Consider the following 62,226-nt stretch of genomic DNA (forward strand, 5'->3'; position numbering starts at 1 on the left):
AATTTGTCCTTGTTGAATTGAAATGTCTGTAATTCTTGCAGTTGTGACCTTTAAAGACCAAATGATGAATTGTTAATCACTGCAACTGATGACGATACCACAGTTGCACTGAGAGATTTCTTTTCTCCGCTTCGTATTGCTACATGTGTCCTTTTCTTACACTGATAATGGCAGAGCCAGAAGGATTACAAAGTCAGTTTGTCACTTGATCAATGTCTCTGTTCACACCGAAAGCGAAGCAAATTTTCATCTTGTGTTGTTCGTGGGACAATTTTGCCATCTGTGTGGATTGTGTGAAACAGTCAGTGTACCACATATACAGAGGTCAGCAGTGAGTTAGCAACAGACTGTGTCTGCGGGAGAGTGCATGTGTATTTTGTGGTGTACTCTCGAGGGTGCTCAGTGGCACCTGCAGGCAAATAGAAAGGAAAAAAAACCCCAAATGCACTCCCTCCTGTTTTCTCAGCACCACAATATCTTTAAAACTAACAGTCACTTATCACTTGCAACCCCGAACATGCTGCCCCAGCCGTCTCTTTTTTCTGCCTTTTCACTACTGACGCTTTTTACGGACCACTTTTACCATTTGGCTGGCTATCTAGTACCCATCCTCAGGTGTTCCCCCTCCGAGACCGCAGGAGCTGACGGTGGTAAAACCGCTATTCCCAGCGAGCGCCTGGTTGTGTTTGTACGACTGAGTATCCCAGGTGACCAAAATGTACCTTTAAAGACTCACTGCACCTGTTCTCATAACCCTGCTTGCACTGCCAATTAGTGGTAACAACATGCTTTGCACAGCACTGATGTCACGTGGCACCATAGTACAAATATTGCAAAAAAAAACTCCAATTAATGAGTAGAAGTATGCTTTCACTGAACATAATCCTTCAAAAGCTTTCCACCTGCCAAAGCTGCCAAATGTGCTGCACTGAGCAGCAGACCTCGCTGAACTCTGGTCTCTGCTGAGCCAGTTGTGCTAGTTTACATGTGTGTGTTTTGTTGCTGTTTTTCATCATAATACACAAATAATAGGTGCTCATTGAACATCACCTGGGGTTCAATGAGCAATTTACCACTTCATATCTCCTCCTTCCCCAAGAGGATTGACTGGCAGCTGCTCGGAAAGTTCATCAAATGGCAAAGAGGAGCTTTAATGAGATGCATCGACGCTGAATGTCTGCATGAGCGACTGATAATGGGGTCAGTTCCCAGGTAGATTAGATTTGTTGATTTTTTTTTTTCTAGATGCTTAAGGTTTGAATAAGTCAAAACCCAGATACAACAAAGTGGAAGAGTTAAGTCGTTTTGGTAAAGAGAACAAAATAAAATGAATCAGAAAGCAGTTCAATAATTAGTCCACACCAAAGGCAAGATCTAAGTGGGCTTAAGAATTTCATAATGCTGTGAGAGGTTGGCAGCTAATAATATAAATAATAATGAACTTAAGGAACTTTCTACACAGCATGCAGCTCAAAGTGCTTTACAAATTTCACAAGACTGAGAGTGTGCAGCCATGCTAGCAGCTCTGTGAGGCTGCGTTCTTAGCTAAATGATAACGTTTGTAAATGATAATGTTTACCATAATGTTTAACATCTCAGTTAAGAATATCAGCATGCTAACATTTGCTAATTGGCAGAAAACACAAAGTACAGCTACGGTATGTTTGTCCTGATTAATTACAGTGTGACCAGAAAAATATTCTGGACATCGAGACTGAAATGTGGGCTGATTGGTTGACTTTTGGGTTGAAATGAACTCTATTATCGATTAATATGTTGATTATTTTTCAGATAAATCTTTTGTCTTAATTGTTTAGTCTTTAAGATGTCATAAAATAGTGGAAAAATGCCCATTACAGGTCCCTAAGAGCCTAATGTTTGTCTGCCCAACAGCCCAAAACCCAATTTCCAATAATATAAAAGAGAGAAGAAAAGGAAAACGTCTCATTTGAACCAATAAATACTGTATTTTTCCTGATAAATGGCTTAATCAATTACTAACAATTAGGCCTACATTCATGTCAGCTAATGAATGAATTGTTTCAGGTCTATAGACTGAACTTTTGTGCAATGCTATGTTAATGGTTTCTGGAGCTATTCTAAGTTTAAATGCACAGGATTCAACAATTTATTTATCGAAAATTAATGAAAATTAAGGATTACTTTTCATTTTGTTGGCTACCCTTCAAAACCAGCTCCTGGATGTCGACATACCACCCTTTGAGAAACAAACTGGAGCCCATGGACATGCCTTGGAGAGTGAACAGCTCACATATGTCTGCTTTATGTATAAAATCATGCCACAGCCCCTGACTCACAGATCAACCTATTCGGACTCATTTATTGATGTATAAATCAGCTCGCTGTGCCGGTGACTCTGATATACACACAGTTTGATTCATGAATTTGCTGCCTCATGCTGCTGTATAACATTATATCTGCATGAGAGCCCTGGAGTGCTTGGAACGGCTGCAGCCGCATATGTTTAATCAATAAGGCAGTGTTGACGAATTTAACATAATTAGAGATGCACATATGAAATCTGTGTTGGCACTTCCCTGATTCTTGGAATGAAATTGATTGTCTTGGAAAACAAGAAAATCGATTTTCTTGGAAAACAGGGCACTTCATGGAAAACAAGTCATTTCTCTCCATTCTGAAGAGACCCTTAAAAACAAGCAGATTAACGTTTTACCAAGTGTGTGTGTATATATGTCTGATTGAATATTGATAGAAGATAGCAGTGTCAAAACAGTGTATAAAATTGCTGGACTGCGGAGTCATATTTCTGGCACTACATATTACATTATGTGGATGTGCTGCAGGTACAGTGAGCTGCTGCAGTCAACTGAAGGAGAAGGAATTATGTTGCCCACTAGCAACTCCATGTGGTCTTTTCAAGGTAGTACCGTTTCACTGCAGTGACAGCCTGCTAAAACCCTCATGGTGAAATTCCATATTAAAAAATTCTGTCTAAGCAGTGACTTTGTTTCTGTATTGATAAGAGTGAAATGCATCTTTTGTCTTGAGCGTTATAAATAAAAAGACAAAATATAAAAACAGGCCTCATTTTCTTTCTCTCCCACTGACACAAACACAAACTTTAAACCTGCATTAATTGTGGTTTTTTTGATGCAATCGGGGACAACGCAACACACTGTAAACACAAAACTGATGTATAATATCCTCATCATCTAGCAAACACAGAGCGACATTCATTTGGCCTCGTGTTTCTGTCGACCTGATGAATGTAAGTCCGATATTCACTCTCCTTTTTATGGTTTTGGTCTCCAACAACTCCTGAGGGAAATATCTGGCTCTTTAGCAGCTAAATGCTCCATTATGTTTACCAGCTAGTCGCTAATTGTGTCTGTTAGCTGTTTGGTGCTGAGTAGGTAGTGTACAGGAGGGGCTTAGAGCTTTTTCACTGAAAACAGATGCCTGCTGCAGCTAGAAATTATGTTTGTAGCCTCTTTCAGCTGTGCTATTCTGGTTCACTCTCTCATAGCTCTCATAGCATAGTTTCCAACTGCAGCTGTTTTCAGCCATAGTTAGCTAGTTAACAGAGTTAGCTTAGCCTAACTGGTGAACAGATACTTTGGAGTTGTTGTTGGAGACCAAAAACCAAGCTAAATGAACTGAAGAGTGAATATCGGACATTCTCCAGATGAATGTATCATGCACATTTCCAGATCTATATTTTTAATCTGGGGCTCTACTGGAATATCTTTGCAGGATTTACAGTTTAAAAAACTTCTTATTTATATTATATTGGCCCTTATTCCTGATTGGCTCTGACCCTGATATTCTTACCCTAACTCAACCATCTCACTCCTCATGCCTCAAACTTAACCAACCTAACCAACGAATGCGACGAGTACTAGCCAGTCAGAGGCAGAGTAGAGCAGGTCTTCAAGGGATGTGGGTGGGTAAAAATAAGGCCGGCAGACTTCTGGCAGCTCTTGATGCTAAAATAAACAGTAGTAGTTTTTGCTTCTTTTTCTCGTTCTTTACTCGAAATGGAAACTTCTCTAAAACATCTCTAAATGTTCAAGCCTGAATCTGATCTGAAACACGCGAATGGACAAACGCAAACAGTCTTAGCAACATAGACCACAGGACAGACAGCTGTAGAAGTAAAGGTAACTGTGCAAACAAAGTGTTGCGAGCAGGCTGAAGCCCTGACTTTTGACTTGCAGGAAGCATTTTTGGAACTTTGACCATGTTTAACCTTGAAATCTGACATCATAACAGTATATAGATAAGAGAAAAGCAATAATATGTCCTAGTAAGGCTTCATATTCAATGTAGTGTTCACAACTTGTTTCTGCTGCCCCCAAGAGGCTAAAAACATCAGTTATTGCAGGTTTAACCTTCAAATGCAGTTTGCATTTGTCCTTTTATCAGTCGCAGCGATTTGCTCAGTATCAATGATAGCTGCTAGAAAAAAACCTCTCCCTTAAAGCTTGGTTAGTGATTAAAGAAAGCCCAAACCTTTGCCTTACCTGTATGTCATTTTCTTCACTAGGTTTACCCAGCATGCATTTCATCTGCTAAATTGCCTCCTCAGTGAAAGGTCACGGGGGAGATGTGGAGAAGCTCTGAGGAGTAGAGGAAACCGGCGAGCCGTGCTCTGTGAACTGAAATGTCATCACATGCATCATATTGAAGTGACATCTGACAGGTGTTTTTGAGGCTCCGCCCACACACACACGGCGCCCTAACATGTGACAGCTGTTTACGTTATTCTAAAGCTCATGTTTTAACCTCACAGAAACATCTCAAATTATTGCAGGAATCATCTTAAGTGTGTCAACCTTTTGAAGGACATACATTTCTTGTGCTTTTCATGTTTTGACTCATTAACTTCAAAGTGTGAATTGCATTAACCACTTTCTAAAGCCCACAATCAGTTTGTAGCTTGATCTCCAGTCTTCCAGGCATACATTGGTTTCTTTTCATCCTGATTTATTAAAGTCAGCTTGCAGACACTTGCTTGAGACAGGAAAGACAGGAAGCGTTGGAAGAAGTACGCATGTCCTTTACTTAAGTAAAAGTATTAGTACCACAATGTAAAAATATTCCATTACAAGTAAAAATCCTGCATTTAAAATCTTACTTAAGTAAAAGTATAGAGGTATTAAAAGCTAAATATACTTAAAGTCCTAAAGTAAAAGTACTCATTTTGCAGAAAATTGGGCTTTGATTGTTATATTAAATAAACAGTCAGTACATAAGCAGCATTTTGTTGAGGTTGAATTAGTTTGAAATGCTTCACAAGATAAATCAGATGATAGATTGTTAGATTGGGTGGGAAAGAACAAAAAAACAATTTTACATAAATTTTGATTAATTTTTCAGAACTTTTCTTTGATCTTTTCATTTTTGTGAAATATTGGAGAGTTTTGTGCCTCAAAAGGTTATTTATTTGAAACCATGGGAGGGGAAATGTTTCTTCAGTTGAATTACTCGCAACTCTGAGACATAACAAGGAGACTCAGAAACACACAGATATCTGTGTAAAGGGCCGTGAGTCTGGAAATTCATCAGTCAACATTTCAGTTTTTGGTAATCGATGTGTTAAGGTTCCTGTGACAGGTTGTTGTGAAAAGTACAATGTGACTTTGGTTGTTTCTTGCTGACTTATAGATTTATTATCTGTGATTGACTTTAGATGTTTGGGTCACTCTATGTATTTATGACTTTTGGTTTTCAACTTGATTTGTGTGATTTTTAATCTTCTATATTATGTTTATTTTAACCCGACACACCTACACAGATGTTTTCATGTTTTACTGCATATTCTAAATCTGATTCTCTTCACGTTATGCTTGCGTGAATGTTCATGAAGGATATAATGTCATATTTTGGAGGTGGAGGTCTTTGGATTGTTTCTTTCATAATCAGTTTTTATATATGAAAATATTTGCATTTGAAACAGAAACAGAAAGGTTGTTTTCCTTTTCCACTGCAGCACAACTAAACCGTTTCACTAATAGTTAACAGCCAATGAGCCATTTTTGGATGTTTATATTTTATTATATTTATATTATTATTTCTCTGCTGCACTTATAACATACTGAACCATGAATTTTGTGTATCGTTTGAAGGTACCAGCTTGTCAAAAGTAAATAGAGTTGAAAAGATATAGAGATTTGGCAAGTTGATTAAGCTTTACCATGTTTTTGTCTTTCCTATTGAAAGTTTTACCAGTTTTTCAAAAACAGTTGATTTGTCTTCACTGATTACCTTCTTACAGTACAAGTAGACAAGCTCGCTGAAAAGTAGCCCACTGTTGCATTCAGCGTTGTCCGTCTGTCACATGACTCTCACCTCGCAGGTTCCTGAGTCATGGAGATCAAACATGTATCGAGTATCCAGTCTGTACACGAGGTCTCGTCAGTCTAATCAGCCAAAATAATTAAAATAAATAATTGTGTGCCTTCTACTTGGTAACTCTATTTTGAAAAGGGCTATATAAATAAAGTTATTACTCTATAGGGATGAGTACTGCAAACTAGCTTATAGGCTGGGCAAGTATCAATCAGTCAGTCAGTTAAACTTTATACAGCACTTTTCAAACAAGTCGAGTGCAATTCAAAGTGCTTTTCAAGTGATTGACAAACGCACAGGATGGTAAATACGGACAGGAGACTAACACGCACTGAGATACAAGTAAAATATCAAAATGACAACAAGATGACTCGTAACATATAAATGAAATAAATAAATAATAAAAGATAATAATAGATTAGAAAGAAAGAAAAAAAGCCCTACTTTAAAAGAATTAATTGAATAAGACAACAATAAAGACAAAGTATGGCTGTAGGTCCAAATTAAAATCATCATTAAATAAATAAACGCTGCCGGTTATTTTCTCTGCAAACATGTTTCTGTTGTCTCACTCAGTAGAAATTTCCGCGGGCGGTAAAGCTTAAGAAGTGCTGACTAAAGTGAGGAATGCTGACGTTAATGTGTCAAGCTCTAACACTGCCCTGCAGTTTTGACTTAGCACTCATTATTACAGAGTTTGTCTGGAGCTGATCCGCTCTAATCCACCGCTTTGATGTGATGTACATGTATCTCCACTTGCTTTATCATTACACACTGTACCCTCCTCTCTCTCTCCCTCTCTCTCCCTCCCTCTCTCTGTGTCTCTGATGCTTGGAAACAAACTGAAGACACTCCTGAATTTGGCAACACATTCCTCTGTCAAACTATCAGACAAGTGTGATTGTGTTACTTCTATCCTTGTGAGAACCATCTGAGTTTTTAAGATTACAAGACTAAAGCTCTGCTGACAAGGCTGTAAATGTTAAATCACACTCCTGATCCTGATCACTCCACACTGCTTTTTTTTTTTTTTTTAGCACTTCACCAAGTTTGTCCTGAGGATGCAGTTACAATACTGACACATATTGTAGTAGGGATGTCACTTATATAGTCACACTGAAATCTGTAATCATCTGTTTGAGTTAAAAATGATTAGTGAACAAGTGTGTGTGTTAGTATGTAACAAAAAAAACAGAAAACTAGCAAGTTGTACATCATGTGTGGAAGCATTTTGGATTCATCACCATAGATGGAAAAAGCGGTGGATAAAGGAACGACTTGCCTTTATAAATATTCCTCATTCAGAGTAATTTCGCTCTAACGTCAGCATGAGCTCCGATCAGCTGACGCAACACATTGCACCCAAAATGGCAGCTCGACTAAACCAACAGAAGCAGCATCTTCAGTCTTTTCAATAACAAACACAGGACAACAATGCAGATGCTTCCACACAACATAAACTCTCAGAACTACTGTGCAGCCAAACATTGTTTAAACCAACAGAACTTTATTTTAAACTCTAGCTGAGAAGTTTCCAAAGATGCCAAATATGAAAAATGTATAAAATGATGCACGAAATATATTTTAAATTTCCAATCATGTGTTTTATTTCACTCAGTGTAAATGTGATGCAGCTTTAATCAAGAGGAAACAAGCTACTGTATAATATATACATAGAATACACTGTATACTGTCAGACAGTGCGGAATAAGATGATTTTAATGACCTTAAAGCTACTTTTAAAAAAGGATTTTGATGCTGCAATATGTAAAACAAACCTCATCCAGCCAAGAAGATGATAAATAGAAAACAGATGATAACCAACCATCCATGATTTCATTTAGAAACAATCACATTTCATCTCTCACTCAGAAACCACCGTTTCAATCTTAATATATGTTTTTTTTTCTTTACACTGTCTATCAGGGTTTGTCTCACATGTTGTGCGAGCTTACTGCCCTCTGCTGTTCACGGAAGTTAAATAAATGAGAGTTGGAAATGCAGCAACATAACAGCCATCATTTTGACTTCAGTGCACGTTAGCGACCGAAATAAGTTGTTTTTTTTTAATCATACCCGAGTAGGAGAGACGTGATGTTCAACGACATTAATTTAGTGGTCAGTATCAGGATTTACTGCTCACATATTCAGGGTTTCTGCAGGTTACAGCAAGTTGAATTTAAGAAACTTTTAAAGACATTTTTAATAAACATAGAATGAAATTTAATACTTTTTTCATGACCATACCAGCCAAAGTATGAAAGTATGATGGAAAACTTAATGAGAGCAGTGAGAGTCAACCAAAACAGTAAAGTTATGAACCAAAACAATTAGTTTTTAAAAATTCTTAAATGCTCTTTAGAGCTAAGGGGAACTGCAGAGTCTTGTGATGATTTTTTGTGGGTTTTTCATTATGAGCGACTTTTCATATGACACAAACTCATGTGATCCATTGTCGATATAAAATATCACAGCCGGGTCGCCAGAATAAAACGTTAGCACTGTAAACGTTGAATATCTACGTTTCAACACGTGAAATACGTAGCATATTAACATTTCAACAATACGTATTATATGAAAATGTCAACAAAACATATTATGTCAACATTTCTAAAGTGACGTAGTTCAGGTGGCAGGTGGATGGTTAGTAAGTTTCTTTGCAGCAAGTTGGAAATCAGCAGACAACACGTTTCGAGACACCGAAACCAATGTCCGCTTCCCGTTTCAACCGATAAAAGCAGGTGTTTTTAGCGAGACGACATTTGCAGCCGTTTTTCTTGCGAGAAAACCGGCTTTTTTAAATGAGACATCGGCCGTTTTTATTTTATTTTTTATTTTTATTTTAACCCAAACCATGATCTTTCCCATAACCCTAACCAAGTGGTATTAGTGTCTAAACCTAACCAGACCTTAACCACAGCGTTGTCACACCATAAAACATCATTATTCAACGAGTAGAAATGTTAATATGCTACGTAATTCACGTGTTGAAACGTATTTATTCAACGTTTCTGTGGTTTGCAGAAACGTTCAATGCCAACGTTTTCTTCTGGCGACTGGGTTGAATGTTGATTATATCTACTTTAAATACCCAATTTTGGCTCAAATCTGCATTAACTGAAAGCAAAAGTACCACAGTACCCTCAACAGTGTGGCCAAAAATACAAAATTAAATAGTCAACTGTAATTTTAATTGACATTTAGTTTTTATTGTGGTCTCAAAAAGTACAGCACAGACAAATGAAGCACACAGTTACAATATCGAGAAGTATTTTAGGCTTTATCAGTGACAGTGAAAATATCATCATGCAGATTGTGGTCTTATAGACAGTTTCAAAGCAGAATATACAGCAGCATGTACCTAATCTCATCTACAGTATCATGGGACACACTGGCCCTTATACTCCAGTACCACAAATTAGTGATTAATCATCATAAAGGAAACTGCTTTTTTTTTTTTAATCTTTTCAATAGTGCAAAGCTGACCATAGCAAAGCAAAAAAAAAAAAAAATGCAAGCAGGAGATGAAACCAGCACTGACATTCACTGAAGTAAAGAGCTGTATAATACTGACAGAAAGCATCGACATTCACTTCAATGGAACAAAGATATTCAATACTATTCCAACACAATCAACAGTGCAAGCATGGCAGTCAAATAATATCGTACATTTTTTTTTGTTTGTTTTTTTTGTCCAGTTTGGTGATAAGAAAGTCGCAAAAGCATCACACATGATGTGAATGCTCGTGCTCATGTTAAATACAGTGGTCACATGTTCAAGAGAAGCAACGCTGATGAGAAGAAGTCGACCTGTGTCTGAAGCGGGCGTTTACTGGAAACTAAAAGTGTGACTCAGAGCTGAGATAACAATCAAACTGCCGCTCCACAGACAATGAATTAGATGATTTTCTTTTTGCTTTTTCAAAGGGTTATCCAAGTCTCTTAAAGGGGACATTACATGCTTTTTTGTGATTTTCTGTTATTCTTATACTGTTATAATGTTTGTTGTCTATGTTACACGTGGTTTAAGTTCCAAAACTTGTAAAAATGCTCCCTGAAAGTCAGTCAGAACAGCCTGTTTCAGACAGAGGCTGAACTGAGGGGCTGCATAAAGAGCCAATATAAGATAAATAAGGAGTTTTAAACTGTAAATCATGCAAAGATATTCCAGTAGAGTGACAGATTAAAAATATAGACCTGGAAATGTGCATGATACGTCCACTTAAAAGCAAACTCAGTTCACTCAGGTGACGTCTGTGTGTCTAATAACACAAGACTTTTTTTGAATGAAGACTTGTTTACTGTATGTTTGAAGTTGGATTATGTAGGAAACAATACAGTTTTCCTCTTACAAATGTAAAGTTGAATTCATAAGAAATAAAACACTCAATTCAATACTCACTCGGTTCAATACTCACTCGGATAAATAATTTGCTGCCTGCCGATGTCTTTTTAAAATCTAGATGTGTTAAGTCTCTAAATCTATTGTTTGATAATACTGTTATATATGTTTTTAGACGTCTTGGGTTGTATTTATTTCATTTACAATGATATATAATCATTTTATATGATTGTTATTGGCAATTTTTTTGACATTTTATAATTGCATTTTGCATCATTCTTATTCTGTAATATATTTGGTGTTATCTGCTTTATGTTGTTAGTCTATAACTCACTGTTGCCGAATAATAAATACATTTTAAAGAACATTATGGAAATATTCCTGCTTTACTTGCAGCCTACAGTCGGGAGCTGACATTGACATCTAGAAATGTTAATAAAAAGTCTTTTTCTTAAAGAGAATTTGTAACAGTGAAGATTATTTTTCCTACAGTAAGTGACTGGTGCATTGACTGGCCGGTCAACACCTCCATCTTTTTCACTTTTCACTATCAGCTCTTCTCTGTTCTGGCAGTAGTCACCTGATTCATTCCCTATGGAGCAACTCTGCATTTAATGTCTCTTTCTCTGGACGTTTCTTCTGGTAAAGATAACGACAGACGTTTCTTAAAGCTGCTATGTGTAGCATTTTTTTTTCGTAAGCGAACGGGATCACGGTGGAGAAGACCACATTCATGCTCAGGAACATTACATTCTCCACAAACCCCACTGCTTCCTGTCACGTCCCCCAGTCTGTTGTGTCTTTGGCTTTACTGAAAAGGACAAACATTTTCACTGCCGTAAAGTAATTCAGCTGATTTCCTGCCAGATTGAGACATTGTCAAAAGCATTGCAACAGCTGCCAGACTTATGAGGACATTTGTTTACATTATTAACACTAATGTCTCAAATTTAATGTGGCAATATAATATTTGACAGCTATTAAATGCTACATGTAGCAGCTATAAACTGATTCCAGCTCTGAGTTAGAAAGCAAAACAAAAATAGACAGGCACGCCTGGTGCAAATAAATACATTTACAGAAATGTGCAGTGATGTGAATGTAAATTATTGCTTTGGCTGATATAACAGTGGACATAGTGTCACATTCAATGAATTAAAATAGAATCAAACAATCGTGAACGTGAGCGTGTGAGAAACATTCATAATAGAATCTCTGCTTGGGGTCAAAATCAAAGGCAAAAAACTTTTGCAAACCTGTAAAAAAAAATGTTCATAAAATGTTTTTAAATTATTTTTCTGAATGTAAACACACATGTAGAAATTAAAAAAAAAAAAAAAAAACAGCAAAATATCAATTGGGACATTTGCACCGTAATGCTATAAATATTTCTGAACATCATTTTGCAGGTTTACAAAACTTTTGAGCACAAGAAACAAACTGCTGTGGCGACTGTTGAAGCTCCCCACATTCAGTATTTTGGCAAAGAGAAGTCTTGGGTGTTCATGTCACGCAGACATAAAAAGTACAATCTAGAGCAACTATCGAATACAGACAGAGCTGAGAGATGAACTGGCTGTAAATGGTTTGATAGCTTTTGATTGAAGCAGCGCCAGCTACATTTCTTTTACTCTTTGACGTGATAGATCCCTTACAGCTCTTCATTTTTAATACAAAAGTGTTGCTGACACATTTAACCTCATGTCTGATAGCTTAATCAGCTAATGCTTTCTAAAATGGATTTTTTTTTTTTTTTGGCTAAGAAAGTAATTTTGGTTTGTATTTAGAATAAGCAAAAGGGTACATAACTGAGGTGTAACGGCTGTGATACAATCGTCATGAATCATTAAAGCAACGGATAACAATGAGTTGGTGACGGTGTGGTGCAGCCTCCTCATGCACAGCTACAATCGCTATGGTCATCTCTGATGCTGGTGGTCTGACGCTGCAGTGAGGGCGTAGAGGCAGTGTGTGTGTGTGTGTGTGTGTGTGTGTGTTTATGTGTGTGTGTGTGTGTTTGTGTGTATGTAGTGACTGAGTGAGCTGTTGGCAGTGACGTGACATGACGTTAGCTGGGACGAGATGGGCAGAGCAGAGAGGGAGGAGAGTCTCCCCAGATGAATGATGCAGTTTCAGGAACCATCTGTGTGAGTGTAAAGGGCTTTCTGATTTCTGATTTCTAGTTGGCCTACCAGACATCCAGGGGAGACCTCTGAGGGGATATTAGGACTCAGTGAGGGTGGGGGGGTTGGGGGTGGATGTTTAGAGGTTGACCAGGTGGAGGTCGGAGGCGGAGAAGTGGGGGCACAGAGCCATGTCTGGATTCTTCAGCTGTCGCAGGATCCTCCGGTGGAACTTGGAGCGGACCCGGTTGAACTCCATGATGTCGCTGGGATCCTCCTCGATCCAGAAACGGTGAAATTCCTGCATCAGGTAACCTGCCGTGGAGAAAAGGAAAACATGTTCTTTAAAGTGACTGTAATCAATATTTTGGTAACATGCTAAATCTGCAGGTATTTACTATTTAGGACATTTTACAGAGAAGCTGGTGCAGTTTGGTACAAACTATTCTAAAAAATGGAAAAAAAAAGATGATGATGGTAAGTCAATAATATATTTAGGTTATATGTAGTTCTTAATTTGCAAAACTTCTTAATAAATTAGATTCTTAACAATTCTTTGACAGACAGAAAAAACATTCAGTGTGTAGTTTCTGTGTCAAATTATTTTTCTAATGATTTGTACCAAACTGCATCACCCTTTCTGTAAAATACTCTTAAAATTATCTGTTAAATTCCTGCAAATTACAAAAAAAGGGAAATTTGTATCTGTAAAATAAAGCGTTACCAGTATTTTTAAATTCTCAGTCATTCAGGCCACAGTTTGTCCAGAAGAACTCAGCCAAGACATTTCACGTCTCACCCAAAACGCTTCTTCACTTCTTCATGAACAAATATTTTAAAATCTATATTCAATATTTCTATATTAACAGTGAATCACATAGCCTACAGAGAATTATCACCCAACTGCAGTTCACCTCTTTTAGCTCATTTTTTTGGTTTCCAGCCTATAGTTACCAACTAACTGGTGAACATAGTGAAGCATTTAGCAGCTAAAGAGCCAGATATTTCCCTCAGGAGTTGGTAGAGACCAAAACAGAGCTAAAAGAGAGTAAATATCGGACTGTATCGCCAGATGGAAAGAAACATGACTCAAAATGAATGCTACTGTTGCTCGACGTCTGCTGGATACGAAAATAAACAACAGTCTGCTTACAGGTTCGTCATTTCAGCTTAAAAGGTGATAATGCGTCACTGGACAAGAAATCGATTAATACATTAATAGACAGAAAACACAACTTCCGACATATCACTAATCGCCTATTTACACATCCAGCAGCCACTGAGGAACATCAGCGTTCATTTGGAGTCATGTTTGTGTTCACCAAACAAGTCTAAGTCCTCTGTGTTGGCTCTTTATACTGATATATAGCAGTTTATTGTTTGGAGGGTTGGGTGCTACTAGCTATGTTGATTTATGTAGTACTGAGTTAATTTCAGCTTTAGTCTTTTATCTTCTGGTTCAGAATACAACATTCATCTGTCTGTGTCCATTAAATGTTGTGTAATTACATAGATCTATACATTCATGACAAACCACTTATGTCCACTCTCTAAAAAAAAAAAAGTGAGCAAGCTTTGTTTTAATGTTGAAAAGTCACATTTACTTTTATCAAAACCAAACCAGAAAAGAAGGTGCCTTAACTTTATGGTGCAATTACAAGAGAACTAAACCGCACTAAAATTTGTAACATTTACAGTATAAGAAAAACAAAACATTGGTGTAATCCTGGCTAGGGTTGTCCTTCCTTTGCAGAAAAATGAGAATTATTCACATACTGTATATCTTAATCAACCCAACTCACAGAAGGTCTGCTGGAAGTGCAGCAGGCCAGGCATCTCTGGGGCCACGTTGTACAGGTGGGTCTTCAGAGCTCCACTCACCAGCAGAGAGTAGGCCAGGTCTGTGATGTTGATGCCCACAATGGCAAAAGAATAGCTGGAGGGAGGTGATGAAAATATAGACATTAGATTGTCTTTTTGTTTTGTTTGTTTGCTTGCAATTTATTTGTTTTTGCTACGGGGGTCTGGGTGGAAATAGACCACTTAGCAACTGTTTGTCCAAATGATCAAGCAGTGTGCATGGAGCTCTAACAAGAGCAAGTTTGGAAGGTGGTGTCTTTTTAAATTTACTTATTTTTATTCAAAAATACAAGAGCAAACACGTAAGAAATTAATTATAAAGCGTTTCTGTATAGTCTAAAACAAGCTGCTAATGTTAGCATACCTGGCTAATTAGGCACTTACAGTTATAACCTAATGTTCCTTCTTAGGCTTAAGCTAACTACATAAAGTTAGCTAACTACATCTCTTGTAAAGGCGAAACATCACATGGGCTCTTTTGTACGTTTATCATTTTCAATGAATTAAATGATGGTAAATTGAATATCTTTGGACTGTTAATCAGACAAAACAAGACATCACTTTGGCCTGAAGGGAACTATAACAGACATTTTTCACTTTTTTAGACAAATTAATTAATCTGTCTTATACACACACACACACACACACACACACACACACACTCACATGCATACACTAGCTGGATTTTCTGCCAAAACTGCTCTGCATTGAGGCCAAAACACACACAGCTCCAGCAGCAGTAACCCAGTTTTACCAGCTTCATACACACTTCACACACACACACACACACACACACACACACACATGCATGTCTACATGCAGCACACGTGCAGACACTTACCCAATAGCTTTGTCGAGGTTCTTCTGTTCCCACTCAGGCTTGTTTGCGTCACTGTGAAGGACACACACAAGTCATGAAATATGGATAAAATCTTGTAAAAAAAAACAAACCTACAGAGAAATCCTAAAGTCACAATGAAATGCCATTTTTAGCAGCGTGTCTCTTTAAAAAGATGCACGACTGTAACTCTGGAACAGATTGTTCAAAAATATAAAACTATAAACTAATGCATGTCATTTGGAAACGTGTGGTTTCTTTACTTAGAAAAGAGGACTTAAAATATTGTTTTGGTCTCACTGAGTTGATTTGTGATTTGTACAGCATGAGGTCGACATTATAGTATTACCATGAAGCAGTGTTGAAGTCAAGTCCTCAAATAGTCAGTGGAGACACAGAGTCCCACCTGACATCAGGTACAAGATAGTAAATGTCTCTCTCCTCATATACATTACCTTTTGGATAAAAAATGTCACCCCTTCATCATTTCATCCTATTAGACATTTGTGTGAAACATAATTAGTGTATGAATTCTTGAGTTATGGCCAAAAACGTGTTTTGTAAGGTCACAGTGACCTTTGACCTTTGACCACCAAATTCTAATCAGTTCATCCTTGAGTCCAAGTGGACGTTTGTGCCAAATTTGAAGAAATTCCCTCAAGGCTTTCCTGAGATATCACGTTCACGAGAACGGGACAGACGGACAACCCGAAAACATAACGCCTCCGGCCACAGCTGTCGCCGGCGCAGAGGCATAAAAATCGTTAGTTTCAGTTCTATATAACAGACTGTGTTAAATGTCACTGATGTGCAAAGGCCGAATCAAGAATATTACGAGGTGAATGCTGACAACAGTTACTGTGGGCTCATATCATTAATAATAAATGCATATATTTACATAAGCCTAAGTAGCAAGAGACTAAAGTAATTCATCAGTTCATTGTGACTTTAAGTTTGTACCAAAGTAGCGTAATTTTAGAAAAACTATCTGTTTAAATACATTATATGTTTTCAACTGCTTTAGTGTTAAAACTGCACTATGCAACTGTGTTTGTTTGAGGGCTTAATTCCCACTAATCACGTAAGGTTAAAGCAATCAAATAAAGGTAATAATAGAAGCTTTTGCAGGTTTGCACTTCCTCAATCAGAAACTCATACCTTGTAGTTGTTTAGAGCTTAGATGCATCGTTTTGCCTGGATATTTCCTTCTGTTTCAGACCCACAGCTGGGTGTTTACATAGTGCAGCTTTAAATGCATGAAACAACATCTGTGCATGAAACAGCCCAAAAGAGAAAGCTATGAATGCGGCTAAAAGCAAGTAAATGAAAGTGAAATTGAGTACCTTTGATTTCTGTGTGTACTCCTACAGTGCACATGTGAGAGACAGAGAGCGAGGCATGGGCAGAAATGGTAGTGAAGGAGAGAAAGAAGAAGAATCCTCATTTATGAAATGACAGCTCACTGAGATGCAGATGATAAACAATGCAAGCGGCAGCAATCAATAAAAGATGACACAGTGAGGGACAGCGACCTGAAAGAATGAATATAATCAAGCAGAACGTGATAATGCAGCGCCATGGATGATTAAGTGCAGTTTAAAGTTGTGAGGAATACCAAGTTTCTGGTAGAAAGGTGCTGTTGGGTAACTTTTGAAGCTGATTTAGTTGATTTTTGGCCACCCACTAGGAGGCAGCAGAAGAAACTGAAAACAGAATCTCTTATTTTATCATCTCATAAATATGTTATGGCAAACATGTTAGCAAACAGTTGCAACATTAGCGTTAATTTAGAGTTGTGTATCTGCTCATCTAACAAACTTAAATCCAATATTAACTCTTACTTCTGGCTGCTTTGAAGAAAATTTTAAAACGATGAGCTAAAAGAGACTAAAAAGCTCTGCAAAGTTAGTTAATCACTACAAGCAACCACTTTTACATTACATCACACACACGTCATCAACCTTTAATAAAGAAAATACTGATTAGTGCAGCTTTAAAAAGTGAGAAAACTGACCTTACAGTGTGATGTCATGACGTCATTAGTGACCTGATGACTTTCTCTTTTTTTTGTTTGTAAGGACCACTTTCCCTGCTTGTTTGAAGCTGCCAGAATAAGAGTGCAGAGCTCCATATGATCAGTGATTGCTCCAGGTAATACTGTTTACTGTAGTTCTCTTTTGTGTCCATTTTTGTGTCTCATACACTTTATTAATTTACAACTATCATTGAGTAGTTTCTGATCAGCTTTTTTATCAGACATTACAGGTTTTCCTCTGAAAGTCCAATATCCACTGGCTGCAGATACTGACTAGGGCTGTTCATTCAAAATTCAAACCTTCAATTGAAAAATTAAATATTCAAACTGTAATAACCTGTTCAAATTCAAAATTTACAGTCTACAACAACAAGACCGTTTCAAGCCGTTTGCCTTGTGATGCAGCAGAGGCCATTCTTAAAAATCACTATCAGCTTGACTTATTGCTCTTTGACCTGTCGGTAAGTAGTAAGCTAATTAATTAAAATGGAGAAGAACAGTAGCAAGAAAAGTCATGACATCAAATAATCATGACACCGAAGCATCTGAGAAGCAGTGTGTGGAAGTATTTTGGGGAGTACACTGCAGATGGCAAAATTACCAACAAAGTTAAGGCTGTTTGCCTAAAAAAAAAAAACAACAACAACAAAACAGCTGCCTCATTTTGTTTGAAGTAGAATTTTTGAAAAAGTGACAGCCCTAAGATTAACCTTTTAGTTTGACATTATCAATATCATTTGGAGCTATTTAGTCTCATCCTGTACCCTACTTTTCCACTGCATAGCTAGTTTTAGCCACTACCTTCCTGAAATGAATGTACATTTTATTAATCTAATAATGAATTCTTACCAAGTAGATTTGCGTCTTTTTTTATCAGTTTTGATCTCTGTTTCAAATTCTGCTATCACTACATGTGATTGGATGTCTGTGATCAACCAGAAAGATGTTCTACCAAAACACTTGGTGTGTTCCTTTAACGTGATCATGCGTTTGTAAAAGTCGAGGTGAAGGCTGACGCTGACGTACTTGTGCTTTGGTTGCAGGGAGTCGTGCAGCATCTGCAGAGCAGTAGCCTTGTCGTGTTCCGCAAAATACCTGCAGAGAGACGAGAGAAGCTTCAAGAAAATGGAGGTTAAGAAACACTGTGCATTTGTAGATTATTAATTATTCTTAGATATTGTCTCACTACAGATTATTTGTACCAATAATTCCATATATTACACACTAAACAAATGTCTGAATGTAACAGTGTGGCTGGTTTTAGGACTGTGATCAGTGCTGTACAGAAAGTGGAGTGACTGAGAGCTCACAGCAGGTTGTGCAGGCCCAGCAGGCCCATGCCTCTGAAATCAGTCTTGGGATCGCTGCCTTGGAAACCAATCTCACACCACTGTTTAGAGATGCGACCAGTGAGAGGCGTGTCGGGACGCAGCTCCTTCCATAGCTGCAACACACAGACACACACATCACGGCTCAGTACAGTTAAATTATTCACACGTTGACAAGAGATTACATGGTAAACTGTTTATGATGCTACATGCTACATTAAACTTGACATATGTGAGTTTTCTGAGTTTACGTTGCTGGAGGACATTGATGAAGCAGATTGGCTTTAAAGCCCAGACTCAGTCAATTAATACAAAATGTAAGTTATTATAGTACAAATGGCTAATGAGAACCTATTTTATACCTGCTAGGCTAAGTCATGTGTTTCCTAATGTTCCACATATTTATTTTGTATAAGTGCAGGGAGGAAAAAGGTTCGTTGTTTATGGGAGTGTGCAAAGCTACAGCGATCCTGGAAGAGTATAAACCAGGAGATCACCAGCTAGTACAAAGTGGAGCTGCTGGACTTTCAACTAAAACCAGGAAAAGACAACACATTACTCCACTTTTAGCATCACTACTCTGGCTACCGATTTGTTTTGGGATTGATTTTAAGATTTTATTGATTACTTTTAAGACCTCTTCACAGCCAAGTTCCAAATTATATTTCAGAAAAAACTAATAAGCTCTTTTTTTTTTTGGTTAGCCTACAAGTTAGCTAAAAGTAATGAGTACATTGCTTAATAGATAGCTAATAGTAATGGTTAAATGGTTTAAATAAATTAGTTCATCTGACAGGGCTGTAGGGATACGTCTGAAAAAAAAGCTGGAGCCTGCACTGAGTGAGAGGCAGGATAGACCACAGACAGGTCACCAGTGAATGAAAATTGTTGATTATCTCTTCTCTTCAAACAGCCACAGTCTGCTTTGTACCTTCATCAGCATGTCCTCATGCTCGGGGTTTTCACAGTCATAAGGCTCCCTGCGCAGCTTCTCCACCTCCGCCACCAGGCTTCTGTAGCCCACAATCTGCAGCAGGCTGGCCTGCAGAGAGATGCTCAGCCTGGAGACACACAGGGAGAGGAAAGGGCTGTTTGTATGAGGGAACTCAGATCGATTCATGCAGTGAACAGTAAAGGAGGGAGAAAGTGTTATTTATCACTGTCCACAGCTTCACTTTCACAGCTCGTCTGAGGTTTCAAAGTGTTGACACCCCAGTGATGAGCATGCCTCAAGGACCTTTAATTAACCAGCAACACCCTTATGTAAGTAACAGAAATGTGTAATGCAGTGTCTCACTGTGGGTTGATGTCAGGGTTTATCTTCTTCAAGGCTATGATGTCGTCAATGGTTTTCTCCACTTTATCAGGATGGACACTGAGGGCAGACTGCAGCAGCTAGAGGACAAAAGCCAGAAAGAAAAAAAACCAAAAAGGGACAGAAGGAGAAGGAGGAAGTGGATGTAAACAGACTGAAGCTAGGAAATTGAGCAACACATCCACCTTATGTCAGATATATATGAAGAATATAGTTTGCTCATAGATTTAGAGACTCTTACCTCATTCTTTGAATACCTCAGAGACGACTCTGTAAGGAAATGGTTGCACAGCGTAAGACGACAGGACACAATAACTTGACACTATTTAGTATCTTCAAAGAATAAGTACAGTTTAAGCAGGTATGGAAATACAAATATTGAGTTCAAATTATGAAAGATGTTGGTGTACTGGTAATCATTATCTTTAAATGTGACCATTTTAATATCAAAATGTAATCCTGTGGTAGACTTGGGACTTGTCCAGGGTGTTAGTCACCCAGTGCATGCTGGGATGACCCTGAACAGGAATGAGGATGGATGGAAACCAAAGCATTTATTTCTGTCTGTTTTGACTGAAAGCCAGGATAATACATTTGAACAATATAAATTAAATATACATCCAAATAGGGACATGAAATATATTAAATAAAAATACTGGTGCCATCTATCAGTGTAAAGCTATTATGACTGACAGTTGGTTTATACATAAACAAACTAAATAAACTCAAATAATAAACATAAATTTAAAAACAAATGTCGGGCTGCTCGCAGGCAGTATGTGGGACTACTGCACCTATCTTGAGGGTCCTGCGGGCTCCGTGCTTGTTGTTGTAGCAGATTCGTTGCAGCTCGCAGCGTCCCGTAAACTTCCTGACAACAAACTTCAGGCCCCGCCACAGACATTTACAGTAGAGGAACACGAAGAACTGGGTCACCACTCTGGATGGGAGAAGACGGGAGAGATTAGACTGATACAGATGTTGTATTTGTACTTTAATAAACAGCACTGGTTACTGGTTTGTGATTTCTTATAGCCAAGGAACACCTACTCTTGATCATGCTGTCCAGTATCTCCAAATTTGGGGATTTTGAATTTAAGGAGCACCTGCTCTGTATGGAAGAAATTCTCTCTTCTTTAGCTTAATTTTCAGTACATTGTATGTGAGTGCATTGAGAGCCTCTGGAAACCGGAGTACATAGAACATAGTTGTAGTAAAGCTCATTATGATTCTATAATAACAATTTAAACCTAATTGATCAAAAAAAAAAAGCATCATCACAAAGCTGAAAGGGTTTTTTTCTTAGCTTAGCTTAGCTTAGCTTAGCTTAGCTTAGCTTAGCTTAGAGTTTTTCAGAGGTTTACATATCTAGTATTTCAAAAAAAGCACAGATTTGAGGAGTGTGGAAAAAAGAGACATGATTTTGTGTAGCAGAAATGTTTTTCTTTTGGGTGCACTGGTAGTCTAATGGTTAAGACGCATATCACATAACTGCAGCATCCATGGTTCAACTTCCAGCTGGGGGACCCTCGCTGCATGTCCTCTCTCTCTCGCTCTCCCTATATTTCCTGTGTCTCTCTGCACTGACTGTCAAAAAAAAACTACTTCTTACTCCCTATCATGTTAACTATCTCACAATCCCTCAGATTTATCTTTTCACCCCTTGGGTGGTCCTAATCCCCAGGTTGAGAACCACTGGTAAAGAGAGCCTTCGCCTTCCTTTACAGTAAGTTTCTGTTCCACTAGTTTTCAATGATCGATTAAGAAAAGAAAATGGATATCTACTACTGCATAGTATAAATTAAGTATTAAGTATAAGTTATCCTGTTAGCATTCAACAACTACAGCACCCATAAAGCTTTGACAGCATTTCCTAGAATATTTAGGTTAAAATTGATATCAAATTATATTGAACACTGATGCGGAAACTCAAGAAAGCCCAACTCCAACATCAGAAAATTCTACTTTTTAAAAGTTTGCTGCACATTGCCTCAAACCTCCCTCATAATGCCATAAAACAGCATAATATTACTTCTTAATCCAGACATTTTCTTCTCAAAATTGCTCTTACTGTAAATTTCTTGCAAAAATGTATATCACCATATCCATTCCAGAGTGGCTAAAATTCCACGTAAGTGCATTTTTTACTAATTTTGTGGAATAAAAATAGATCAAAACAGCTCATAATCACCATAGAGAGTCAGCTGTATGAATCTACAAGTATGAAGAGGGAGAAAGACAGAAAATGAAGGCATGACTTTAAAGGACAAGAGAGGAGCATGGAGGAAGATATAAAGACGAGGAGGTAGGAAACTCTGCTGCACTTCTTGTGTACCAGGGGAGACTTGCAGCAGATCAAAGTGAGCTATTTTTGCAGGTGACACTGAGGATGAAAAAGGAGACATGTGTGTCTTGGGAAATGCATAGTGACCCATAAAGCAGCTGTGGAGACTAAAAGATTTCCAGCCTTTACCTTCTTCACTCTGCAGTCAACATTAGGAGGGAACGAAGGAAGGGACATATTTAATGTTATTCTAATCTAAAAACCCTTCAATAATCAGATTTTATCATCCTGTATTACTAAAGATTCAGAATAGGACAAAAAAAATGTTTGAAAATGTGTTCATTCTTCATTTTGCTGGAAGTTGTTTTTTAATCCCACACACCTATCTATTATTACAGCTTACACTGGAAATGAAGCTATGAAAATGCGTCTGCACAATACCTGCACTTTGAATAACCTACAGACCTCCCTCTGTGAGCCATAAAAGCAGCCCCTCACTCCCCTTCTTTGTGTGTTTTTGTGGAATAGAGTTTACAACCTTTTCAGGCGGAAATAAATCCTTCTGATGCAGAGGGATCACTGCATAACATCATCTTCCTTGTCAACAAAAAGAAGGAAAATGCAGTACAGTCCTGAAGGATTAATTCCTCCTTCTAGGCCTGTGGATGAGACTGGCATGTTAAACAGCTCATATAGAGACTCTGTCATTTTCTTAACCTTCAAGAAAGTGAGCACCAAGCAAAGGGGGATGGTGGGAGGATTCAGAGGTTATACCGCAACCAAACAGTCACAGGTTTGATACACAGAACTGCCTGGTAAAAAGTATTTGAGTGCGACACTGAAACTGCAACATGCTAATTCATTTTAAAGCATAACGCTGGTGATTTTCTATATTTTTCTTATTGTCAACAAATCTCATGTGCAGAACAAAACCGACAATGAATTGATTCACTTACAAGTATTGTGAGTGTATCCAAAACCTGATAAATCTTATTCCTCTGTGCCATAGTCCTTCATTGTTGTCCAAAAACTATTAAAAACACATCAGTGAGCCACACTGTTGCACTGGGCGACATGTTCTTTCATCATGAAGAGTTTTGGCACATTAGTTTGTTTAGAAAAGGCTCCAAAGACTCATAAAAGCGATCACCTCTGCTATTTTGCCCATTATATTTATCTAATCTGTCTCATGCAAGTCCCCAAACTCTACAGAAATGCAAATACTAAATCAATGGACTGAATACTATGATCAGCCAAAACCATTAAGGTTGCTACATGAATCAATTTAACATCATTACCACATTCATTTTAGCACATTATTATAATTACTGTAAACAAACACGGCCATCAGTGAAAAAAACTGGCAGCGTCTACTAGCCTCTGAAATGATTTTTGAGAACAAAGCAAAGAGAGAAAAACATCAATTGAAAAATGTTCCCCAACAGATTAATACTCTTAAGTAAATACCAGAGTAGGGAGAAGAAACATGAGATTTATGGAAACTCTGCTCTAAATGGGGTGAAACTGTACAAAAACACTGGTATGAGATAGCACCTGCTATTTATTCTGTTCTCATTTGTTAGTGGTGACTGAAAATGAAATCCCAAATAATTTTACAATGACGTGTTTATGTCTAAACATGAAGCAGCAAATGAAAAAGTGTATGTGTGGAGATTGTTAGGTGTTGGTTTAAAAAAAAAAAAAAAAACACTGAATGGTTTGTGGACAGAATAGTTACATATCTGATCTGCTGCATGGTCAAAACTAAACATGGAGAAGCAGCGTTCAGTTTCTATTCACCACATATCTGGAACAAACTCAAAAAACTTGAGATCTGCTCCGACTCTCGGTTCTTTTAAATCAAGGCTTCAAACTTTTCTGTTTGCCACCACTGCCTTTTTAAATTAAATTGGGGACTTTTCAATCATATTTTGCATTAAACTGTAGCTGTGCTGTAAATTTTAGTCTCCCATTTTCTGCTTTATTCGTTTTTAGCTTATTTCTATCTTCAATTTTATTTTACTCTTTTAAATCTTATTTGTACGTGATTTTATATTGCCTTGTGTTTTTTTTATGTCTTGTCTTCAGGCCACAGCATTTTAAATTGCCTTGTTGTTGTTGATCTTAAAGGACAGTTTTTAAAGTCTTAAAACAACAGTCAAGAGCCCAAATGAACACTGAAACAGGTTTTACTCGCTGTAATTTTTCCTCCTGTTCATACTCAAATGTGTTTACAATGTAAGTGATGGTAGACGAAAAAGTTTTGAGCAAAAATATGTTTAAAAAATTCCCTCTCTGTGTCTCGATGGACACTGTTTTCCTGTTCAGCTGTAATAGAAGAACAAAAAGAGGGAATCTGGCTCTAAAAGGACTGTAACGTTGAAAGATATCTACTTGATTTGATTAATTTGAACCAGTTTCCTATTAGCTTCAGATAAACTTTTAAATACATTTTTGCACAGAAGGAGGACTGTGGATTTTGTCTCCCATCACTTACATTGAAAGTGCATTATGAAGGGATCTTCTAATGGTCAGTATGAACAGGAGGGATGATTACAGCAAGAAAAACATACGTCAGTGTTAATTTGGGCTCCTGACTGTTGTTTTAAGACACACTTGAAAAATTGTGAACTGAGAATATCACAGTATTGTATAGATGTTTATATGCACATGCGGATAAAATTAAAAGCCTTACAAATGTACCAGGTAATAGAATTTTGTATAACCAATAACAAGGGTCAATAATCAAGCTATTGCTTATATTTTAAACAGCATACTGTTTTAATTATGACACCAAAACTGTGTTTGTACTTTATGAAATTAAGGAATTAATATATCATATTGGATTTGTGTTGACAATACAGATACAGACACATGTAAAGTGAAACACACAGAGAGCAACATGACAGAACTATAAATAGAAACATCAGGGGAGATGATTTGGTTTACATGTGCTCCATAATTAAGAGGCCTCCTCTCTAAGAGACCCACTTGAACCAATTCACGCCACAACAGCCACTTACTGGCCAAACGATAACATAATCGATGGGGACGAGCTTAATTGGGAGAACTGGGAATCACTGTGTACAGTATCTGGTATAAACAACTCCAGCCTGGGACAAACCTCCATTTATTATTGAATATAGGAATACGAGACGGTACGGTTTAGCCATGAATTCCTTAACAAAACGCACATTTAGCCGTGCACCTTCGCAACAATGGAGCATCTCTTTACCTCAAAAAATGCTTCATCTTGTCCGCTGTCACCCCTCAGGTGTCTTCAGTGCTGTTTTAGTGGACTGATCACCTGAGAACACAGAGGAGATGTCATTGTTTGGAGGTTTTTCTGGTTGAGGCCGACAGACCGGAGCTGTCCGCGGTGCTGAAGAATTAACGCGCATGTAATCTGCGCCGTTCCGCTACAGCAACCGTGGTTCCTCCGGTATGCAGCGTTTTTCTATTTAATATGGTACAATGACGCAGAAACAAGCACTGTTTTCAAGTTTTATAAGCGTTTATTTCACCCTTCAGAGAGGCATAATCCTGTAAAAACAGTCGATCTTTTCGGCTCGATCGTCTCCCGTCTGATTACCGAAGGCTCAGACACTCTGCATAATCCGCAGCTACAAATGATTCCTGCACGGTCGGCTGCACAATAAATCAAATCGATGCAATAACCTTTTTTTTCTTTTCTTACCGATTTCAAATAGGAGGCGAAACAAAGATGGGATGCGGCGTTATGTCCTCTTTACTCGGTTACAGTCTTCTGCTTTTCCTCCATGATGACACTCACTGACTGAGGCTGAGGAGCTTCACTCTAAAAGCTACAGCACAGCAGCGCAGTGCAGAATACAAAGGCTCAAATCCTCAATCAGCAGAGCATTTTTGCTCGATTTGTAGATCATTTGTTAGTTTCCAGTTTCTTCAGATAATTCTCAACCCTTTTACATATTGTTCGTATTCTGACCCTTCTCGTTATTCCCGCATAAAACCACATTTCTGAGCCACAAATCTATTTTTCATTCATAAATTTCTCATCAGTCATTAGTAAATGGATCATAAATCCTTAATGAAGCTTTCAGAGAGCAGAGACAGTGTATCCTTTAGATTGTTTATGGGGAAAAAAAACATCCAAATCACACTACATTATGTTCCAATGTTGCCTAAAAACGGAGAGAAAAATGATTCAAATGAATGTGAAGAGTACAACAACATTTTTGAAGGGTGATTTTTGAAAATTTAAATAAATATGGGCAAACTTTATCCCGGAATGTCTATGTACAATTTTTTTTAAAAAAATCTTGAAATATTTCAATTTTGGTATATTCTGGGTCGCTTTAGAAAAAGTTGGTGTTCTTGCTGGAGTATTTTTACACTCTAAAATGTAGATGTAAATTGACCTACTACTAGGTTTAACCCATGTAAGGGTTAAAAACACCTTTAATTTCGATGTATGATCTGATTTTTTATTATTAGAGAGCAATATTGACAATATTCCTAATAATACAACTGCATAATTGCCTGAATATCAGGGATTTTGTTGACACTCCTATCCAGAGTGATTTAAAAGGGCAAAGCAGGCAGTCGATGAGTGAGTTGCTCAATGGCACAATGTCAAAATACTGTTGCTGGGAATGATACCTGTGACTTCTTGAATAGACTGCTGGGAAAAATCAGGAGCTCTTAAAACAATATTACTGTTTTTCAATAACGCTTTCTGTAAAGTCCCTCATTTATAAGCAGAATATAAACATTCAAAATGATTTATAACACAGTATATTCTAATTGTAAGCAGCTATAAGTGTTTATTAATGTATTTAGAGCTGCAACAATTAGTCGATTAATATATTTGTTGATCGACAGAAAATTAATCACCAACTATTTTGATAAAATGCTACAATTCTCTGGTTCCTGCTTCTTAAATGTGAATATTTTCTGGTTTCTTTCGTCTTCTATGACAGCAAACTGGACTGTTGGACAGGAAAAAACAAGACATTTTAAGTTGCATCTTGAGCTTTTGGAAACTGTGATCATCATTTTTCACGATTTTCTCATACGACTAAATGATTGAGAAAATAATCAGCAGATTAATCAATAATAAGTATTATGATTAGTTGAAGCTCTAAATATATTGATCAACAATTATGAGTCTTCCTGTGGGCACCCATACGTGGAGGCTGGTGTATAAACTGATAATGGACAATGAAACACAGCTGTAAAGATATAAAATATGTCTTCATAGGAGAAGTTACAATTGTTGACAAATACTGTACATTAATAAACACTTAAAATGTCCCTATCTGCTTACATCTACATTATAGTGTTTTATAAACCACTTATTAAATGTTTATATACTGATTATAAATGTTAAGGGAACTTAAAGTGTTTTTCATTTCAATCTGCATTAATACATTTTTTGACCACTTGGGGGCAGCAGAACACACTGTAAACATCACTAGCAGAATACACATTTCTGTCCACACATTTCCTTGTTCCCTCCCCTTTAGATCTACAGTTTGAAGATGGGTGTAACCAACATGTGGTGAAGTGCAGGAAGCTGTCAGCCTCCATTCACTCCAGAGACACATGATGTTTAGATCAGAGCTCAAACTAGTTTCATTTCTAAGAAAGTGAAAGTCAGACAGTCATCGACACTGAGAGCTGAAATGGCGCAGCAAGGAGTTCAGCTGGACCTGGAAGCTTTCTCTTGTTCTATCTGTCTGGATCTACTGAAGGATCCGGTGACTATTCACTGTGGACACAGTTACTGCATGAGCTGTATTAAAGGCTTCTGGGATGAAGAGGATGAGAAGAAAATCTACAGCTGCCCTCAGTGCGGACAGACCTTCACACCGAGGCCTGTCCTGGTGAAAAACACCATGTTAGCAGTTTTAGTGGAGCAGCTGAAGAAGACTGGACTCCAAGCTGCTCCTGCTGATCACTGCTATGCTGGACCTGAAGATGTGGCCTGTGATGTCTGCACTGGGAGGAAACTGAAAGCCTTCAAATCCTGTCTGGTGTGTCTGGCCTCTTACTGTGAGAAACACCTCCAGCCTCACTATGATGTCACTCCATTAAGGAAACACAAGCTGGTCGACCCCTCCAAGACGCTGCAGGACAACATCTGCTCTCTTCATGATGAGGTGATGAAGATTTTCTGTCGTACTGATCAGCAGAGTATCTGTTCTCTCTGCTCTGTGGATGAACATAAAGGCCACGATATAGTCTCAGCTGCAGCAGAAAGGACTGAGAGGCAGAGAGAGCTCGAGGTGAGTCGACACAAAATCCAGCAGAGAATCCAGGACAGAGAGAAAGATGTGAAGCTGCTTCAACAGGAAGTGGAGGCTGTCAATCGCTCTGCTGATGAAGCAGTGGAGGACAGTGAGAAGATCTTCACTGAGCTGATCCGTCTCATCCAGAAAAGAAGCTCTGATGTGAAGCAGCAGATCAGATCCCAGCAGGAAACTGAAGTGAGTCGAGTCAAAGAGCTTCAGGAGAAGCTGGAGCAGGAGATCACTGAGCTGAAGAGGAAAGACGCTGAACTGAAGCAGCTCTCACACACAGAGGATCACAACCAGTTTCTACACAACTACCCCTCACTGTCACAACTCAGTGCATCTACAGACTCATCCAGCATCAATATCCGTCCTCTGAAGTACTTTGAGGATGTGACAGCAGCTGTGTCAGAGCTCAGAGATCAACTACAGGACATCCTGAAGGAGAAATGGACAAACATCTCACTGACAGTGACTGAAGTGGACGTTTTACTGTCACAACCAGAACCCAGGACCAGAGCTGGATTCTTAAAATATTCACGTGAAATCACACTGGATCCAAACACTGCACACATAAATCTATTATCTGAGGGGAACAGAAAAGCAACATCCATGTGGGAAATACAGTCTTATTCTAGTCACCCAGACAGATTCAGTACAGATTGGCAGGTCCTGAGTAGAGAGAGTCTGACTGGACGTTGTTACTGGGAGGTGGAGTGGAGCGGGACAAGAGTTTATGTAGCAGTTGCATACAAGAATATCAGCAGAGCAGGGAAAGAAAGTAAATTTGGACACAATTACAAATCTTGGGCGTTAGATTGTGACACTGACAGTTATAAGTTCTGGTTCAACAACATCTCAACTCCCGTCTCAGTTCCTTGGTCCTCCAGAGTAGGAGTGTACCTGGATCACAGAGCAGGTATTCTGTCCTTCTACAGAGTCTCTGAAACCATGACTCTCCTCCACAGAGTCCAGACCACATTCACTCAGCCTCTCTATGCTGGAGTTTGGCTTTTTGATTATGGAACCACAGCTGAGTTCTGTAAACTCAAATAGACAGAAACCATTTCAGACTTCATGTGTCAGATTCTGTGTTGAATTTCTTGAATGTTTTAACTTTTACTGACATTTCTTCAGATGAAAATTTAAACTTCTCTTTGTTCTAAATCTTAGTTTAATGTTTGTATTGATGTATTTCTGTGTTGTTGTTTCTCCTCCACTGAGAAAACACCAGACCTTCCTTTATCATGGATATTTGTTTCTCACCACTTTGTACATTTTTATAAAGAAATATACAATAAAACTGTAATTATCCTGATAATAATCAATAAGGAGATCATTTATTATTTTCTTGTACATAGCTGACATTCTGGGTTAAACAAAGTGATTGTGTGGATGAAGTGAATCTGAACATGAAATCATTGAACAAGAGTCATTTAACAGACTTTACTGATTAGATGTGTGAACAAACTGAAGGTTTATATCATGAATAAAGTTCTTTTTCTCAACAATGAACAAAATGTTTTCTTTTGTCTTCATTTCTGGATCTTATTCAAAGCTTCTGGAGAAAATGTGAAACTAATGAGAGTTTATTTGAGGCACTTTTCCTCCTGAGTTTATATACTGACTTTGCTTTCTTAGACATTAGACATACAATATTTCCCTCTGAAATGTAGTGGAGTGGAAGTATGAAGTAAAATGTGTTAAATGTGAATATTTTATGGTTTCGTTCATCTTCTATGATATTAACTGAATATTTTTGGGTTGTAGACTGTTGGACAGGACAAAACAAGACATTTTAATTTGCATCTTGGGCTTTGAGAAACACTGATCGTCATTTTTCACGATTTTCTAACTAAATGATTGAGAAAATAATTGACAGATTAATCGATAATGAATATTATGATTAGTTGCAACTCTAAATATATTGATCAACAACTATGAGTCTTCCTGTGGGCACCCATACGTGGGGGCTGGTGTATAAACTGATAATGGACAATGAAACACAGCAAAGACAAATACTTTAGATTAATAAACATTTAAAATGTCCTTATCTACTTACATCTACATTATAGTGTTTTATAAACCACTTATTAAATGTTTATATACTGATTATAAATGTTAAATAAGGGAACTTAAAGTGTTTTTCTTTTCAACGTGCATTAATACATTTTTTTGACCACTTGGGGGCAGCAGAACACACTGTAAACATCACTGGCAGAATACAGTATTATCACCTTATGCAGTTGATGTGGTGAATATGTTACCAAACAGTTGCCTATTTACTCTTCCAGCAGACAAGAGACAACATTAGCATTAATTTGCAGCCATTTTTCTGTCCTCTTGACAAATGTAAATCCACATTCACTCTCTTTTTAGGTCTGTTTTGGTCTGCAACAACTCCTGAGTAAAAGATGTGTGACTGTAGCTGCTGAATGTTGCTGCTGTGGCTGGAAGCAACGTTGTTAAGAACCAAAACAGTAACTTTGTGGACTTTAACACTGAAACAATGAGCTGAAAGAAGCTGAAACACTCAGAAGAGCTGAGGGGGACTGCAGTGTCAGCTTAAAATTCTCTGTGTTTCTTAACTCGACCTCCTTCACATTACACATGATCGTTTTATCCATTAATATACAGATATTGATTAGAGCAGCTTTAAATATACAAACAAGCCCTTTCACATGAGCATTTCATAGTGTAAACATTGGAGCAATTTTACATGTTGGTTTCATCTTTGAGGAAAGCCCCCCAGTCACTTTCCTGTTTAAGAAATAAAGGCAGCCCTCAGTGGGTTATATAGACTTGGTTTCATAGATTCTGTGGCAGCTGGACAAGAAGCTGAGATTATACTCTAGTATTTACACTGTAGATATAACCCAAACCCAACGATTCTGGATGATCCACTGTTATATTGTGAGTGTCGCAACAGGTACACTGGAATGAAACACGGCTTGATAACTCCTCCTTCTTCTTCCTGCTCTCAAACACAACAAGCTCCACTCTGTCACACATGTCCTTGTTCCCTCCCTTTTAGATCTACAGTTTGAAGATGGGTGGAACCAACATGTGGTGAAGTGCAGGGAGCTGTCAATACAATTCTGTATAATTGTCACACAAAAAAATATCACTGTGTGTGTATCTATATCTATCTATTTATCTATCCATATACATACATATATATACTGAGGACATGGTTTTTCTCCCAATGTTTAGCTGCCCTCTTCGACCAGCCACGGCCATTGTAAGACCATGATTGAGAACATGGTCCGCAATTGTGGCTCTTACGTATTTCATCAAGAACGTGCCTATGTCCTTGGCCTCTTCTACCTCTTCCTCTGCTTGGCCTTCCCACCCTTCTCCACGCAGCCTTACTCCTCCTCTTCTTCTTCCCAGCTGTTGACTCTGTTCATTTCCTTGTTGTTCTTCCATTGTCAGTAATTGTAACACTGTGTTGTGCTCTGTCTATATACGCTTGCCGATTGAAGGTTCATGAGATGCAGCTCTGAGCTATTTTGGAGAACTCAGAGCCTCACCTCAGAGCAATTCATCAGTTCAGGACACATTTACAAAAACAGTCTGATAGAAATGTATTGAAAATATGCTCAACAGATTATGACAACAGTTTGCACGTAATGAACTAATGTCTAGATGTTTTGTGGGGTAAAACTATTAGAGAACCAGTATGATACATTTCAACATGACATAAGCAATTGATAATGTAGGAAACAGCAGACAATTCTACATAATCATTTGCATGAATGTGCCAAAGCATTTGCAATTTGTTCAAAAGGATGAGAAATTGCTTTCATGATGTGCACAAGTGACGAGATGATGTGGAGGTTGAACAAGTAGTTTTGAGAATTTCAATTCTGATCTGAGAAAAACTGTAAGTAAATCAAATGGAATAAATAATAATAAAATAAGATGATAATATAATATAAATGAATAAGGTCATAAGGAATATTTAAAAGATTCATTTCAGGAATTCATATGGACTCATTCTGAATATACTTTCTTAATATGCTTTAGCTGCTCAGTATCATGGTCTGAGGCTGCGTCTGCTCCTCTTCTTGATCTGACATCTTCAATGGACCTTCTAAACTTTTTGCAGATACAGATATGGTCAATTTGGTTTTCTGTGACATGGTCTGGTGACACCCAAGTTGTTTTGTGGATTGTTTTATGGGGGAATACATGTCCTCCAGTCACTAGATTATTGTTAGCACAGGTCTCCGCAAACACCTCTCTATTTTCATTCATGTCTCCCACTCCATGTTTCCCCATCACCACCTCATATCCATCATTTTGACCTCCAATCTTGGCGTTGAAGTCCCCCATCAGGATAGTGAGGTCTCTGGCTCCATTACTTCCAAGTAGGTGGTTCAAGCTATCATAGTTCCTGGCCTTGACCTCTTCGTCTGCATCGTTGGTGGGTGCGTAGCACTGAATAATGTGGGCTTTCACTCTCCTGTTCTTAGTTTGGAAGGTTGCGGAGATGAGGTGAGAGCTGATGGGTTTCCATGTAGTCATGGCCTTTCTAGCGTCGTCGTCATCATGATGGCTAATCCCTCTGTATGGTGGGCTCCTTTCTATACTTTCTTAATTTGCTTTAGCTGCTCAGTATCATAGAGTAACTATTTATTATCTCTCCACAGCAGCATTGGTGAAGTTCCTTTCAACAAAATAAAAAAAAAGGAACAAGCCTCCACCAGGTCCTGGGGAATGAGGAATGTGAGTTCATTGCTTCTTAATGATACTGATGACATATGCCAGATCATCTACAAATCATCATGTTCCTCCTTATTTTTTCGTATTGGCTCCATCAACTTCCACCTTTCTGTTGACATTAGTGTGAAAATGTTTAGGCCAGATGTGGATGAGAACTAATCTCATAATGTAGGGTTTGATCCCAAAGAGAAAGAACTTTTTAAAGAGTGAGTTTTTAATTCATTTGCAGTTATTTATTTTTTTATATATAAATGATAGATAGATAGATAGATAGATAGATGGATAGATAGATAGATAGATAGATAGATAGATAGATAGATAGATAGATAGATAGATAGATAGATAGATAGATAGATTATATCCATATATGTGTGTGTGTGTGTGTGTGTGTGTGTGTGTGTGTGTGTGTGTGTGTGTACTTTTTTTACTTCATACTTTTAAGTTGTTTACGTTTATCTTATTTCTTTAAACTATGTTTCTATTGTCTCTCTCAAATGGTTTCTCTTCCTGGAATGGATGACAGGTTGATAACTCCCTCTACTTCCTGCTCTCAAACACAACAAGCTCCACTCTGTCCACACATTTCCTTGTTCCCACAGAGGATGGGTGTAACCACCACATTGTGAAGTGCAAGGAGCTGTCAGCCTCCATTCACTCCAGAGACACATGATGTTTAGATCAGAGCTCAAACTAGTTTCATTTCTAAGAAAGTGAAAGTCAGACAATCATTGACACTGAGAGCTGAAATGGCGCAGCAAGGAGTTCAGCTGGACCGGGAAGCTTTCTCTTGTACGATCTGTCTGGATCTACTGAAGGATCCGGTGGCTATTCACTGTGGACACAGTTACTGCATGAGCTGTATTAAAGGCTTCTGGGATGAAGAGGATGAGAAGAAAATCCACAGCTGCCCTCAGTGCAGACAGACCTTCACACCGAGGCCTGTCCTGGTGGAAAACACCATGTTAGCAGCTTTAGTGGAGCAGCTGAAGAAGACTGGACTCCAAGCTGCTCCTGCTGATCACTGCTATGCTGGACCTGAAGATGTGGCCTGTGATGTCTGCACTGGGAGGAAGCTGAAAGCCTTCAAATCCTGTCTGGTGTGTCTGGCCTCTTACTGTGAGAAACACCTCCATCCTCACTATGATGTAGCTCCATTAAAGAAACACAAGCTGGTCGACCCCTCCAAGACGCTGCAGGAGAACATCTGCTCTCGTCATAATGAGGTGATGAAGATTTTCTGCCGTACTGATCAGCAGAGTATCTGTTATCTCTGCTCTGTGGATGGACATAAAGGCCACGACACAGTCTCAGCTGCAGCAGAAAGGACTGAGAGGCAGAGAGAGCTCGAGGTGAGTCGACACAAAATCCAGCAGAGAATCCAGGACAGAGAGAAAGATGTGAAGCTGCTTCAACAGGAAGTGGAGGCCGTCAATCGCTCTGCTGATAAAGCAGTGGAGGACAGTGAGAAGATCTTCACTGAGCTGATCCATCTCATCCAGAAAAGAAGCTCTGATGTGAAGCAGCAGATCAGATCCCAGCAGGAAACTGAAGTGAGTCGAGTCAAAGAGCTTCAGGAGAAGCTGGAGCAGGAGATCACTGAGCTGAAGAGGAAAGACGCTGAACTGAAGCAGCTCTCACACACAGAGGATCACAACCAGTTTCTACACAACTACCCCTCACTGTCACAACTCAGTGAACCTACAGACTCATCAAGCATCAATATCCGTCCTCTGAAGTACTTTGAGGATGTGACAGCAGCTGTGTCAGAGCTCAGAGATCAACTACAGGACATCCTGAAGGAAAAATGGACAAACATCTCACTGACAGTGACTGAAGTGGACATTTTACTGTCACAACCAGAACCCAGGACCAGAGCTGGATTCTTAAAATATGCAAATGAAATCACACTGGATCCAAACACTGCACACATAAATCTGTTATTATCTGAGGGGAACAGAAAAGCAACATTCATGAGTCAACTACAGTCTTATTCTAGTCACCCAGACAGATTCACTGGATGTTGGCAGGTCCTGAGTAGAGAGAGTCTGACTGGACGTTGTTACTGGGAGGTGGAGTGGAGCGGGAGGAGAGTTTATGTAGCAGTCGCATACAAGAATATCAGCAGAGCATGGAATGGATTTGGACGAAATGACAAATCTTGGGCGTTAGATTGTGACACTGACAGTTATCAGTTTTGGTTCAACAACATCTCAACTCCCGTCTCAGGTCCTCGGTCCTCCAGAGTAGGAGTGTACCTGGATCACAGAGCAGGTACTCTGTCCTTCCACAGCGTCTCTGAAACCATGACTCTCCTCCACAGAGTCCAGACCACATTCACTCAGCCTCTCTATGCTGGACTTTGGTTTTGTGATTATGGAGACACAGCTGAGTTCTGTAAACTTTAATAGACAGAAACCATTTCAGACTTCATGTGTCAGATTCTGTGTTGAATTTCTTCATTTTCTTTGTCTCCAGTGTTTCTGAACTGCAGAGATCAGCTGTCAATCAAACTGGGATTATCAACACTTTTTTGTTATAATTTCTTTAAATGTCACCTTTTCCTGTGTGTTTTCATCCATGGAGACTATCACTGCTCATGATGATGTTTTAACTTTTACTGACATTTCTTCAGATGAAAATTTAAACTTCTCTTTGTTCTAAATCTTAGTTTAATGTTTGTATTGATGTATTTGTGTGTTGTTGTTTCTCCTCCACTGAGAAAACACCAGACCTTCCTTTATCATAGATATTTTGTTCTCACCACTTTGTACATTTTTATAAAGAAATGTACAATAAAACTGTAATAATCCTGATAATAATCAATAAGGAGATCATTTATTATTTTCTTGTACATAGCTGACATTCTGGGTTAAACAAAGTGATTGTGTGGATGAAGTGAATCTGAACATGAAATCATTGAACAAGAGTCATTTAACAGACTTTACTGATTAGATGTGTGAACAAACTGAAGGTTTATATAATGAATAAAGTTCTTTTTCTCAACAATGAACAAAGTATTTTCAATTGTCTTCATTTCTGGATCTTATTAAAAGCTTCTGGAGAAAATGTGAAACTAATATGAGAGTTTATTTGAGGCACTTTTCCTCCTGAGTTTATATACTGACTTTGCTTTCTTAGACATTAGACATACAATATTTCCCTCTGAAATGTAGTGGAGTGGAAGTATAAAGTAAAATGTGTTAAATGTGAATATTTTATGGTTTGCTTCATCTTCTATGATAATAAACTGAATATTTTTGGGTTGTAGACTGTTGGACGGGACAAAACAAGACATTTTAATTTGCATCTTGGGCTTTGAGAGACACTGATCGTCATTTTTCACAATTTTCTGACTAAATGATTGAGAAAATAATTGACAGATTAATCGATAATGAATATTATGATTAGTTGAAGCTCTAAATATATTGATCAACAACTATGACTCTTCCTGTGTGTTATGGATATTCCATAACTGACCAGGACAACAGAATGTCAAGCTGTACTCTTCTGTTCTCTCAAACAGAAGATAACACATGTTGTTTAATAAACCAGGAGCCTCACAGGCGAACCAAGGCCAGAATGCAGGTCATCATCAGACGCAACAAGACAAACCAAAGATACAGATTTAGGTCATAGGTTTATGATTCGGAACTGACGAACTAGTTTCTATGATTGGCTTAAAGGCTGGTTTTGGACTGTGAGGGTCAGACGAGTTTGGGGACACCGTACGAACAGGAGGTGTCCCTTGAGTCGCTCTCCCTTGCAAGGTTCTTCATTAAAGTTTTCCCAGAATCATCATACGAAGTTTGGTTTGGTCTTCTCTTCTTCAAACTGACAACTGCCAGTGCATCAGCTCCGAAAATCCACAACAATTTGGCGTCACGAACAGGATTTCAACACAACAAAGACGTGGTAAGTGCATAATTTTATTTTATTATTGTGCCTTACCATGTCTGCGTTTGACGAAATCACAAAGAAACTGTGCATCACTTTCACTTTAAAGGTGGTCACAAAGTGAACAAAAAAAAAAAAGCAAAAAGCTGATGGTTAAAGAATCTAAACACATGAAAATGTGTTGAAACTGTGCAGTGATAAGCAGGTGCAAAGCATGTGGTTGTGAAGAGGTAAAAAAAGGCAGAGTTGAGTGAGTCTTAACTCCTGCAGTGCCACAAAAGTGGCTGGGATTTCTGGGCTAGCTTCGGGCTACGTCCGGCACAGGGGGACCCACCTGAGGTTTAAACTATAGAAAAGACGTTTTCGGGGTAGGATTTGGCCTATTTCGTTTAAGCCAAGATCGGGGATCATCCACTCTGTGTCCTGTGAGAAATGTTTTCAGACTTGGGATTCTAAGTCCTAGAGTCGGGCGCCGGTAAAAAATTTTTTCAAACAATAAACAGTGTACACAAGACGAAGAGTTGCTTCGTCGGTTTGGCTTCAGATCACTGCTATTGCACCAGGAAGAGAGGTGTAAAAAAAAAGAACTTCGGTGATGCTGGGAAAGTTTTGATGTGTCTGTTTTGTGTTTGATGTGTCTGTTTTGTGTTTGATGTGTTTGTTTGTGTGATGTTTTTAATGTAAATGTGTTAAAATGGGCAACAACACGTCTAAAGCAGTGAGTAGAACACAATCTACTACAAAATTAATTCATTCACCAAAACACAAGAGAAAGAACAAATCTGTTTCAGTAGGAAACAAACGCACCAATTCAGAAGTAAAAGGTCAATCTGCCATTGATAAGCTTCCCGAAGCAAACCCCCACACACTCACAGATGCACAATATAGAGCGATGTTTTCTCCACAATCTCCGGCGGGAGTTGTTGGTAGATTGAAAGGATGGACTTTTGTGTTTCCATTTTCTTCCCTTATGAATCAGTGGACAGATGGCGAATGGCCATACGAAGGAGCGTTTGATAGAGATAAGCTTCAGATTGCTGAGTACAATGTTAACCCAGATTTTGGAAATCCATCTTGGGATAGTGCGTATATGAAAGATTGTGTAAATGTGTGGTTAACTGTTGCTCGTCAGAGGTGTGGAGTGAGTCTGGATGAAAAAAGAGTTGATCGTTTTTCTGATGAGTTCAGAGCAGCAGTGGAGAACTGTGTTAAATGTGTGACAGCATGTCACTTGCCTATGTTGGAAGCAGAGTTGCAAACCAGAGCTACAGAAATGATGAAAATTAAATAGAGGCATGGTGAGAATGTGAAGGCCATTTCCAAAGCTATCATATACGGTTGGGCAAAACGGCAAACTGATGCTCCCTCTCCACAAACTTTGTTGACCATTGTATCCAAAGCTGGAGTGCCTTTGCAAGAGTCACACACAAACAAAACAATGATTTCAATTTTTCCACAACTTTCACCTTCAAACCCCTTTTCAGCTGCTAACATGACTGATCAAACCATTTCACAACAAGCAAAGACTGACGATGAATTTCTCTTACTAGCCGCAGCTGTTGAGGGACAAAGACTACAGACTGAAGTAGAAAATAGAGAAGAGCAGATAGCAGCTAGAGAAAGGGAAAGAGACAGTCAGGCTGCTAGAGAAAGGGAAAGAGTTAAACAGGAAAAGAAAGATAGAGCCGACGAAGAAAAAGCTAGGAAAGCTGCAGAAAAAGAAAAGAAAGCTAATTTGTCATTCAAACAGGTAAAAAGCCAGAAAAGAAAGGAAAAGAAAAGACATTTAGCTGCCGTTGCTGAAGAAACAGAGATAGACACTCAGGACAGCTCAGGAGAAAGTGAGGTAGAACTTGAGTTACAAGGAGCCAGAGGTAAGGGGGAGGAGTCTGACACAGACCATAGTGACGACACAGAACCTGCAGTCAGGCCAAAGATGACACAGAGACGACCCCACACTGCAAGTAGCAAAACTCAGAGACGAGGTACAACTAGAATGACACATTCACATCTGGAAAGACATACAAGATCGAAAACTAACATTTTAGAGCCCCCTCTAAACATTACATCCACCTCAATAAATGCTCCAAAAATCATGGTTGGCAACACAGCTGTCTGCAAACCATGGACTCCTGCTGAGATAGTTGGAATGACACAAAATGCCCCCAATCCGACCACAAACCCAGATGAATACTGGGGATGGTTAAGATATGTATGCTCTGTGTATAACTGTCTGATACCTGATGTTGAACAATTACTTGCTGGCTCATACAGAACGGAGTGGGATTTGTGCAAAGGTGAATTTCTTTTCCCTGCTCGGACAGAGGATGGCCAGTGGCCTCCTCATAGAACCATGATTGACTGGTTAAATGAAGAAGCAAAAAACAGCAATAAGAAAATGTGCACGACAGCGCACTGACTTTAATAAAGTAATTCACTGTGTCCAAGATGCATATGAAACTGTACCTGAGTTTGTTAACAGATTTACACGTACTTGGGATAGCAATGCAGGAATAGGACGAGAAGGAAATGAATATTTTGTTGTTACAACCTTTGTGCAAAATCTAAAACCAAATGTTGCAGCTGCATACAAATTGTCTGTCACCGATTGGCAAACCAAAGACTGGAAAGCAACGGTAAACAAAATGATGGCGCTAGATAGGTGTGAAGTTTTTGCTGAAGACAAATCTGCCTCCTTCCCAAAACAAATGTTACAGCATGCGCGACAGGGGGGTGGACAACAGCATTTCAAAAACAATAACAAGCGAAAACCGGGAAAGTGTCACAAATGTGGGAAAGCGGGACATTGGGCTAATGAGTGTAGAAGTGGTCGTCGTCAGAACAAGCAAAATTACCCATTCCAGGATCACCAAACAAGGAATTTCCAACAAACAGCCCCCCTTGCTTTACCACAACAACAACAACAACCACTACCACCTCCTCCACATGTTGATAATGTGAATCATGGACAATATTACAATCAAGCATAGGGAGGCCATAGAGGGGCAGGATCAGAAAAAACATTTCCCATTCAAGCAGCTGTAATTCGACTTTCAAAAGATCCTTCAGAAGATCCAATAATGCCTGTTGAAGTAAATGGTAGTAGAGTTGACATTATGGTAGATAGTGGGGCCACAATTTCCACTGTTAAAGCTGATGAGCATGTATGTACACCAACACCTAATTTTGTCACCACCGTGGGTGTTTCCGGCGTTCCTGTTGTTGAGCCACTATCACAGAGAGCTAAAATAACTGTTGAAGGTTCAGATGTGCAACATTCTTTCCTGATTTCTGAGAAAAGTCCAATTAATCTCATGGGACGAGATTTACTTTGCAAGCTACATGCCACCATTCAATGCACACCTGATGGATTGTTTTTAAGCCTACCTGATGTGAAGGCTGCTCATGCATTTCAGTTTTTGAAAACTATTGCTGATTGTTTGTATTGTTGGTCATTGACTGATTTTAACATGGCTTCCAGTTTCACAGTATCTAGCATTCAAAAAATTGCTCAAATTTCACCAGCATGTGCAACACAGATGTCTGCCATGAGGCCTGTACTACAGTGTCACTGTACAGCAGCATTTAACCCCCCAGAGGTGTACAAACAATTAGCTGATGTGTTTTTGAATACACAAGAGGGGTTGGAGTGTGAACAATGTTTGTTTGTTGGTCCACAGGGATGTGCAATTCCAATTCGGTTATCTGACGCACAGCGCAAATTGGTTAATGATAAAGATTCATTTCCATACATCACTGTAGCTGTCTCTCCTGGCTGTGACCCACAACAGCTTGAAAGCATGGTGGCACAGTGCCAGGCATTGAGAGGAGCTGCGCAGACTCCTCAAACTCAAACAATAACACACTTGGGCCTTGAGCTGTACATGTTATCTTTAACTGAGCACATCCAGCTACCTCAGAGTAGGTTTGTTTTGCAACAACCACCCCTCCCCACACAGTATGGGCCTCCATCAGAGCTTTCAGAGGTTCCATCTATTTTATGGGCTAAACATAAAAACCATGTGGGTTTTGTGAATTCGGCTCCACCTCACGAAGTCACACTCAAACCTGGTGCTAAACTACCAATGGTCAGGCAATACAATTTGCCACACAAGTCAATTGCTGGTATTGAAGGTGTAATTCAGTCTTTACTGGATCAAGGTGTGTTGGTTCAAACAACGAGCCCATGTAACACACCCATTTTACCCATTCCAAAAGCAAACCGCCCAGATGAATGGCGTTTTGTACAAGATTTGCAAGCTATTAATAGCATTGTAGTGCCAACAGCTCCAATTGTGCCAGACACAAATTCGATTTTAGCTTCACTACCATCCAACTCAACACACTACACAGTCATTGATTTGAGTTCAGCTTTTTTCTCAATCCCGTTGCATCCAGATAGCCAGTATCTGTTTGCATTCACATTCAAAGGAAAACAGTACACCTGGCAGCGTTTGCCTCAGGGTTTTGTCGAGAGTCCTACAGTTTACGCAGCAGCAGTGAAACGGGACTTGGATGACCTCCACTTTCCAGGGGGCTCCACTCTCCTACAGTATGCAGATGACCTCCTGATAGCTTCACCATCACAGGAAGCTTGTCGAACGGACTCCATCTTGCTCCTACAGAGACTAGCTGAGTGTGGTCATAGAGCATCACTTGCCAAACTGCAATTTTGTCGGTCTGAGGTGACATACTTGGGTCATGTTTTGAAAAATGGACAGCGCCTGTTGTCACCGGAGAGGTTGAAACTGCTGGTTAACATGCCTCCTCCCACAACCAAGAAACAAATGCTCTCGTTCTTGGGGATGGCGAATTATTGCAGACATTGGATCTTTGAGTATGCTGCTATGGACTCTGTTTTGCGAAACGCCACACTGCAATCAGCTCCTCCCAAGGTGCAGTGGACTGAGGACATGAACAAAGCTTTTCAGGACCTGAAACATGCTCTCACCTTGGCTCCGGCATTGGGGCTGCCGGACTATCATCAGCCGTTCCATCTGCATGTACATGAACGAGATGGCTTTGCTACAGGCATTCTCGTGCAAAAACATGGGTCTCATTACCGTCCAGTTGCGTACTACTCCTCTCGACTAACCCCTGTGGTTCTTGGCATGCCAGGTTGCTTAAGAGCGGTGGCCGCCGTTGCCATCATGATTGAGAAATCTTCTCCAATTGTACTGGCTCATGACTGTGTTGTGCACGTTCCACATGCAGTACTTCACATCTTGAACACATCTGCTACCCAACACATGACAGCTGCACGTCGTTCAGGCTATGAAGCAATCATTCTTCATAGTCCACACATCACTTTAAAACGCTCACCTCCATTGAATCCAGCTACTCTCCTTCCATTGATTGACACAGATGATGAGCATGATTGCATCACAACTATTGACCTGTGTACATCCCCAAGGCCAGACTTGTTGCAGACACCAATACCCAATTCTGATTTGATTTTTTACACTGATGGTTCAGCTAGCAGACCATCTGATAGCACACATCTAGCTGGCTATGCAGTAGTTAACGATTGGGGGGTAGTAGAGGCAAAAGCACTGCCTCCAGGTACCTCTGCTCAAGCAGCAGAACTGTATGCTCTAACTAGAGCGTGTATTCTTGCTTCTGGTAAGGTGGCTACTATTTACACTGACTCAAGATATGCATTTGGCGCTGCTCATGATTTTGGCCAGTTATGGAAGATGAGAGGTTTTGTGTCATCTTCTGGAAAACCACTACAGCATCACACTTTGGTTAATGACCTGTTAGATGCTATTTTGCGCCCATCTCAGCTTGCAATCATCAAATGTGCTGCTCACACGAATGGAACTGATCCTGTTTCACGAGGAAATGCAATGGCTGACACTGCAGCCAAACAAGCGGCACTTTCCTCTCCCTCTTTGGTACTTCAATGTGCCTCCACACAACCTACCAATCCAATTCCAGTTCCTTCCGCTAATGATGTCGTGACAATGCAAAATCACGCTGATGACAGGGAGCGAAGTCTTTGGTTGCGTAAAGGTTGTAAAGTTGACGCGGAGTCTGGCTTGTGGCTCCACCCTGATGGTCGACCGGTTTGCCCTCGAGCTCTCCTTCATGTACTGGCACGTGTGACGCATGGTCCAGCGCATGTTGGAAGAGGGGTGATGAATGATGTTATTCGCTCACAGTGGTTTGCTCCAGGCATTACTCAAGTTTCACAAACACTTGTGGATAGTTGTATGATATGTCAACAGACCAGAAAAAAGAATAGCACAGTGAAACATGACCACTTAGAACCCCCATCAGGTCCTTTTGTAAATATGCAAATAGATTTTGTACATATGCCAAGCTCACAAGGCTTCAAATACTTGCTAGTCATAACCGACAGGTTCTCGAAGTGGGTAGAAGCTTTTGCAACGAAAAAAGAAGATGCAAGAACAGTTGTAAAGTGTCTGCTAAAAGAGGTAATCCCTAGGTACGGAGTGCCGCAGGGAATAGATAGCGACAGAGGTCCAGCTTTTGTGTCAAAAATCACTCAGGGACTGTCAGAAATCTTAGGATTTAAGTGGCAGTTACATGTTCCTTATCATCCACAGAGTTCAGGTCAAGTTGAGAGAATGAATGCAACTATCAAAGACAGATTGACCAAAACAGTCCTAGCCACAGGCCTGAAATGGCCTGATGCACTGCCGATTGTGCTGTACTCCATTCGGAGTGCACCAAGTGCAACTACAGGACTGAGTCCTCACGAGGTGCTGATGGGAAGACCAATGTCCACAGGGACAAGTCCCCCACTGACACCACACAAAGCTACTCTGCTTTGGACGGATGAGTTCATGACTGAGTATGTGAAAAGACTAACAGAGATTTTGAGAAAGTATCATTTACAGGTGGCTGACAGACTCCCCAAACCATCGGAAGAACCAATTCATTCCTTTCGAGAAGGTGACCTGGTATTAATCAAATCTCTGGAAAAAGTGTCTTTGTCTCCTAGGTGGAAAGGTCCATACCAGGTGCTGCTGACTACTAGGACGGCCCTGAAGGTCGAAGGCAGAGCAGAATGGATCCACGCCACAAGTAGGTTCGGGCAGGGGACAGATCAAGTCGGTCCAAATGAGAGAGAGACAGGAGTCTCTCTGATTCCAGGCGAAGGAGAGCGGAAAGGCTTTCCTTCTCATGACACAGTCGGTGCCATGAACCCAGTGCCCCATGGACAGGGGCGCCCTTTGCAGAATGATCCAGAAAATGCAGACCAAGAGCCAGATCTTGGACATACGGACAAATCAATGAGCCCATTGGGACTCTACAACACTTTACTTTTTCTCGAGGTAGATGGCGGTGGTCTACATATGATAAAACACTGTTTGAGACGAAGCAGAGTTCATCCACGTCGATGAAGAGGATCACTCCAGGAGGATGGATTCCACATCACCATGCATCGTATGTGCTAGTAACCTCTCCATGGTGATGGCCCTCTACTGTACGCAAAGTGCATGGGTTGAAGACTTCACTTTGTGATTGATTTGTTTTATTGTTATGATGTAATCAAATGTTTGTATGACTCCCCTTTAAGTTGCTAGGATTTCATCTAGTAAGAGGCAGGAAGTGTCTTGTCTTAGGTTGTTTGCGCATGTGACTGGTGACCTCTGTCAATGACCTCCTTTAACGCTTTGGTGTTCTAGGAGATCTTCTTTGAGGATTTGCCTCACTACTGCCCCTGGTGGTTGGAAGACAGAACTCATGGGTCACATGACAGTTGTTTTAAAGGGGTACATAAGAGGGGTTTTTTTTATCTAATTTACTGATTGTTTGCTTTTATTGTTATTGCATTATGTGTTTAAATGATTATGTGTTTTGATGATTTTACTTTTGATTTTGTTCAATGCAATTGTTGATTCTTGTATTACTTTTGTGTGAGAATTGTTATCTGTTGTGCGGATGTTGTTTCTACTCTGTTTGTGCCCTTACAGTCCACCAGTCCAGTCATAAATTGGTAATTTGTATTGATCTTTTGATCAATAAGAGGGGATTGTTATGGATATTCCATAACTGACCAGGACAACAGAATGTCAAGCTGTACTCTTCTGTTCTCTCAAACAGAAGATAACACATGTTGTTTAATAAACCAGGAGCCTCACAGGCGAACCAAGGCCAGAATGCAGGTCATCATCAGACGCAACAAGACAAACCAAAGATACAGATTTAGGTCATAGGTTTATGATTCGGAACTGACGAACTAGTTTCTATGATTGGCTTAAAGGCTGGTTTTGGACTGTGAGGGTCAGACGAGTTTGGGGACACCGTACGAACAGGAGGTGTCCCTTGAGTCGCTCTCCCTTGCAAGGTTCTTCATTAAAGTTTTCCCAGAATCATCATACGAAGTTTGGTTTGGTCTTCTCTTCTTCAAACTGACAACTGCCAGTGCATCAGCTCCGAAAATCCACAACACTGTGGGCACCCATACGTGGAGGCTGGTGTATAAACTGATAATGGACAATGAAACACAGCTGTAAAGATATAAAATATGTCTTCATAGGATAAGTTACAATTGTTGACAAATACTGTACATTAATAAACACTTAAAATGTCCTTATCTACTTACAACTACATTATAGTGTTTTATAAACCACGTATTAAATGTTTATATACTGATTATAAATGTTAAATAAGGGAACTTAAAGTGATTTTCTTTTCAACCTTCGTTAATACATTTTTTGACCACTTGGGGGCAGCAGAACACACTGTAAACATCACTGGCAGAATACAGTATTATCACCTTATACAGTTGATGTGGTGAATATGTTACCAAACAGTTGCCTATTTACTCTTCCAGCAGACAAGAGACAACATTAGCATTAATTTGCAGCCATGTTTCTGTCCTCTTGACAAATGTAAATCCACATTCACTCTTTTTTTAGGTCTGTTTCGGTCTGCAACAACTCCTGAGTAAAAGATGTGTGACTGTAGCTGCTGAATGTTGCTGCTGTGGCTGGAAGCAATGTTGTTAAGAACCAAAACAGTAACTTTGTGGACTTTAACACTGAAACAATGAGCTGAAAGAAGCTGAAACACTCAGAAGAGCTGAGGGGGACTGCAGAGTCAGCTTATAATTCTCTGTGTGTTTGTTACCTCAACCTCCTTCACATTACACATGATCATTTTTTCCATTAATACAGAGATATTAATTAGAACAGCTTTAAATATACAAACAAGCCCTTTCACATGAGCATTTCATAGTGTAAACATTGGAGCAATTTTACATGTTGGTTTCATCTTTGAGGAAAGCCCCCCAGTCATTTTCCTGTTTAAGAAATAAAGGCAGCCCTCAGTGGGTTATATAGACTTGGTTTCATAGATTCTGTGGCAGCTGGACAAGAAGCTGAGATTAAACTCTAGTATTTACACTGTAGATATAACCCAAACCCAACGATTCTGGATGATCCACTGTTATGTTGTGAGTGTCGCAACAGGTACACTGGAATGAAACACGGCTTGATAACTCCTCCTTCTTCTTCCTGCTCTCAAACACAACAAGCTCCACTCTGTCACACATGTCCTTGTTCCCTCCCCTTTAGATCTACAGTTTGAAGATGGGTGTAACCAACATTTGGTGAAGTGCAGGGAGCTGTCAATACAATTTTGTATAATTGTCATACACTTAAGAAAAATATCACTGTGTGTGTATCTATATCTATCTATTTATCTATCCATATACATACATATATATATTGAGGACACGGTTTTTCTCCCAATGTTTGGCTGCCCTCTTTGACCAGTCTCGGCCATTGTAAGACCATGATTGAGAACATGGTCCACAATTGTGGCTCTTATGTATTTCATTAGAAACATGTCCTTGGCCTCTTCTACCTCTTCCTCTGTTTGGCCTTCCCACCCTTCTCCACGCAGCCTTACTCCTCCTCTTCTTCTTCCCAGCTGTTGACCCTGTTCATTTCCCTGTTGTTCTTCCATTGTCAGTAATTGTAACACTGTGTTGTGCCCTGTCTATATACGCTTGCCGATTGAAGGTTCATGAGATGCAGCTCTGAGCTGTTTTGGAGAACTGGTTGATCATTGCTTGATCTAACACTTCACACATTCCCCTTCATTAGTGAAAGTCAAGATTCACCTCAGAGCAATTCATCAGTTCAGGACACATTTACAAAAACAGTCTGATAGAAATGTATTGAAAATATGCTCAACAGATTATGACAACAGTTTGCATGTAATGAACTAATGTCTGGATGTTTTGTGAGGTAAAACTATTAGAGAACCAGTATGATACATTTCAACATGACATAAGCAATTGATAATGTAGGAAACAGCAGACACTTCAACATAATCATTTGCATGAATGTGCCAAAGCATTTGCAATTTGTTCAAAAGAATTAGAAATTGCTTTCATGATGTGCACAAGTGATGAGATGAACTTTTTAAGTAGATAGTTAGTTAGTTAGATAGATAGATAGATAGATAGATAGATAGATAGATAGATAGATAGATTGTTTCTATTGTCTCTCTCAAATGGCTTCTCTTCCTGGAATGGATCACAGCTTGATAACTCCTTCTTCTTCCTGCTCTCAAACACAACAAGCTCCACTCTGTCCACACATTTCCTTGTTCCCGCAGAGGATGGGTGTAACCAACATGTGGTGAAGTGCAGGGAGCTGTCAGCCTCCATTCACTCCAGAAACACATGCTGTTTAGATCAGAGCTCAAACTAGTTTCATTTCTAAGAAAGTGAAAGTCAGACAGTCATTGACACTGAGAGCTGAAATGGCGCAGCAAGGAGTTCAGCTGGACCGGGAAGCTTTCTCTTGTTCTATCTGTCTGGATGTACTGAAGGATCTGGTGGCTATTCCCTGTGGACACAGTTACTGCATGAGCTGTATTAAAGGCTTCTGGGATGAAGAGGATGAGAAGAAAATCTACAGCTGCCCTCAGTGCAGACAGACCTTCACACCGAGGCCTGTCCTGGGGGAAAACACCGTGTTAGCAGCTTTAGTGGAGCAGCTGAAGAAGACTGGACTCCAAGCTGCTCCTGCTGATCACTGCTATGCTGGACCTGAAGATGTGGCCTGTGATGTCTGCACTGGGAGGAAGCGGAAAGCCTTCAAATCCTGTCTGGTGTGTCCAGCCTCTTACTGTGAGAAACACCTCCAGCCTCACTATGATGTCGTTCCATTAAAGAAACACAAGCTGGTCGACCCCTCCAAGACGCTGCAGGACAACATCTGCTCTCGTCATGACGAGGTGATGAAGATGTTCTGCCGTACTGATCAGCAGAGTATCTGTTCTCTCTGCTCTGTGGATGAACATAAAGGCCACAACACAGTCTCAGCTGCAGCAGAAATGACTGAGAGGCAGAGAGAGCTCGAGGTGAGTCGACACAAAATCCAGCAGAGAATCCAGGACAGAGAGAAAGATGTGAAGCTGCTTCAACAGGAAGTGGAGGCCGTCAGTCGCTCTGCTGATAAAGCAGTGGAGGACAGTGAGAAGATCTTCACTGAGCTGATCCGTCTCATCCAGAAAAGAAGCTCTGATGTGAAGCAGCAGATCAGATCCCAGCAGGAAACCGAAGTGAGTCGAGTCAAAGAGCTTCAGGAGAAGCTGGAGCAGGAGATCACTGAGCTGAAGAGGAAAGACGCTGAACTGAAGCAGCTCTCACACACAGAGGATCACAACCAGTTTCTACACAACTACCCCTCACTGTCACAACTCAGTGAATCTACAGACTCATCCAGCATCAATATCCGTCCTCTGAGATACTTTGAGGATGTGACAGCAGCTGTGTCAGAGCTCAGAGATCAACTACAGGACATCCTGAAGGAGAAATGGACAAACATCTCACTGACAGTGACTGAAGTGGACGTTTTACTGTCACAACCAGAACCCAAGACCAGAGCTGGATTCTTAAAATATTCACGTGAAATCACACTGGATCCAAACACTGCACACATAAATCTGTTATTATCTGAGGGGAACAGAAAAGCAACATTCATGAGGAAAGAACAGTCTTATTCTAGTCACCCAGACAGATTCACTACAGATTGGCAGGTCCTGAGTAGAGAGAGTCTGACTGGACGTTGTTACTGGGAGGTGGAGTGGAGCAGGATGGGAGGAGTTTATGTAGCAGTCGCATACAAGAATATCAGCAGAGCAGGGAATGAAAGTAACTTTGGACACAATGACAAATCTTGGGCGTTAGATTGTGACACTGACAGTTATAAGTTTTGGTTCAACAACATCTCAATTCCTGTCTCAGGTCCTCGGTCCTCCAGAGTAGGAGTGTACCTGGATCACAGAGCAGGTATTCTGTCCTTCTACAGCGTCTCTGAAACCATGACTCTCCTCCACAGAGTCCAGACCACATTCACTCAGCCTCTCTATGCTGGACTTTGGTTTTATTATTTTGGAGACACAGCTGAGTTCTGTAAACTCAAATAGACAGAAACCATTTTAGACTTCATGTGTCAGATTCTGTGTTGAATTTCTTCATTTTCTTTGTCTCCAGTGTTTCTGAACTGCCGAGATCAGCTGTCAATCAAATTGGGATTATCAACACTTTTTTGTAATCATTTCTTTAAATGTCACTTTTTCCTGTGTGTTTTCATCCATGGAGACTATCACTGCTCATCACAATGTTTTAACTTTTACTGACATTTCTTCAGATGAAAATTTAAACTTCTCTTTGTTCTAAATCTTAGTTTAATGTTTGTATTGATGTATTTGTGTGTTGTTGTTTCTCCTCCACTGAGAAAACACCAGACCTTCCTTTATCATAGGTATTTTGTTCTCACCACTTTTTACATTTTTATAAAGAAATATACAATAAAACTGTAATTATCCTGATAATAATCAATAAGGAGATCATTTATTCTTTTCTTGTACATAGCTGACATTCTGGGTTAAACAAAGTGATTGTGTGGATGAAGTGAATCTGAACATGAAATCATTGAACAAGAGTCATTTAACAGACTTTACTGATTAGATGTGTGAACAAACTGAAGGTTTATATAATGAATAAAGTTCTTTTTCTCAACAATGAACAAAGTATTTTCAATTGTCTTCATTTCAGGATCTTATTAAAAGCTTCTGGAGAAAATGTGAAACTAATATGAGATTTTATTTGAGGCACTTTTCCTCCTGAGTTTATATACTGACTTTGCTTTCTTAGACATTAGACATACAATATTTCCCTCTGAAATGTAGTGGAGTGGAAGTATAAAGTAAAATGTGTTAAATGTGAATATTTTATGATTTCCTTCATCTTCTATGATAATAAACTGAATATTTTTGGGTTTTGGACTGTTGGACGGGACAAAACAAGACATTTTAATTTGCATCTTGGGCTTTGAGAGACACTGATCGTCATTTTTCACAATTTTCTAACTAAATGATTGAGAAAATAATTGACAGATTAATCGATAATGAATATTATGATTAGCTACAGCTCTAAATATATTGATCAACAACTATGACTCTTCCTGTGGGCACCCATACGTGGAGGCTGGTGTATAAACTGATAATGGACAATGAAACACAGCTGTAAAGATATAAAATATGTCTTCATAGGATAAGTTACAATTGTTGACAAATACTGTACATTAATAAACACTTAAAATGTCCCTATCTGCTTACATCTACATTATAGCGTTTTATAAACCACGTATTAAATGTTTATATACTGATTATAAATGTTAAATAAGGGAACTTAAAGTGATTTTCTTTTCAACCTTCGTTAATACATTTTTTGACCACTTGGGGGCAGCAGAACACACTGTAAACATCACTGGCAGAATACAGTATTATCACCTTATACAGTTGATGTGGTGAATATGTTACCAAACAGTTGCCTATTTACTCTTCCAGCAGACAAGAGACAACATTAGCATTAATTTGCAGCCATGTTTCTGTCCTCTTGACAAATGTAAATCCACATTCACTCTCTTTTTAGGTCTGTTTTGGTCTGCAACAACTCCTGAGTAAAAGATGTGTGACTGTAGCTGCTGAATGTTGCTGCTGTGGCTGGAAGCAACGTTGTTAAGAACCAAAACAGTAACTTTGTGGACTTTAACACTGAAACAATGAGCTGAAAGAAGCTGAAACACTCAGAAGAGCTGAGGGGGACTGCAGAGTCAGCTTATAATTCTCTGTGTGTTTGTTACCTCAACCTCCTTCACATTACACATGATCATTTTTTCCATTAATACAGAGATATTAATTAGAACAGCTTTAAATATACAAACAAGCCCTTTCACATGAGGATTTCATAGTGTAAACATTGGAGCAATTTTACATGTTGGTTTCATCTTTGAGGAAAGCCCCCCAGTCACTTTCCTGTTTAAGAAATAAAGGCAGCCCTCAGTGGGTTATATAGACTTGGTTTCATAGATTCTGTGGCAGCTGGACAAGAAGCTGAGATTAAACTCTAGTATTTACACTGTAGATATAACCCAAACACAACAATTCTGGATGATACACTGTTATATTGTGAGTGTCGCAACAGATACACCGGAATGAAACACAGCTTGATAACTCCTCCCTCTTCTTCCTGCTCTCAAACACAACAAGCTCCACCCTGTCACACATGTCCTTGTTCCCTCCCCTTTAGTTATACAGTTTGAAGATGGGTGTAACCAACACTTGGTGAAGTGCAGGGAGCTGTCAATACAATTCTGTATAATTATCATACACTTAAGAAAAATATCACTGTGTGTGTATCTATATCTATCTATTTATCTATCCATATACATACATATATATATTGAGGACATGGTTTTTCTCCCAATGTTTGGCTGCCCTCTTCGACCAGCCTCGACCATTGTAAGACCATGATTGAGAACATGGTCCACAATTGTGGCTCTTATGTATTTCATTAGAAACATGTCCTTGGCCTCTTCTACCTCTTCCTCTGTTTGGCCTTCCCACCCTTCTCCGCGCAGCCTTACTCCTCCTCTTCTTCTTCCCAGCTGTTGACCCTGTTCATTTCCCTGTTGTTCTTCCATTGTCAGTAATTGTAACACTGTGTTGTGCTCTGTCTATATACGCTTGCCGATTGAAGGTTCATGAGATGCAGCTCTGAGCTGTTTTGGAGTACTGGTTGATCATTGCTTGATCTAACACTTCACACATTCCCCTTCATTAGTGAAAGTCAAGATTCACCTCAGAGCAATTCATCAGTTCAGGACACATTTACAAAAACAGTCTGATAGAAATGTATTGAAAATAAGCTCAACAGATTATGACAACAGTTTGCATGTAATGAACTAATGTCTAGATGTTTTGTGGGGTAAAACTATTAGAGAACCAGTATGATACATTTCAACATGACATAAGCAATTGATAATGTAGGAAACAGCAGACAATTCTACATAATCATTTGCATGAATGTGCCAAAGCATTTGCAATTTGTTCAAAAGAATTAGAAATTGCTTTCATGATGTGCACAAGTGACGAGATGATGTGGAGGTTGAACAAGTAGTTTTGAGAATTTCAATTCTGATCTGAGAAAAACTAAATCAAATGGAATAAATAATAATAAAAACAGATGATATGATATTTAAAAGATTCATTTCAGGAATTCATATGGACTCATTCTGAATATACTTTCTTAATATGCTTTAGCTGCTCAGTATCATAGAGTTGCTATTTATTATCTCTCCACAGCAGCATTGGTGAAGTTCCTATCAACAAAATAAAGAAAAAAATAGGGACAATCCCCCACCAGGTCCTGATACTGATGAATGTGAGTTCATCGCTTCTTAATGATACTGATGACATATGCCAGGTCATCTACAAATCATCATGTTCCCCCTTATTTTTTCGTATTAGCTCCATCAACTTACACCTTTCTGTTGACATTAGTGTGAAAATGTTAAGGCCAGATGTGGATGAGCACTGATCTCATAATGCAGGGTTTGATCCCAAAGAGAAAGAACTTTTTAAAGAGTTAGTTTTTAATTCATTTACAGTTATTTATTTTTTGTACATATACGATAGATAGATAGATAGATAGATAGATAGATAGATAGATAGATAGATAGATAGATAGATAGTGTGTATATGTGTGTGTGTACTTTTTTACTTCATACTTTTAAGTTATTTATGTTTATCTTGTTTCTTTTATATTTAACTATGTTTCTATTGTCTCTCTCAAATGGCTTCTCTTCCTGGTATGAATCACAGCTTGATAACTCCTCCTTCTTCTTCCTGCTCTCAAACACAACAAGCTCCACTCTGTCCACACGTTTCGTTGTTCCCACAGGGGATGGGTGTAACCAACACATTGTGAAGTGCAGGAAGCTGTCGGCCTCCATTCACTCCAGAGACACATGATGTTTAGATCAGAGCTCAAACTAGTTTCATTTCTAAGAAGGTCAAAGTCAGACAGTCATTGACACTGAGAGCTGAAATGGCGCAGCAAGGAGTTCAGCTGGACCGGGAAGCTTTCTCTTGTTCTATCTGTCTGGATCTACTGAAGGATCCGGTGACTATTCACTGTGGACACAGTTACTGCATGAGCTGTATTAAAGGCTTCTGGGATGAAGAGGATGAGAAGAAAATCCACAGCTGCCCTCAGTGCAGACAGACCTTCACACCGAGGCCTGTCCTTGGGAAAAACACCATGTTAGCAGTTTTAGTGGAGCAGCTGAGGAAGACTGGACTCCAAGCTGCTCCTGCTGATCACTGCTATGCTGGACCTGAAGATTTGGCCTGTGGTGTCTGCACTGGGAGGAAGCTGAAAGCCATCAAGTCCTGTCTGAATTGTCCGGCCTCTTACTGTGAGAAACACCTCCAGCCTCACTATGATGTCGCTCTATTAAAGAAACACAAGCTGGTCGACCCCTCCAAGACACTGCAGGAGAACATCTGCTCTCGTCATGATGAGGTGATGAAGATGTTCTGTCGTACTGATCAGCAGAGAATCTGTTATCTCTGCTCTCTGGATGAACATAAAGGTCACGACACAGTCCCAGCTGCAGCAGAAAGGACTGAGAGGCAGAGAGAGCTCGAGGTGAGTCAACAGAAAATCCAGCAGAGAATCCAGGACAGAGAGAAAGATGTGAAGCTGCTTCAACAGGAAGCAGCTTCACATCTGTTCATGGACAATGAGTTCATGGACAATGAACTTACGTTACTTACTTAGTTCCTTTGCTCCTCCAAGGAGCATAGGCCATCAACAAACCACCTCCATTTCACTCGATTACTAGCGATTCCCTCTAGATCTCCCCAGTTGAGCCCACTTCTAGATATTTCCGCCTGGGCATCTCTCCTCCAGCTATTCCTGGGTTGACCTCTTTTTCTTGTTCCCTGTGGATTCCATTTCAAGGCTTGTCGGGTGATGTTTGTGGCAGGTTTTCAGAGGGAATGCCCAATCCAACTCCACTTTCTCCTCAGAATTTGTAAGGTAATGGGATCCTGGTCTGCTCTCCTCCACAGATCCACATTTCTTACTTTGTCTCTCCACCAGATTTTGAATATCCTTCTTAGGCAGGTGTTAATGAATGTCTGTAGTCTGTTTGTTGTTTGTTTGGTTGTCCTCCATGTTTCAGATCCATACAGCAACACCTGCTTGACGTTGGTGTTTCTCAGTTTGGTGTTTGTTGAGATGTTTTTTGAGCTCCAGATCTTTCTGAGCATGTTAAACACCACCCTTGCCTTGTTAATCCGGCTTTTTATATCAGCCTCTGTCCCTCCGGTGATGTCCACAACACTGCCCAAGTATGTGAACGCCTCCACCTCTTCCGGGTTATCGTTGTTTATGAGGATGGGGTTGCTGGATTTGGAATGGATCTTCATGATCTGTGTCTTAGCTGTATTGGGTGTCAGTCCAAGCTTTGATGCGGCTGGTGTAGGTCTGTCTGTCTTTTCTTGTATCTGGTTTTGTGTGTGTGAAAGCAGAGCTGTCATCTGCAAAATCAAGGTCATCCAACTGCTCCAACAGTGTCCACTGGATCCCATTTTTCCTCCCTTCTGTAGTTTCTCTCATTATCCAGTCAATTGCCAGGAGGAACAGGAATGGAGAAAGGAGACATCTCTGTTTTACACCTGTCCTGACCTTCAAGCTCCGGGAGAGTTGGCCTGCATGATGTTCCTTCATATGATGCTTTGATAAGGTTTGTGATTTTAGTGGGAGTCCCATAGTAGTCCATTGGGCGCCATAGTGATGTCCTGTCTAAACTGTCAAATGCTTTTTCGAAGTGGATGAAGTTTATGTATAGGGACGTGTTCCATTCGATAGACTGTTCGATGATGATACGTAATGTTGCTATGTGCTCTGTGCATGAACGATCTTTCCTGAATCCTGCTTGCTGGTCCCGGAGCCTCTTGTCCACAGCTTCATGCAGACGGTTGAGAATGACCCGGTTTAAGATTTTGCTGGGCACAGAAAGTAGGGTGATCCCTCGATAATTGTTGCACTTCAGGTGGGATATTGTCGGGTCCAGCAGCTTTGCCAGATTTTAGTTGATTGATTGCTGCCCTGATTTCCGCTTTTGTTGGTCTGTCACACTTGATTTGTAGGGGTATTGTGGCCTTGAGGATATATGGTTGGTCTGTCGACGCTGGCCTCTTCAGGACGTCCCTGAATCCTGAGTCCCTCCTGAGTTGAGATCAGTTGGCCGCTTTTGTCTAAAATTGGTTTGTTGGTATGTGAATATGTGCCAGACAGTGTCCTTGTGATGTTGTATACTTCCTTCATGTTCCTTTGAGTTGCTGCCTGTTCTGCTTCCTTGGCTAGTCTCTCCACCTGTGATCTCTTGTCTCTCCTGATGTTCTTACGCACTTCTTTGTGGCATCTGTTATACTCCTTTTTGGGCAGATGCCTTTTCAGATCTTGTTCTTGAAGTGCTCACTTTTTGTTTGAGCTCTCTCCTCTGTTGAATTGTTTTGAGGGTTTCTGGTGTTATCCATTCTTTGTGCTTTCAGGTCTTCTTCCATAGGGCCTCCTCACAGGTTGAGCTCCAAGCTGCTTTTAGGTGTTCCCACTCTTCATTTATGGTCCATCCCTCCATCCTCCTCTGATGTAGCTCTTTATTTTCTCTTGACCTCTTTGAGGTTCTTTGCCACTTGAGCATTGGTGAGGTACTCTGTGTTATATTTTGTCCTCTGATTTTGGGCTTGATGGTGTCTCTTCAGCCTTAGCCTGAATTACCCTACTAGGAGGTGGTGGTCTGAGGCTGTGTCTGCTCCTCTTCTTGATCTGACATCTTCCATGGACCTTCTAAACTTTTTGCAGATACAGATATGGTCAATTTGGTTTTCTGTGACATGGTCTGGTGACACCCAAGTTGTTTTGTGGATTGTTTTATGGGGGAATACACTTCCTCCAGTCACTAGGTTATTGTTAGCACAGGTCTCCACAAACATCTCTCTATTTACATTCATGTCTCCCACTCCATGTTTCCCCATCACCGCCTCATATCCATCATTTTGACCTCCAATCTTGGCATTGAAGTCCCCCATCAGGATAGTGAGGTCTCCATTACTAGGTCTCCATTACTTCCAAGTAGGTAGTTCAAGCTGTCATAGAATGGTCTATGACAGTGAGTTGTCTGCATCGTTGGTGGGTGCGTAGCACTGAATAATGTGGCCTTTCACTCTCCTGTTCTTAGTTTGGAAGGTTGCGGAGATGAGGCGAGAGCTGATGGGTTTCCATGCAGTCATGGCCTTTCTAGTGTCCGTCGTCATCATGATGGCTACTCCCTCTGTATGGTGGGCTCCTTCGGTTTCATGTCAGCAGTAGATAATGGACTCTCCGCTGGCCAACTTGACCTCACCCAATTGAGTCCATCTTGTTTCTGCCAAGCCCAGGACTGAGAGATTGTAGCATGCCATTTCCTTGGCAATAATGGCAGCCTTGCCAGCCTGGAACATGGTTCGGATGTTCCATGTACCCACATGGATGAATTTCTTTGGCATCAGAAGGTGTATCGGCTTCCAAGCTACCTTGCAGGTTTGGCTGGGCAGTATCATACTCCCCATTACTGGGGTACCTTCATCAACCAGATGGGTGATTTGGTTTTTGTTCATCAACGTTTTTGTAACTCGCTTTTTTTTTTTATGGGATAAGGTAGTTAGCCCCATGCCCAACCCCTTAGCCTGGAGGACCAGGGACTGCATTCATCTGACTCTTCCCCCTTGACCTGTCTGGTATGATTGAACCTACTGGGGGTATAAACCCCCAGTAGGTTCAATCATACCAGATGTAGCTCTCAGGTTCACAGGAATACACAAGCCTCTCCACCATGACAAGGTTGCAGTCCAAAGGGAGGAACGGACAATGAAACACAGCTGTAAAGATATAAAATATGTCTTCATAGGAGAAGTTACAATTGTTGACAAATACTGTACATTACCAAACACTTGAAATATCCTTATCTGCTTACAACTACATTATAGTGTTTTATAAACTACTTATTAAATGTTTATATACTGATTATAAATGCTAAATAAGGGAATTTAAAGTGATTTTTCTTTTCAACCTGCGTTAATACATTTTTATTGCAGCTTGGGGGCAGCAGAACACACTGTAAACATCACTGGCAGAGTACAGTATTATCACCTTATACAGTTGATGTGGTGAACATGTTACCAAACAGTTGCCTATTTCCATTTTTCTGTCCTCTTGACAAATTTAAATCCACATTCACTCTCTCTTTAGGTCTGTTTTGGTCTGCAACAACTCCTGAGTAAAAGATGTGTGACTGTAGCTGCTGAATGTTGCTGCTGTGGCTGGAAGCAACGTTGTTAAGAACCAAAACAGTAACTTTGTGGACTTCAACACTGAAACAATGAGCTGAAAGAAGCTGAAACACTCAGAAGAGCTGAGGGGGACTGCAGAGTCAGCTTATAATTCTCTGTGTGTTTGTTACTTCATACTTTGAATATACAAACAAGCCCTTTCACATGAGCATTTCATAGTGTAAACATTGGAGCAATTTTACATGTTGGTTTCATCTTTGAGGAAAGCCCCCCAGTCACTTTCCTGTTTAAGAAACAAAGGCAGCCCTCAGTGGGTTATATAGACTTGGTTTCATAGATTCTGTGGCAGCTGGACAAGAAGCTGAGATTAAACTCTAGTATTTACACTGTAGATATAACCCAAACCCAACGATTCTGGATGATCCACTGTTATGTTGTGAGTGTCGCAACAGGTACACTGGAATGAAACACGGCTTGATAACTCCTCCTTCTTCTTCCTGCTCTCAAACACAACAAGCTCCACTCTGTCACACATGTCCTTGTTCCCTCCCCTTTAGATCTACAGTTTGAAGATGGGTGTAACCAACACTTGGTGAAGTGCAGGGAGCTGTCAATACAATTCTGTATAATTGTCATACACTTAAGAAAAATATCACTGTGTGTGTATCTATATCTATCTATTTATCTATCCATATACATACATATATATATTGAGGACATGGTTTTTCTCCCAATGTTTGGCTGCCCTCTTTGACCAGCCTCCGCCATTGTAAGACCATGATTGAGAACATGGTCCACAATTGTGGCTCTTATGTATTTCATTAGAAACATGTCCTTGGCCTCTTCTACCTCTTCCTCTGTTTGGCCTTCCCACCCTTCTCCACGCAGCCTTACTCCTCCTCTTCTTCTTCCCAGCTGTTGACCCTGTTCATTTCCCTGTTGTTCTTCCATTGTCAGTAATTGTAACACTGTGTTGTGCCCTGTCTATATACGCTTGCCGATTGAAGGTTCATGAGATGCAGCTCTGAGCTGTTTTGGAGAACTGGTTGATCATTCCTTGATCTAACACTTCACACATTCCCCTTCATTAGTGAAAGTCAAGATTCACCTCAGAGCAATTCATCAGTCCAGGACACATTTACAAAAACAGTCTGATAGAAATGTATTGAAAATATGCTCAACAGATTATGACAACAGTTTGCATGTAATGAACTAATGTCTGGATGTTTTGTGGGGTAAAACTATTAGAGAACCAGTATGATACATTTCAACATGACATAAGCAATTGATAATGTAGGAAACAGCAGACACTTCTACATAATCATTTGCATGAATGTGACGAGATGAACTTTTTAAGTAGATAGTTAATTAGATAGATAGATAGATAGATAGATAGATTGTTTCTATTGTCTCTCTCAAATGGCTTCTCTTCCTGGAATGGATCGCAGCTTGATAACTCCTTCTTCTTCCTGCTCTCAAACACAACAAGCTCCACTCTGTCCACACATTTCCTTGTTCCCACAGAGGATGGGTGTAACCAACATGTGGTGAAGTGCAGGGAGCTGTCAGCCTCCATTCACTCCAGAAACACATGCTGTTTAGATCAGAGCTCAAACTAGTTTCATTTCTAAGAAAGTGAAAGTCAGACAGTCATTGACACTGAGAGCTGAAATGGCGCAGCAAGGAGTTCAGCTGGACCGGGAAGCTTTCTCTTGTTCTATCTGTCTGGATGTACTGAAGGATCTGGTGACTATTCACTGTGGACACAGTTACTGCATGAGCTGTATTAAAAATTTCTGGGATGAAGAGGATGAGAAGAAAATCTACAGCTGCCCTCAGTGCAGACAGACCTTCACACCGAGGCCTGTCCTGGTGAAAAACACCATGTTAGCAGTTTTAGTGGAGCAGCTGAAGAAGACTGGACTCCAAGCTGCTCCTGCTGATCACTGCTATGCTGGACCTGAAGATGTGGCCTGTGATTTCTGCACTGGGAGGAAGCGGAAAGCCTTCAAGTCCTGTCTGGTGTGTCCAGCCTCTTACTGTGAGAAACACCTCCAGCCTCACTATGATGTCACTCCATTAAAGAAACACAAGCTGGTCGACCCCTCCAAGACGCTGCAGGAGAACATCTGCTCTCGTCATAATGAGGTGATGAAGATGTTCTGCCGCTCTTTAACAGACTAATTTAGTTTTGTTCTGTTAACTTTGTTAAATAGTTGTGAATAGTGCAGAGAGCACACTGGCATCTGTGCAGGTAAGGACAACAGCACAGGCCACACCAAACCCCGTACTAATGACTGCACTAAAGTGACTAAACTTAATCAACAATGAATATTATGATTAGTTGCAGCTCTAAATATATTGATCAACAACTATGAGTCTTCCTGTGGGCACCCATACGTGGAGGCTGGTGTATAAACTGATAATGGACAATGAAACACAGCTGTAAAGATATAAAATATGTCTTCATAGGAGAAGTTACAATTGTTGACAAATACTGTACATTAATAAACACTTGAAATGTCCTTATCTACTTACAACTACATTATAGTGTTTTATAAACCACTTATTAAATGTTTATATACTGATTATAAATGCTAAATAAGGGAACTTAAAGTGATTTTCTCTTCAACCTGCATTAATACATTTTTTGACCACTTGGGGGCAGCAGAACACACTGTAAACATGACTGGCAGAATACAGTATTATCACCTTATACAGTTGATGTGGTGAACATGTTACCAAACAGTTGCCTATTTAGTCATCCAGCAGACAAGAGACAATATTAGCATTCATTTGCAGCCATTTTTCTGTCCTCTTGACAAATGTAAATCCACATTCACTCTCTTTTTAGGTCTGTTTTGGTCTGGCAACAACTCCTGAGTAAAAGATGTGTGACTGTAGCTGCTGAATGTTGCTGCTGTGGCTGGAAGCAACGTTGTTAAGAACCAAAACAGTAACTTTGTGGACCTTAACACTGAAACAATGAGCTGAAAGAAGCTGAAACACTCAGAAGAGCTGAGGGGCACTGCAGAGTCAGCTTAAAATTCTCTGTGTGTTTGTTACCTCAACCTCCTTCACATTACACGTGGTCATTTTATCCATTAATATACAGATATTGATTAGAGCAGCTTTAAATATACAAACAAGCCCTTTCACATGAGCATTTCATAGTGTAAACATTGGAGCAATTTTACATGTTGGTTTCATCTTTGAGGAAAGCCCCCCAGTCACTTTCCTGTTTAAGAAACAAAGGCAGCCCTCAGTGGGTTATATAGACTTGGTTTCATAGATTCTGTGGCAGCTGGACAAGAAGCTGAGATTATACTCTAGTATTTACACTGTAGATATAACCCAAACACAACAATTCTGGATGATCCACTGTTATATTGTGAGTGTTGCAGCAGGTTTACAGCTTGTATTCTAAACAAAACTTTATATTTCTAGGAGACTGTGGGATTCACACTTTTGTATTCATCACAGTTTTCTTCTCTTTTTCTCTTTGTTTCTTAAAAAAAGCCACTTTGATCTAATGGTTGACCTCTCTTGTTTCTGTTTATGTGTTTGGGTTGAGAAGAAACATTGAGGAAGTTACAAATAAGACTTCCAACATGTCTCGCATTTGAACTGGATGTCGTCACATTAAAGTTTACCTCTCACACCTCACATATGTTAATGTAATATGGTTTGTGATGTGTTAAGATACAAACATGTGATATTTAATAAGCTACACACTTTATGAAAAGCTCTTTGAGACGTGCATGTAATGTGAGCTGTGTGAATAAACTTGACTCAGTGTTTTACAGCTAAGTTAACTTGAGACTAACTCTATGCACCATCCTATCATTGATCCTGTCACTGCAAATGTGTGTGATGTAACACAGCAAGAGTAAAAATAACATAAAAACTGTTTCTGCTTCAGTGAAACAGAAATCTGACTTTTGAGATGATTTACTCGAGTTCTTATTTGAGTAAAATGTTTCCATCTTTATTGATAACAGGCTGATGTAGATATTATGATGGTTAATTGTGTATCATGTAACATGTAGCCTGACTAACATTTGTTTTAGGAGTTGGCAAGAACTTGACTAATCATATCTAGCAAGACAGAAATTGTTTTTTCCTTTTTTATTTTGTTTTGTATTTTTTGCCAGCAGTAATCCTAACTGGTTTGTCTGATTTACAATCATTT

At 39.6% G+C, this 62,226-nt stretch overlaps 6 protein-coding genes across 6 annotated transcripts; 5 read left to right on the plus strand and 1 right to left on the minus strand.

Moving 5' to 3' along the window:
* Positions 1-9,520: 9,520 nt before the first annotated feature.
* Positions 9,521-26,472, minus strand: elmod1 (ELMO/CED-12 domain containing 1). Its single transcript, XM_067608782.1, has 11 exons — positions 26,156-26,472; positions 25,694-25,765; positions 20,969-21,114; positions 20,416-20,444; positions 20,157-20,254; positions 19,791-19,920; positions 18,842-18,975; positions 18,558-18,626; positions 15,500-15,550; positions 14,601-14,734; positions 9,521-13,113 (listed from the first exon to the last, which is right to left on the minus strand). The coding sequence occupies exons 2-11, from the start codon at positions 25,708-25,710 to the stop codon at positions 12,938-12,940; spliced, it is 984 nt and encodes a 327-aa protein (XP_067464883.1). The 5' UTR covers positions 25,711-25,765; positions 26,156-26,472; the 3' UTR covers positions 9,521-12,937.
* Positions 26,473-27,950: 1,478 nt separating this feature from the next.
* Positions 27,951-30,247, plus strand: LOC137196013 (tripartite motif-containing protein 16-like). The gene has a single exon (XM_067608783.1). The coding sequence runs from the start codon at positions 28,125-28,127 to the stop codon at positions 29,787-29,789; it is 1,665 nt and encodes a 554-aa protein (XP_067464884.1). The 5' UTR covers positions 27,951-28,124; the 3' UTR covers positions 29,790-30,247.
* A 3,917-nt stretch (positions 30,248-34,164) lies between these two features.
* LOC137196014 (tripartite motif-containing protein 16-like) lies at positions 34,165-36,465 on the plus strand. The gene has a single exon (XM_067608784.1). It carries the CDS (start codon positions 34,208-34,210, stop codon positions 35,864-35,866), a length of 1,659 nt encoding a protein of 552 aa, XP_067464885.1. The 5' UTR covers positions 34,165-34,207; the 3' UTR covers positions 35,867-36,465.
* An 11,508-nt stretch (positions 36,466-47,973) lies between these two features.
* On the plus strand, positions 47,974-50,383 carry LOC137196016 (tripartite motif-containing protein 16-like). Its single transcript, XM_067608785.1, has one exon. It carries the CDS (start codon positions 48,105-48,107, stop codon positions 49,773-49,775), a length of 1,671 nt encoding a protein of 556 aa, XP_067464886.1. The 5' UTR covers positions 47,974-48,104; the 3' UTR covers positions 49,776-50,383.
* Positions 50,384-53,242: 2,859 nt separating this feature from the next.
* LOC137196241 (E3 ubiquitin/ISG15 ligase TRIM25-like) lies at positions 53,243-54,477 on the plus strand. The gene has a single exon (XM_067609112.1). It carries the CDS (start codon positions 53,743-53,745, stop codon positions 54,475-54,477), a length of 735 nt encoding a protein of 244 aa, XP_067465213.1. The 5' UTR covers positions 53,243-53,742.
* Positions 54,478-59,559: 5,082 nt separating this feature from the next.
* On the plus strand, positions 59,560-60,715 carry LOC137196021 (E3 ubiquitin/ISG15 ligase TRIM25-like). Its single transcript, XM_067608791.1, has one exon. It carries the CDS (start codon positions 59,706-59,708, stop codon positions 60,216-60,218), a length of 513 nt encoding a protein of 170 aa, XP_067464892.1. The 5' UTR covers positions 59,560-59,705; the 3' UTR covers positions 60,219-60,715.
* Positions 60,716-62,226: the final 1,511 nt, after the last annotated feature.

Source organism: Thunnus thynnus, chromosome 13 (assembly GCF_963924715.1).
Source record: "Thunnus thynnus chromosome 13, fThuThy2.1, whole genome shotgun sequence".
In the NCBI taxonomy this organism is placed as follows: Eukaryota; Metazoa; Chordata; class Actinopteri; order Scombriformes; family Scombridae; genus Thunnus; species Thunnus thynnus.

Excerpts from the sequence above, each read along its gene's own strand:
- elmod1 (XM_067608782.1), bottom strand. Across the intron at positions 18,627-18,841 it reads CTGGGCCTGCACAACCTGCT|GTATTTTGCGGAACACGACA; the intron begins GTGAGCTCTCAG and ends GTCTCTCTGCAG. Across the intron at positions 13,114-14,600 it reads GCACTTCCAGCAGACCTTCT|GTTACCTGATGCAGGAATTT; the intron begins GTGAGTTGGGTT and ends TCTCCACGGCAG.
- LOC137196013 (XM_067608783.1), top strand. The coding sequence starts at position 28,125 with ATGGCGCAGCAAGGAGTTCAGCTGGACCTGGAAGCTTTCTCTTGTTCT.
- LOC137196014 (XM_067608784.1), top strand. The coding sequence starts at position 34,208 with ATGGCGCAGCAAGGAGTTCAGCTGGACCGGGAAGCTTTCTCTTGTACG.
- LOC137196016 (XM_067608785.1), top strand. The coding sequence starts at position 48,105 with ATGGCGCAGCAAGGAGTTCAGCTGGACCGGGAAGCTTTCTCTTGTTCT.
- LOC137196241 (XM_067609112.1), top strand. The coding sequence starts at position 53,743 with ATGGCGCAGCAAGGAGTTCAGCTGGACCGGGAAGCTTTCTCTTGTTCT.
- LOC137196021 (XM_067608791.1), top strand. The coding sequence starts at position 59,706 with ATGGCGCAGCAAGGAGTTCAGCTGGACCGGGAAGCTTTCTCTTGTTCT.